We start from the raw sequence: 71,683 nt of genomic DNA, 5'->3' as shown, positions 1-71,683 counted from the left end.
CCCTCCCCTCCCCTCCCCTCCCCTCCCCTCCCCTTCCCTTCCCTCCCCTTCTGTTCCTCTGGAGCCACCATGTGTCATACACAGCAGCAATAATTCTTTGAATGTCTGCTAACGTATCATGGTATGTATGTACAGTAATTTATTTAGCCTGTAGCTGGGGATGGGTGATGGCAGTAATATTAGAATTTATTGAGTGCTTTAAGCAATAGACTCAGGAGTTCTCATGGGTCTGGATCACCTCTGTAACAGGTTAGGTTCTTCAGGGAGCAGACTCTGGTACAAGTTTAGTGTGCAGTATATTTCTTAGGGAATGCCCTTGAGATTAACAACCTTGGGAGGGAGAGGGAAGAAATAGGATTGGGTAGAGAGAGAAGACAAGTTGCCATGCAGGTGGGACAGCCTCAGGCAACCCCCTCTCCCTAGACCGGAAGCTCCAGGGGAGGATGGCTTGTCACAGTTGTTCTGCATTGGGCCCCTCTGTGACCAGTCCTTAGATGTAGGTTGCCCTGGGAAAGTAGCTTTCAGTAGCTGAGGCGATCGATCCCTGAAGGGAACAGAGAGTGGAGGCTGGGGGTGCCAGTACTGCCAGCAGCCATGCAGCACACTCCCCCTTGTTGAGGGGGCCTGCACAGGGCATCTGTGTGTCCATCACATGCCTTAATCCTCCTCAGCCCTCCAGGGCCTGTTTAGACACAGCATGATAACTCACACAATGGAATTCTATGAAATTGTGAAAAAATGATGCCAAAGAAAAAAACTGTAATGATGTGGAAATACGTTCACTTATTTATTCAACAAATATTTACTGAGAACTTTTGTTCTCAGTAAATACGTGAGAAGATGTGCCAGGCACTCTTCTGAGTGCTAAAAGTGAAAAATTGATTATTGATATGTATATACATGATGAATGTAAAATAAGTTGATATGTATATACATGATGAATGTAAAATAAATATCATCAGGGTTATATCTGGATGATGTGATATGGTTGGCTTTTATTTTCTTCTTTTTATGTCGACAGTTCCTCTGTCTGCAAAGGATCTCTATTACAATTATAGAAAGAAAAGCATGTAAATTATTAAAAACATGCTCTTTTGGAAATCTTTGTGATAAAGCAGCAAGGAAGCAAATAAGGACATATGTTTCCATTCATATCCTAGGCATTTTAGGTTCTGTTACTAGGATTATGTGGGGAGACAATAAACATGAATCAGTATTCAAAATATACAGTGTGAACCCAAAAGCCCATAACAAGAAACAAAAGACCAGCTAGGAAAAAGATTAATTTTCCAACAATAATTACAACTCCTCCATTCTTCGTACATGTCCAGAATCTGGAAATAAAGAAGAGTATGCTTGCCCCTCTCTGCCTGGCCATCCCACTGTACCATCACCCTATGCTTTTTCCTTTTCTGTGGTTGTGCCAAGGCAAGTTAACAAACCTGGTGACTAATGCAATGTCTTACCGAGCTACAGGCTGTCGGTGCTATCCACTCCCTCAAACTTTCCAACCCCCATGGGTCTTCTCTCTTTCATCTTTGGGACAAGGGAGCACTGGAATGTTTCTCTTCATAATCAGTGCAGTCCCTAAATGGACCCCTCACTTCAAATCCACTTTGTTATGGGGGAGGGAGGGAGCTGCAGTATAAACTGGATGGGAAAGCAACTGGCCCATCCTGGAAGTTCTGAGCTCGGAATGTGAGTTACTTAATGGCTTTTTCCCTACTCACCATTTTCTTTCTTTTCTTTTTTTTTTTTTTAAGTTTATTTATTTATTTTGAAAGAGGGAGAGATAGAGAACTCTGAAGGGGCAGAGAGAGAGAGAGAGAGAAAGAGAGAAACAGAGAGATTGCTAAGCAGGCTCTGCACCATCAGCACAGAGCCCGATGCGGGGCTCAAACTCGTCAAGTTACATGACTGTGAGATCATGACCTGAGCCAAAATCAAGAGTTGGTGGCTTAACCGACTGAGCCACCCAGGCACCCTCTACTCACCAGTTTCAGGAAAAAAGAATTCTCAAACCATGATTTGTCTGCCATATTTTCAATTCTTCTAAAAGTCCCAGGCACCGTAAAATTTACCTTTGACAGTGACCCTGTGAAGTATATACTATTATGGCCCCCTGTTTAATAGATGAGGGAAGCAGGGGTTGAGGAGGTTAACTTCCCCATAGTTCCAGAGCTATTTAGGAGTGAAGACTCCCATCAGTCTGTTCTCACCGCCTACACTCTTAACTACTATACTGTACTATTTGAGTGTACTTAGACAATTGGTGTAACTTTGAAAATGATATCAAAATCTCGGGGCGCCTGGGTGGCGCAGTCGGTTAAGCGTCTGACTTCAGCCAGGTCACGATCTCGCGGTCCGTGAGTTCGAGCCCCACGTCAGGCTCTGGGTTGATGGCTCAGAGCCTGGAGCCTGTTTCCGATTCTGTGTCTCCCTCTCTCTCTGCCCCTCCCCCGTTCATGCTCTGTCTCTCTCTGTCCCCCAAAAAATAAATAAACGTTGAAAAAAAAATTAAAAAAAAAAGAAAATGATATCAAAATCTTAATGTGATTTTTTCTGCTAACTAGTTAACGAGGTGAATAGAGAGTAGAATATCGTTCATGGCATATATAAAAAGCCATTGTCTGCAAAACTGGCTCGCAAGTAAGTCTCCCAGAGCACCTAAGCTCCTGGTGGAGTAGAGCAGGTCACTAATCAGAGCTCAGCTTCTGTATTAGAAATACCTGAGCCAAACCTGCAGACTGAAGTGCCCAGGTTCGCCAATTCACCAGTGCCTCTGAAAACTGCTTTTTTTCTGGCAGGTGTTGACTCTCTATGCTAATTTTACTGAAAAGTATAGATTCAGGCTTTTTGGCCTTTAATGTGTCCTCTCTGTTACTCAGTTGTCCTCTTGCTCAACATTAAGGACATTCTCATATTCTTGGCTCCTGTAGATGGTAAATGCTTAATTCAGTTCACATTTTAGAATATGGCTACCAAAAAACAACTTCTTAAGTCAATGTAGTCCTCTCCCAGGAAAGGGATGTACCATTATGTGGACTCGTATAATTGGAGGGGACTTTAGGCCATTTCAATAACCAGGCATGGTTATTATATGGAATTGTTACATGGAATAACCATATTCCAATAAAATAACCAGTTAGCCCAACTTTTCACCCAATGAAAGTCTCTATAATATTTCTGATATCCAGTATTAAGGGGCAAGTCTATGAAACTTGTTGTGTTTACTGCAGAGATATTGTTGAGGATGCCATACACAATCATCCACGTTGGGTCTGAGAGGTCCCAAGGCAAAACATTCCCTTTGCTCTCAGTATCTGTAATGATGATATTTTTTTCCTAATCAACTGGTTTGTTTAAAACTGTTAAACAGGGGCGCCTGGGTGGCGCAGTCGGTTAAGCGTCCGACTTCAGCCAGGTCACGATCTTGCGGTCCGTCAGTTCGAGCCCCGCGTCAGGCTCTGGGCTGATGGCTCGGGGCCTGGAGCCTGTTTCCGATTCTGTGTCTCCCTCTCTCTCTGCCCCTCCCCCGTTCATGCTCTGTCTCTCTCTGTCCCAAAAATAAATAAACGTTGAAAAAAATAAATAAATAAAACTGTTAAACACTGTAAATCTGTAGTCAAATTCTATCTTCCCTCCATTCTTCCATTGAAACTGCTTGTCAAGTTACAAACAACCTCTGTTTTGCCAAATCCTGTGGACACTTGTCTTCATTTCATTTGGTCACTCAGCACAATTGATACAGCTGACGAGTCCATTCTCCTCTTCTGGTTTCCATACTACTTTATTCCAATATTCTTGTCATGTTTCCCCTAGTTCTCTGGTTGTTCCTTCTCAGTCCTGTGTCCTCTTGGGCCTGACCAATTCTCTTAGAAGATTTAAGAGCTGGATCCAGCTCTCAACTCTGAATCTGGCTCTGAACCTGTACTGCCATCGGGAGAATCAGCCCCTCTCTCCTCACTCATTCCCACTGCTTCCTGGTTAAAATTTCTATAAGTTAAGCAACATTGCCTGGATTTAAGGAAAATAATAAGAATTCCAGGTCTTTGTTTTCTTACAAGGACAGCTGTGTTTCTCTGCTTTTCTTCTGGAACCTACTCTTCCTTTCTTTGGCCATCAGCCCTTGAAGAACGGTGAATTAGGTTGTGGCTTCTCTCAATATGATATTTAGTAAATATATATACTTCTGATTTTTTAAAGTTTTTATTTTATTAGATATTGGGGGCAGAAAATTCTATGATGCAATTTAAAGCTACCCTCTTGAACAGAAGTGTCCTGAGAATGTTTAAGAACATAAATCAGACTTTGTTGTTCCCCCTCCTTAAAACCGTTCAGTGGCTTCCCTTTGTGCTCAAGAGTAGGATCCAAACTCCTCACCATGGCTTATAAGTTGCTCATGTATTCTCCAACTTCTTAGGTACTAATTTAATCCTATGTGTGCTCCAACCACACGGCTTTCCAGTCCCATTGGTGGAAATCCGTGTCCCCTACTGGTTCCAGGCTGCCTCCTTGTCATTCTGCAGGTGCAGCTCTGCTCCCGCTTCCCCTGAGAAGTCTTTCCTGATGGCCCTTTCTAGTGTAGCCTGCCCTCTCCACTAGAGTTACTCTCTCATATATAAACACATTTTATTTGCATCATAATAATCAGGCTGGTATTACCTTGCTTATTTATTTGTTGTTTTTTCTTCCTCTGCCTTTGCTACCTCACTAAAACTAGAATAGTTAAAAAAATTTTTTTATTATGTTTATTTATTTTGAGAGAGAGAGAGAGGGAGAGTGAGAGTGGGGGAGGGGCAGAGAGAGAGGGAGACACAGAATCTGAAGCAAGGCTCCAGGCTCTGAGCTGTCAGCACAGAGCCCCACGCAGGGCTCAAACCCATAAGTGTGAGATCATGACCTGGGTTGAAGTCAGATGCTCAATCAACTGAGCCACCCAGGTGCCCCTGAAACTAGAACAGTTTAAAATGAATGAAGGAGTTTCTGATTGGGGAGGTTTAGAGGAATTAGATCTTTTGTCCTTGGGGGGGAAAACCCATTGCATTAAATAATGCTTGAGAAGAGCCAAAAGTACGTAACCAAAGTGCCAGTTTTATGAAAGTATCTGCATTTCTTTATGTGTTGCCCTAAATTATTCTCTACTTTTAAAAAATTCATTATTTATTTGGATAACAAAATGAATGCATGTCCATTGCAGAAAATAAAAATCACGAAACCTCCTTGTCCAGTAATAAGTACAGTAAGCATTTGGTGTAGAATCATTCATTCAGGAACTATTTGAGGTACTATTGCTTATCAGGTACTGTTCTAGCAGGCATTAAGCAGACAAAATTCCTACCCTTATGGCACTTCTGATCTTCTTTTAGTTTTCCTCCATGTAATTAGGATCACAACTTATTTACAGTCTTCTAAAACCATTATTTTCATTTATAATATGGTATAGGCATTTCCCTATGGGATTATTCTATAACATAATTTTGGTGGATGTACTATATCTTGCCATATGAATATGCTATTACATATTTAACCGAATCTCAAAGGTTGAAAATTCAGATTTTTAATTTTTCAATATTATAAATAATGTGGAGAATCTTCTTTTTTTTTAAGTTTATTTATTTTGAGAGACAGAGAGAGAGAGAGAGAGAGAGAGAGAGAGCAGGAGCAGGGGAGGGGCAGAGAGAGAGAATCCCAAGCAGACTCCATGCTATCAGCATACAGCTCAATATGGAGCTCAAACTCAGGAACTGTGAGATCATGACCTGAGCCAAAATTAAGAGTCAGACACTTAACTGACTAAGCCACCCAGGTATCCCATGGAGAATATTCTTATACATCAATTTTTAAACACATTTCATTATTTCCTTAGTGTAAATTCCTAGAATTAGAATTTCTGACTAAAGGGCATATTTGTTTTAAAATGTTTGGATTTGGGGTTCCTGGGTGATTCAGCAGGTTAAGCATCAGACCCTTGATTTCTGCTCAGGTCATGATCTCACTATCATGAGATCGAGCCCCCTGTTGGGCTCCACACTGGGCGGAGCCTGCTTAAGATTCTCTTTCTACCTCTCTCCCACTCTCCATTCGTTCAAGCATGTTTACATGTGTGCACTCTCTCTCACAATAAATATATAATCAATCAATCACTCAATCAATCAGTGATTGATCCGATTGCATTCCAGAGAGGTTGTAAAATGTATATTCCCCCAACAGTGTAAGAAAGGGTCCATTTAGCTGTACTTTCAGACAGATTAGGTGCTACCTTTAAAAAAAATTTTGTCTAGGGGCATCTGGGTGGGTGTTGGTTAAGCATCCAACTCTTGGTTTTGGCTCTGTTCATGATCTTGCAGTTCCTGGGATTGAGCCCTACATGGAGCTCTGTGCTGGCAATGAGGAGCGTGCTTGGGATTCTCTCCCTATCTCTCTGCCTCTCCTCCACTACTGCTCTCACTCTCTCTCTCCCTAATAAACATTTAAAAATATTTTTTTCTATAAAAAATATTTAAGTGGTATCTAATTTTTGTTTTAATTTATTTTTCTTTGGTTATTTACATGTTTTCTTCAATAAATTTCCCATTCATGTTCCTGGACTTTTTCTTTGATTGGGAGTATTTATGGTTTTAAAAATTGATTTGTGGGTATCCTGTGACTTCACTCATACGAGGAATTTAAGATACAAAACAGATGAACATAAGGGAAGTGAAGCAAAAATAATATAAAAACAAGGAAGGGGACAAAACATAAGAGACTCAAATACAGAGAACAAACTGGAGGTTGCTGGAGGGGTTGTGGGTAGGGGGATGGGTTAATGGGTAAGGGGCATTAGGGAAGGCACTTGTTGGGATGAGCACTGGGTGTTATACATAGGGGATGAATCACTGGAATCTACTCCTGAAATCATTATTGCACTATATGCTAACTAACTTGGATGTAAATTAAAAAAAAAAGTACATTTAAAAAAATTATTAAAAAATTGATTGGTGGGAACTTATTACATATTTAGGATATTGATCTGTCATTTTGACTGCAACTATTACTATTAATCATTTGCATTTTTGGTAACTTTTTTCATACTTTTAAAATATGTCATATCAATTATATATTTTTCTTAATGATTTTCACTTTGGCATTATGCTTAAAAAAGGCTAACACAAAACTTTATATTTTCCTATTCTTTTACTTCTGTCAGTCTGTCTCTTTCTCTACTTAACTCTTTATACGTATATGTATATAGTTATGTATATGTATATTATATGGTTTGGGATAGATCCAACTATACTCATCTAGATAATTAAACAGAAATTATAGCAACATTAATTGTATAGATAATGTTGTAATCAATCTGTGGTTGGACATTTTTGAGGTTGGAAAATTCTCCTTTCTTCTCAGTATAAATTTTTGACACAAATCTTTTCTTTTTTTTAAGTAGGCTCTATGCCAAGCATGGAGCCCCCAATGCAAGGCTTGAACTCACAACCCTGAGATCAAGACCTGAGCCCAGATCAAGGGTTGGATGCTTTACCAACTAAGCCACCCAGGTGCCCTGACACAAGTCTGTATAATTTTATATATATAAAAACAAGGAAGGGGACAAAACATAAGAGACTCAAATATATAATTCTCCAGGTCCGTGTCATTTCTAGGAGTGTAATTTGACTATATGAGTGATTTCACTATGGAGCAGTTTTGGTGATGACAAGGTGGGGCTCTGATAGTAGGTGACTGAAACAGACTGTAAAGGTCATTAGGAAGGAGGAGTCCTTTGTTACTCACAGCTCACTCCCTTTCCCCTGTATCTGCCCACACAGCCTTTGGAGCCTCTGAGGCTCTGCCTGGAAAAATGTCTTGTCCCTCCACTCAGTCACCTTTGTGAGTTTTGAGGTGGAACTTCTGTTCTGGTTTACCTGTCCTATCTGCTTTCTGTTTTCAGAAATCACAAAAATCTCTGTGTCTTCTCCCCCTCCTGTTTTGAGTATCAAGATGGATTTACTTCTTTCTGTAAATCTTTACTATAATTTTAATGGAGTTTGAGAAGAACTGCTTTTTCTTTTTTTTTTTAATTTTTTTTCTTTAACATTTTATTTATTTTTGAGACAGAGAGAGACAGAGCATGAACGGGGGAGGGGCAGAGAGAGAGGGAGACACAGAATCGGAAGCAGGCTCCAGGCTCTGAGCCATCAGCCCAGAGCCCGACGCGGGGCTCGAACTCACAGACCGCGAGATCGTGACCTGAGCTGAAGTCGGCTGCTTAACCCACTGAGCCACCCAGGCGCCCCAGAACTGCTTTTTCTTAAAATAAAAAATTAAAACACAGAATTAGGCACTTAGCTTTGCCTGTTGGAATCCTATCTGTTCATAACAATCGGTCAGACTACCACTCTCTGATGTTATAGTGTGTTGCAAATTCTGCCAATGCTACAAGAAAAAAAATAGCCTTTTGAGAGCATGATAAGGCACTGGGATACCAGTATTGTTTGCCACTCGTAAAAAACACAGTTCTCGGAGTTTTAGCCTTACAATGTTCCCAAATGACTGATGTGAAGATTCAAGCATAGATACACAGATATCCGGAACCAAATTTGTCCACACCTCTGTACATAAAAATATATCTAGACACATGAGCACAAAAACATCAACAGACATAATTGTGTGCGTGTGTGTGTGTGTATATACACACACACATATACTTACTTATATATTCACATTGATTACATAAGAGAAAAAGAAGGTAAGTGGAGGAGAGTGGGTGGAGTAAAACTGAGAATAAGTCAAGAAATGATAGGAGGCTTTATTGTGGAAATCATTTCACAGTATACACATGTATCTATAATCATTACATTGTACACCTCACACAATGTTATACATTCTGTTTCAATAAAGCTGGACACACATATGTGCTTGCATACAAAATAATAGGAAGCTAATTCAAAAAAATAAAGCATATGCAAACTACCAAAGAGTAAAACAAGGGAATTTGAAAGAATGGAGGAAATAGGATAATTCTCCTGGAAGGCTCGGGTATTCCTGTTTATAATGTTTCTGAATTTCATAGCTATTCTTTTTCACTCACCTCTGTCATAAAGCGGACTTAAAAATATTAACGTCCTGGGGCGCCTGGGTGGCTCAGTCGGTTAAGCATCTGACTTTGGCTCAGGTCATGATCTCATGGTCTGTGAGTTCCAGCCCCGTGTCGGGCTCTGTGCTGACAGCTCGGAGCCTGGAGCCTGCTTCGGATTCTGTGTCTCCCTCTCTCATTGACCCTCTCTCTCTGTCTCAAAAATAAATAAACACTAAAAAATATATATTAACGTCCACACTTATTCTTTTTTTAGAACAGCATTTTTTTTGAAAGTTGTTTTTTGTTTTTTGAATGTTTATTTAATTTTTTGAGAGAGAAAGAGTGTGTGCAACAGTGGGGGGAGGGGCAGAAAGAGAAGGAGAGAGAATTCCAAGTAGGCTATGGAGCCCAACCAGGGCTCGAACCCACAAACCATGAGATCATGACCTGAGCCAAAATCAAGAACTGAAGCCCGGATGCTTAACTGACTAAGCCACCCAGATACCCCTTAGAACAGCTTTATTGGTGTGCAATTCACATACTATAAAATTCACCTTTGAAGCATACAATTCAGTGCTTTTTAGAACAGAGTTGTGCACCATTACTGGTAATTCCAGAACATTCTCATCACCCCCAAAAGAAACCCCCTACTCATTGCATTCACTCCCCATTACCTTCTTTCCTCTGCCTCTGACATCCACTAATCTACCTTTTATCTCTATGGGTTTGCCTGTGTTTGATATTTCACGTGTATGGGATCATATAACGTATCATCTTTTGTATCTGGCTTCTTTCCCTTAGCAGAATGTTTTCAAGGTTCAGCCAAGTCATAGTCCTTTATCAGTACTTCATTCCTGTTTATAACTAAGTAATATTCCATTGTATGCACATGTCACATTTTTTCATTTTTAGTTATTTAAAATTGTGATAAAAAACATGTAACATGCTGTTGACTACCATACCCATTTTTAAATGTGCAGTTCAATGGTGTTAAGTACATTCACATTGTGCAACAGGCCTTCACAATTTTTCCACCTTGCAGAACTGAAACTCCATGCCTACTCAAAAACTTCCTATTTTCTCGACCCCCCCCCCCCCCAGTCCCTGGTACCCATCATTTTACTTTCTATGAATGTGACTATTTTAGATACCTTATGCAGGTGGAATCATAAAATATCTTTTTTTGACTTGCTTATGTCATTTAGCGTAATGTCCTCAAGGTTCACCCACATTGTAGCGTGTCAAAATTTCCGTCCTTTATAAGGCTAAATACTATTTCATTTGTATATACCATATTTTATGTATCCATTCATCTGTTGATTATCACATTTTTTATTTTTTATTTGTTTGAGAGATAGAGGGCACAAGTGAGCAAGGCGCAGAGAGAGAAAGAGAGAATCCCACGAGGGGCAGAGAGAAGGGGAGAGAGAGAGAGAAGTGGGGGGAAGCAGGCCTCACTTGAAGCCTTATGTTCACCTGGGCTTATGTTCACCTGAAGCAGGGCTTGAGCTCACCGGATGTGGGACTCAAACTCATGAACTGAGAGATCATGACCTGAGCCTAAGTCAGATCCTCAACAACTGAGCCGCTCAGGCACCTGATTATGACATTTTTAAAACCCATTCATCACTTGCTGGACATTTTATTTCCACTTTTGGTTATTGTGAATGCTGATAGGAACATTCATGTACAAACTTTTGTGAGGCTGCATATGTTCAGTTGTCCTAGGTATATACCTAGGTGTGGAATTGCTGAATCACATGATAATACAACATTTAAATTTTTGAAGAGTTGCCAGACTGTTTTCCAAAGTGGCTACACCATTTTACATTCCTCTCAACAGTGTATAAGTGTTCTAATTTTTCCACATCCTTGTCAACACTTCCTTTTGTTTGTCTTTTTGACCATGCCAGTGAGTGTGAAGTGGTATCTCATCTTGGTTTTGATTTCCATTTTCCTAATGATGGATGATGTCACATTTATTCTTTAAATGGAAGAGGGGAGGGGATAAGGGCCAGGAAAACTGGCCTAGTAGCTTTACTTTCTGTTACTGTGAGATCAGGGTGGTAAGGAATACAGCAAGGGAGGGTCATTAGAATTGCTCAGGTAAGGGGAGCCTGGGTGGCTCAGTCGGTTGAGTGTCCGACTTCAGCTCAGGTCACGATCTCGCGGTCCGTGGGTTCGAGCCCCGCGTCGGGCTCTGGGCTGATGGCTCGGAGCCTGGAGCCTGCTTCCAATTCTGTGTCTCCCTCTCTCTCTGCCCCTCCCCCGTTCATGCTCTGTCTCTCTCTGTCTCAAAAATAAATAAACGTAAAAAAAAAAATTAAAAAAAAAAGAATTGCTCAGGTAAAATAGAATATTAATACTGTTGATGATAATACCACTAAAATAATAAGAGCTAACAGTGCCAGGCCCTTTTCTAAGTGCTTTTTCATGTTATCTCACTTAACACCTGGAACACTCACACCTCATATCTATAGGAGTAACTCCTTCTTCAGAAGCATCCTTGGAGGATTCCTTCAAGGGATATTGTATCTTTTTGTTCTGACACGGAAACTTTTTTTTTCTTTTGTTCTTCTACTTCTCATCTCTTTATTTTTCTTTTCGAACAGAGAGAAAGTTGAAACAACAGCCTCACTTTCTTGTCTGTAATCAAAGTTATAAATAAACTATTGAGTTAGAGACCAAGTGGCCTATTACAACAATATGAACATATAATATAAGCACATAAAGGTCATGAAAATGACTGCTTTGATGATAATTACAAAAACAGTAACGATTTCTATGGTTCATAAAACTCACACATCCATAGTTGTATTCATCATCCCTGTTGCCTAATCCCAATGAATGGTTCAAGCCAAAAATGAAGACTGTCTTTCCCATCTCCCTCTCTATGAACACCCACATTGTGTCACTTCCTATTACTTTGACTTTCTGTCTATGCCTTAAATCTATCCATTCTCTCCCTCTCCATTCCAACCCTTGTTTAGGCAACCATCATCTTTCACCAACTATGATAATACTTTCCTAATAAACGTGCTCCTCTCACCTATCAGTCCCCACTCTGCAGTGAGAGGGAACCTGTTTGAGATGCATGTTGATCATTCCACTCTTGTATTTAAAAACCTTTTGGTAGTTTTCCACTGAGCTTAAAATAAAGCCCAAATTCATGACCATGGTTGAGAAGGCTCTGTATCTGCTACCCCTGTCTACATCTCTGGCCTCATCTTACAACACTCTCACTCTTGACTCCTGCTACAGTTTTCTCTTGGGTCCCTGAATGGGACAGGGAAACTTCTTCCTGGTAGCCTTCTGCTCCAAAAGAGATCAAGTCCCTCTGCTACATGCTCTTGTAGCCCTCAGGGTATCATCTCTGTAGGCATATATATATATATATATATATATATGCCTACAGAGATTTTATATATATATATGTATATGTGTATATATATATATATATGTATATATATATATATATATATATAGTTTATTGTCAAATTTGTTTCCATACAATATCCAGTGCTCATCCCAACAGGTGCTCTCCTCAATGTCCACCACCCACTTTCCCCTCTCCCCACCCCCATCAACCTTCAGTTTGTTCTCAATATTTAAGAGTCTCTTATGGTTTGCCTCCTTCCCTCTCTGTAACTTTTCCCTCCCTTCCCCTCCCCCTTGGTCTTCTGTTAAGTTTCTCAGGATCCACATATGAGTGAAAACATATGGTATCTGTCTTTTTCTGCCTGACTTATTTCACTTAGCAGAATACTCTCCAGTTCCATCCATTTTGCTACAAATGGCCAGATTTCATTCTTTCTCATTGCCAAGTAGTATTCCATTGTATATATAAACCACATCTTCTTTATCCATTCATCAGTTGATGGACATTTAGTCTCTTTCCATAATTTGGCTATTGTTGAAAGTGCTGCTATAAACATTGGGGTACAAGTGCCCCTATGTATCAGCACTCCTATATCCCTTGGGTAAATTCCTAGCAGTGCTATTGTTGGGTCATAAGGTAGATGTATTTTTAATTTTTTGAGGAACCTCTACCCTGTTTTCCAGAGTGGCTGCACCAGTTTGCATTCCACCAACAGTGCAATAGGGTTCACTTTTCTCCACATCCTCTTCAGGATCTACAGTCTCCTGATGTGTTCATTTTAGCCACTCTGACCAGTGTGAGGTGGTATCTCAGTGTGGTTTTGATTTGTATTTCCCTAATGAGGAGTGACGTTGAGCATCTTTTCGTGTGGCTGTTGGCCATCTGGATGTCTTCTTTAAAAGTGTCTATTCATGTCTTCTGCCTATTTCTTCACTGGATTATTTGTTTTTCAGGTGTGGAGTGTGGTGAGCTCTTTATAGATTTTGGATACTAGCCCTTTGTCCAATATGTCATTCGCAAATATCTTTTCCCATTCCGTCGGTTGCCTTTTAGTTTTGTTGTTTCCTTTGCAGTGCAGAAGCTTTTTATCTTCATGAGGTCCCAATAGCTAATTTTTTTTTTTAATTTTTTTTTTCAACTTTTATTTACTTTTGGGACAGAGAGAGACAGAGCATGAACGGGGGAGGGGCAGAGAGAGAGGGAGACACAGAATCGGAAACAGGCTCCAGGCTCCGAGCCATCAGCCCAGAGCCTGACGCGGGGCTCGAACTCACGGACCGCGAGATCGTGACCTGGCTGAAGTCGGACGCTTAACCGACTGCGCCACCCAGGCGCCCCGCTAATTTTGGTTTTAATTCCCTTTCCTTTGGAGATGTGTCAAGTAAGAAGTTGCTACGGCTGAGGTCAGAAGGTTTTTTCCTGCTTTCTCCTCTAGGGTTTTGATGGTTTCCTGTCTCACATTCAGGTCCTTCATCCATTTTGAGTTTATTTTTGTGAATGGTGTAAGAAAGTGGTCTAGTTTCATTCTTATGCATGTTGCTCTCCAGTTCTCTCAGCACCATTTGTTAAAGAGACTGTCTTTTTTCCATTGGATATTCTTTCCTGCTTTGTCAAAGATTAGTTAGCCATACATTTGTGGGTCCAATTCTGGAGTCTCTAGTCTATTCCACTGATCTGTGCTGACACTGAAACTTTTATTCCCCATTACATTTTTATTACACATGGCCAGCCATGTCCTCTGTCAGTTTTACTCTTAGAAAGGCCTTCTCTAATACTCTACTTCCCCTCCTAGCCAACAGGTCTTTCCACCTAGATTCTCACCTCTCGTGTTTACTCTGGGCCTGGGATTATTTCTTAGCACTTAGGGACTAAGAACTGAATATACTTTCAGTTAATTTGTTTCCTACACTAGACGCTCTTTTAGTAGAGAGTCTGAGTCACTGAAAGTGAGGCTTAATCTCCCTTTCTCTTCTTTCTCTTTTCTGTCAAATGTGTTCAGACAGGACCATGGGACCATACATACCAAGCTCATCCCCTCTGGTCCACTGCCTCACTGCAAAAGGTCAAAATGACACTTGTGAAACATATCACAGAGAAAGCTAACGCAAAGAGCTGGATGGCTGGGATGGTCTGGTCTGAAGTGTTCCACTTTGAGAAATACATCAAAGCTGTCTGGTATTCAGGCTGAAAACCAGTGAACTAAATTTAATACTTAATTTCAGAAGTTAATGATAACATCCAACTTTTCGATCACTAATGATATTGTTGGCCCTTCCATCTCTGGGTTATTTTGTTCAACCAACTGATTAATTATAGTCTTAGTCACATCACTCAAACTTTCCCCACAGGTTATCCAGCTTTCACCTGGTTTTGCTAGCCCACAATCAACAGACAGATTCCTTATCTGAGTGGAGAACATTTGTGGAGTCTGAGCACATGCACGTTTTATGGACAACTAAAGGAACTAAATAAAACTCTGAAGTTATTAGGAGATTTTTTAAAAAGTATAATTATTAGAAATGACATTCAGGTATTAAAAAAAAAGTAGGATTTGTGCTTGATTGTACAAACAGAAACTTAATTCATTGTAATGCAATCACATAATTACACCGAGTCAGCAGTTAAACAGTATAAAGAATCAATTCTTTAATGTTGAAATAGAAATTAAACAACAGGTTCAGCTTACAAAAATAGTAGATGATCATCTCAGTTATGAATGCTGGGCAGGTCCTCTCATACCAGACTATATTAAGGCCTTTTGCATTTAAATACCAGTTCTACTGGTTACACATTCCATGCAATGTGGATACTCTTCAGGGGATAAAGGTAATGAGGAAGTGTGATTCTGCCTCTCCCATAGGTATGCACATAGTAGTATAACATGTTTGAATTTTGCTGTAGGTTAAAAATCAGAAGAGAGGTATCCCTAGGATTAGATTAAATCACATCCACTAATGGCAGAAAGTAACAGGCGGGGTCAAATAGGAAAATAGTAAAAATATGTTGGAGGTATTAAGAAACAAGAAAAAAGAGATTACAACAATCACCCTCCATGAAGAGAGAAAAAAAGTGCTGCTAAAAATTATTTTCCACACATTTTCTGATTGAAAATTTTATACACAGTTTGGAGACATGATAGATTTGTATGCTTTATGAGAACTACATATAAATTGCTAATATTCTTTTTTTGATCTTCTTTGGGATTTGTGAACTTGTTATTATGCAGTGCTTTAGAGGAATGAGTATTGAAATACTAATGCATGGATAAGTATTACATGTATATATTTTGCATGATTAGCCTGAGGTATCTGTAACTTATGTGAATTTTTGAAGTGGATAGCTTATAGATTTTACTTAAAAATTAAGAACATATTTAGGCAGAATCACTACCAATGACCATTCAAAATCATTTTTCAGAGTGAGAAACAGAACATAGTGTAGATACTGAGGGTTGTAAACAATGTTGAGGAGAAATTCATTCTTTGTAGGTTTCACATTTGTCTCTGTTTTCTATCATTTCCTGTACCTGAGGAGAATGAAAAAGAATTTTTTTCTACTTGCAATTTTGGATGACTTGGAATTACTGTTATCCTGTGATGTTAAAATACATAGAAATTTAAACTACAAAAGTCCTTCTACTGACCAAGACAAATAATTTAGACTTTGATAAATCAAGAATACCTGTTGCAATTTCTAGGGGAACTAATAAAATATTAAAAAGAATTATTATGACAGTGACTCTATTCTGTTTGATACTGTAATTATAGGTACATATCATATACATTTGCCAAAACCTATAGAATTCACAACACAAAGAGAGAATCCTAACATAAACCACGGACTTCAGTTAATAATAATGTATCAGTATTGGCTCATCACTATAAGAAGTGTAGCACACTAATTCAAGTTATCAATAATAGGGAAAATTAGAGGTAGAAAATTGGGAAAGGAGAAGGGAGTAAATGAGAACTCACTGTACTTTCTTAATTTTTTTTCTAATGTTTATCTATTATTGAGAGACAGAGAGAGACAGTGCATGAGCAGGGGAGAGGCAGAGAGAGGAGGAGACACAGAATCCGAAGCAGGCTCCAGGCTCTGAGCCATCAGCACAGAGCCCAGCGCGGGGCTCAAACTCACAAACTGCAAGATCATGACCTAAGCCGAAGTCAGATGCTCAACCGACAGAGCCACCCAGGCACCCCAAGAACTCACTGTACTTTCTGATCATTTTTTCTGCAAACCTAAAAACTGCTCTAAAAATATAAAGTCCATTAATTTTTTGAAATCATCCTAATGGGCAACAAAAAAAATTAAGAGTGTATAACTTCTAAACTAATAGAAAAAAATAGAGTGATAAAAGAAGGCAAAAGTAGAGGAAAAGAAATAGAACAGGTAGAACTAATAGACAGCATATGGTTGGACAATAGATGTAAATCCACATGTATTTTTAATAACATCAAATATATGTGAGCTAAATTAAAAGCTTGTCAGATTTAAATAATGATAAAAATTTAAAAAGCATCTAAAACTTAAGGACAGTCAGTTAAAAGTAATAAGGATGGAAAAATCCATGTCATTTAAACATTGACTCTGAGCCAAGAAGTCAAAGTTCATTATATCTCTTAATGAAAGGTAATTCAATTTACTGGAAAGATATAAGAATTCTAATTCATATGTATCTCATAACATAATCTTAAGTACATACAAACAGCATAAATTAACAGAACTATAGGAGACAGGCAAATCGACAGTCATATTGGAAGACATGAACAACATATTTAGCAAACTTGGTCAAATCGATATATTTAAAACACTTCCTAATAATTTCAGAATAAGTTTTTTTCAATTCTAAGTAATTCATTAAAAGTTAAACATATGTTACATCATAAAGCCAATCAATACATTTCAAATATTTGAAATCTTGTTTTATGAGTGAAGTGCAATTGGCTTAGAAGTCATTAGTCAAAGGGAAATTAGAAAATCCAATATTTAATAATTTATATAAATAATGTCTCTAACCCCATGAGTTGAAGAAGAAACATAATGAAAATTAGAAACTATTTTGAAGTAAATAAGTGAAAATACCACGTAGTTAAACTTATGTGATAAAACCTTAAATGCATATGTTTTATACAAAAAAGTAAGATCTGCTTCCTATATGCAAGAGTAAGCACTCAAAAATGAATCCTGCAGGGGCAACTAGTGGCTCAGTCAGTTAAGCACCCGACTCTTGATTTCAGCTCAGTTCACGGTCTCACACTTCATGAGATCGAGCCCTGTGTCGGGCTCTGAGCTCACAGCATGGAGCCTGCTTGTGATTCTCTCTCTTCTAGTCTCTGCTCCTCCCCCACTCACACTCTCTGTCTCTCTTTCAAAATAAATAAACTTAAAAAAATGAATCCTGCAAATAACAGCTATGTACTATGAATTAAAATCAATTAATGTGATACACCATATTCACAACATAAAGGATAAAAATCACATGATTGTGTTAATAGATCCAGAAAAGGCATTTGACAAAACTTAGCACCCTCTCATGACAAAAACTTTAAGAAAGCAGGAATAGAAGGAAGTTACCTCAACATAATAAAGGCCATCTATGAAAGGCCCACAGCCAACATCATACTTAGTGGTGATAAAATCTTTTCCTCTAAGATCAGGAGCAAGGCAAAAATACGCACTCTTACCACTTGAACGTAGTACTGGAAGTCATAGTCTGAGCAATTAGGCAAGACAAAGAAATAAAAGGCAACCAAATCAAAAAGGAAGAAATCATCTTTTCCACTTAAAATGGGTTGTATATTCTAGGTTTTCTGTAAGTAGAATTATTTTATTTTATTTCTAAGTGTTTATTTTGAGAGAGCACATATGAGTGAGTTGAGGGGGGGGGTGCAGTAGAGAGAGTGGGAGAGAGAGAGAGAATCCCAAGCAGGCTCAGCACTGTCAGTGCAGAACCCAACATGAGGTTGGTTCTCACAAACCATATGATCATGACCTGAGCTAATATCAAGAGTTGGACACTTAACCAACTGAGCCACCCAAGCATCCAGGTAAGTAGAATAATTTTAGGTTGTAGTCTATTATGAATACTATGTTGTGTAGACTGAGTTCCACCATATTCTTCTGATAAATGTTGAAGTAGAAAAAAAGAATTCTAAAATTCTTATAGAACCACAAAAGACCTTGAATAGCCAAATTAAACTGGAGAAAAAAGAACAAAGATGGAGGCATCACACTTCTTTATTCCAAAATATATTACAAAGCTATAGTAATCAAAACAATATGGTACAGTATAAACACAGATATATAGGTCAGTAGAAAACAGAATAGAGATCCCAGAAATAACTCCATACATATACAGTCAACTGATCTTCAACAGGGTGCCAAAGATACACAAGAGGGAAAGGAACCTTTTTGCAACAAATGGTGCTGGGAAAACAGGAAAGAATGAAATTGGATCCTTAATAAAAATCATCAAAATGGGTTAAAGACTTACACATAAGATCTGAAACTGTAAGATTCCCAGAAAATAACATAGAGGGAAAACTTCATGACGTTGGTCTTGGCAATTATTTCATGGATATGACACCCAAAGCACATGCAACAAAATTAAATAGGTGGGACTACACCAAATTAAAATTCTTCCACATAGTAAAAGAAACAATCAATCTCCCACCTACAGAATGGGAGAAAATATTTGCAAACCATATAGGGAGTTTATTTCCCAAATATATATTGTAATTCCTACCATTCAATAGTAAAACAAACAAACAAACAAAAAACCCTAATAACCTACTTTAAAAATGGACCCAGGACTTCAGTGGACATCTCTGCAAAGAAGACATACAAATGACCAACAGGTATATGAAAAAATGCTCAATGTCACTAATCATCAGGGAAATGCAAATCAACAACCACCATGAGACATTATTGCACACTAGTTGGGATAACTATTACCAAAACAACAAAGACAATAAATGTGGAGAAATTGGAGCCTTTCCTGCTATTGGTGGAACGCAAAAATTGTGTAGCCACTATGGAAAACAGTATGGAGATTCCTCAAAAAATTAAAAATAGAACTACCACTTCTGGGATTGCTCTATTTATCCAACAGAATTGAAATCAGGATCTTGAAGAGATATGATCATTGGAGCACTGTTTTCATAATAGCCAAGATGTGTAAATAATATAAATGTCAATCAACAGATAAATGGATAAAGACAATGTGGTAAATACATGTAATAAAATTCTAGTCAGTCTCAAAAAAGAAGAAAATTCTGCAATATGTGACAACATGGATGAATGAGGACATTATGCTAATTAAAATAACCCACTCACAGAAAGACAAATACTGCATCATTCCACTACATGAGGTATCTAAAGTGCAAAGTCATAGAATCAAAGAGTGGAATGATGGTTGTCAGGAGCTTGGGGCAGGGGAAAATGGGGAGTTACTAATTAATGGGCATAAAGTTTCAGTTAAGCAAGAGGAATAAACTGTAGAGATTTCCTATACAAAATTATACCTATGGTCAACAATAATGTGTGGTACACTTAATAATTTGTTAAGAGGGTAGATCTCATGTTAAAAGTCATTACCACAAAAAAATTTTATTTTTTTTGGAAAACAAATGGAAAAGACAATCAACAGATGCCAACTCCAAGATGATCCAATGTTGAGGTTATCAGATAAGTGTTTTTAAAGCACCTATTATAACTGTGTTCAGTTAAGTAAAGTCAAACATACTGGAAATCAAAGAAAATATAAAATGTCACAGAAAATAAATACAAAATAAAGAAAACTGAAAAGATATTTTAGAACTGAAAAATAAAAAATTCACTGGATGGGCTTAAGAGCAGAATATAGATGACAGAAGAGCCAATGAACTTGAAAATGGAGCCAAGGAGTTATTTGATCTGGAGAGCAAGAAAAGTTAAAAGAAATGAGCAGAATTTAGGGATCTGTGGGATAATATTAAAAGGTCTAATATAAGGTTAATTTGAGTATCAAAAAGAGAAGAGGAAAAGAGACAGAGTATGGGGCAGGAAAATACCTGCCCGAGCCAACTTCCAAAACTTGGTGAAAGGTGTACATTTATAAGATTTAAGCAGCTCAGGGGTGCCTGGGTGGCTCCGTCAGTTAAGCATCCAACTCTTCGTTTCAGCTCAGGTCATAGTCTTGTGATTCATGAATTCGAGCCCCACATCGGGCTCTGCACTGGTAATGTGGAGCCTGCTTGGGATTCTGTGTCTCCTTCTCTCCCTGTCTCTCCCTGGCTTGTGCTGTCCGTCTCTCACTTTCTCTCTCTCTCTCTCTCTCTCTCTCTCTCAATAAATAAATTTAAAAACACCTTAAAAAAAAAGATTCAGGCAGCTGAGCTAACTCCCAGAATTATGAATTCCAATGAACATCATGATAAAACCTCTGGAAACTAAAGAAAATGACAAGATTGTGAAGGCAGCCAGAGAAAAATGGGACACTATATACAGGGGAACAACAATTTGGACGACTGTGGATTTCTCCTCTGAAACTATGAAGGCCAGAAAGTGATGAAACTACATTTTTAAGAGCTGGACAAGTCAATTCAGAATTCTATATCCAGCAAAAATGTTCTATAAGAATGTGTGATAGATTTTCAGATAAAGGAAAACCAAGAGTGTTCTCTGCCAGCAGCAAGCAAAAGAGGCTGAAAGAAGTTTTTCAGGTTGAAATGAAATAATTTCAGAGAGAAACATGGAAATTCACAAATGAATGAAAAACATTAGAAATAGCAATTATCTGGATAAATGTAAAAGATTACTTTTTTTCTCCCTCTCTCTATGTGTATACATATATACACACATATATATGTATGTGTGTGTGTGTGTGCGTGTGTGTGTGTGTGTGTGTGTGTGTGTATATATATATATATATATATATATATATATATACTGTGAAAGGTTAGGGATATATATTGTAATTCCTAGAGCGATCACTAAAAAATAATAGGAGGTATAGCTAAAGCCAATACATAAATTAAAGTAGAATACTAAATTTATTCAAATAATCCAAGAGAAGGCAATAAAAGAGGAACAGAAGAATAAGACATAAAAAGAAAACAAAATGAGAGCTCTAAATTCAACCATATTGATAATTAGGTTAAACACTGATGGTTTAAACCAGGAGGTGGCAAACTTTTTCTGAAAAGAGCTGAATAATACACATTTTAGCATTGCAGTACACAAAATATCTGTTGCTGCTGCTGAATTCACCTCCCCCTTCCCCTTCTTTCATTTACTTCTCTTCTCTTTTTCTTCTTCCCCTCTTCTCCTCCTTCTTCAACTACTTTATTTAAAAAAATTAAAAAAAATTTTTTTGAATGTTTATTTTTGAGAGAGAGAGAGAGAGAGAGAGAGAGAGAGAGAATGAGTGGGGGAGGGGCAGAGAGAGAGGGAGACACAGAATCTGAAGCAGGCTCCAGGCTCTGAGCTGTCAGCACAGAGCCCGACACGGGGTTTGAACTCACAAACTGTGAGGTCATGACCAGAGCTGAAGTCGGACGCTCAACCGACTGAGCCACCCAGGCGCCCCATTTAAAAATATTTTTTTAACATTTATTCATTTTTGAGAGACAGAGAGAGACAGACTGTGAGCAGGGGAGGGGCAGACAGAGAGAGGGAGACACAGAGTCCAAAGCAGGCTCTAGGCTCTGAGTTGTCAGCACAGAGCCCAACGTGGGACTCAAACTCACGAATGGAGAGACCATGACCTGAGGTGAAGTCAGACGCTTAACCAACTGAGCCACCCAGATGCCCCAATTTAACCACTTTAAAAGGGCAAATTCTTTCGTAGCTTTTGGGCCATTTAAAAACAGGTAGCCCACAGTTTGCCTACCCTTGTTCTAAATGGTTCAGTTAAAAAGTAGAGATTATCATAAAAGATAAGAAAGACCCAACTATGCAGTACTTACAAGAGACAAAATTTAAATATAAAGCATTGTTAGGTTGCAAGTAAATGGATGAAAAAATATATACCAAGTAAACTGTAAGGCTGGGCTGGCTATATTAATATGAGGGGAAATAAACTTCAATAAATAAACTTTAAGGCAAAGAATATAACCAAGGAGAAAGATAGACATTTCATAACGATAAAAGAGTCAGTTAATCAGAAAGACATAATAATCATAAATGTGCATGTACCTTACAGTTTTCAGAAAATTTCCTGGCCTTAGTGTGTAGGAAAAGAGAACCCAACAGGAACCCTGCAGACCCTTGAGTTGAGATGATGGAGCTGAAATCCTAGGGAAATCAAGACAGTTATGGTCACAGGGCAGAGTGCCAGAGAGGAGAGAATGGTACAGAAAGAACTCTGGAAATCTGCAGAAGGTCCCCTTCCAGTAATCCCTTGCATATAGATTAGTGCATATATAGGAGAAAACTACCAGAGGCCATGGAAAGAACCAAGCCAGGAATAGTGCCTATTACCACCAGTCAAACTAGAAAACCTCATGATTCATGGGGCATTGGGTGAAATACTCAAAAGGGTCTTGTCTCAGTAGTGGGGACTAATTAGCCCTAGACTGAAAATTGATCTGCTCCACTCTAAAAAAAAATCTTAAAAGCAAAATCTGAAAAGACCAAGCTTTTTCCAAGTTAATTAGCTAGGCCCCAAAATAAAGTCCAAGAACATTTACAGGAAAACAAAAACAAAAATCCAGCACCCAGAAAGGCAAAATTCATAATTATCTTACACCAATCAAAAATTACCAGGCATATACCTGCAACTAATACAATATCATGTGTCAATTATATCTCAATAAAAAAGTTGCTAGGCATATAAAGAAGCAGGAAAATAAAAACAGTTATCATAACTGCATTCTCTGTTTAAAAAGTAAAGTAGAGGGGCGCCTAGCTGGCTCAGTCAGTTGAGTGTCCAAATTTGGCTCAGGTCATGATCTCACGGCTTGTGAGTTTGAGCCCTGCGTCAGGCTCTGTGTTGACAGTTTAGAGCATGGAGCCTTCTTCAGATTCTGTGTCTATCTCTCTGCCCTTCCCCCTTGTGCTCTTTCTCTGTCTTTCTCTCTCAAAATAAATAAACATTAAAAAAAAAAAAAGTAAAGTAGAGATATCAACACTCTAGAAAAGACACCAACTAAACTCCTAGGGATGAAACTACAAAACTTATAATGTATGTAGTGAAAAATACACTGGCATTTTATTATTAATGGTACTTTAGACACTGCAGAAGATTAGTAAACCTGAAGACACAGTGATAGAAAGTATCTAAAATGACACAAAGGGAAAAATTTTTTAATAAACAGAGAATGAACTTCAAATGACCCATTATATGTATAATTGGAGTTCCTAGAGGACGAGGCAGGGACAGAAAAATGTTTGAAGAAATAGTGGCTGAAAATTTTCCAAATAGAATGAAAACCATGAGTCCACAATTCCTAAAAGTTCAAAGGACCACAGCACAAGATACATGAAGAAAACTGCAACAATGTCACTTTAAATGAGAGTATAAACTGATCAGAGTACTTTGGTGAACCTTTTGGCAGCCATCTTTTAAAGCTGAACTTATTTCAATACCCTAGGAATTAGTAGTCCCATTTCTAGGTATGAACCCAGTAGAAATGAATGTACATGTGCACCAAGAAATAAGTACACAAATGTTCACTGCAGCATTGTTCATCACAACCAAAACTCTAACTCAGAATAGAAACTACAGAAATGAGGGGCGCCTGGGTGGCTCAGTCGGTTAAGTGGCCGACTTCGGCTCAGGTCATGATCTCGCGGTCCGTGAGTTTGATCCCCACGTCGGGCTCTGTGCTGATACCTCAGAGTCTGGAGCCTGCTTCTGTTTCTGTGTCTCCCTCTCTCTCTCTGCCCCTCCCCCGTTTGCACTCTGTCTCTCTCTGCCTTTCAAAACTGCCTTTCAAAATGTTAAAAAAATAAAAAAAAAGAAACTACAGAAATGAAAAGGAATGAATATGCATAAGATGAATGAATCTCATAAACATACTGTTGATCAAAAGAAGCCAGCCACCAAATAGTACATAATATTTAATTTCATTTACACAAAAATCTAAAAAAGCCAAACTAATCTAGAAGTCAGAATAGTGGTTATTTTATAGAAGAGAAAGGGTAGTGATTAGACTCAGGTGCCACGTGGGATTCTGAGGAGCTGGTGACGTTCTATCTCTCGACTTGACTGGTGGTTTCATGGGTTTAGCCAATTAGTGATAATTAGTCAAGATGTACAGTTTTGATCTGTGTAATTTTCTGCACGTATGCTTGAAAAGTTTTTTAAATGAAAATAGATATAATTTACTATATTACCAAAGTGAGGGAGAAAAATCACACAGTCATCACAATAGATATAGAAAAATAATTTGATAAAACTTAATGATTCATGATGAAAAACTCTCAGAAAACAGACTAGATGAGAACTTCCTTAATATGATTAATAGTATCTATAAAACGGAGCAAACATCATACTTAATAGTTAAAAAGGGAAAACTTTTTTAAAACAAGATCAAGAGCAAGCAAGGCGAACCACTGTACCTACTTCAATTCAATACTGATTCTACTGGAGATCCCTAACTAGTGTACTATATCAGTCAGTGTCCCGACAGGAAATAGATGGCACATTCAAAATAGAAGAATTAGGGGCGCCTGGGTGCCTCAGCCAGTTGAGCATCTGACTTCGGCCCAGGTCTTGATCTCATGGCTTGTGAGTTTGAGCCCTGCGTCGGGCTCTGTGCTGGCAGCTCAGCCTGGAGCCTGCTTCAGATTCTGTGTCTCCCTCCCTCTCTGCTCCTCCCCTACTCACGCTCTGTCTCGCTCTCTCTCTCTCAAAAAGGTAAATAAACATTGAAAAAAAAAAAAGAAGAAGAATTCAATGAAGATTCATGCAGAAAGGGTTTATTTAAAAGAATTAGGCATAGGGGAGTCACAGGAGATAACACAATAACCCAAAACCAGTAAAAGTGGAGCTAACCTCTTAACCTCGAAGGTCAGAAGAGAGGACATTACTGGAATTCAGAAACAAAGAATCATGTAAAAAGATGCCTTGAGAGGGGCGCCTGGGTGGCGCAGTCGGTTAAGCGTCCGACTTCAGCCAGGTCACGATCTCGCGGTCCGTGAGTTCGAGCCCCGCGTCAGGCTCTGGGCTGATGGCTCAGAGCCTGGAGCCTGTTTCTGATTCTGTGTCTCCCTCTCTCTCTGCCCCTCGCCAGTTCATGCTCTGTCTCTCTCTGTCCCAAAAATAAACAAATGTTGAAAAAAAAAAATTAAAAAAAAAAAAAAAAGATGCCTTGAGAGGAGCAGTGACCTCCAGACAACTCAAGACAAATCATAAGGGAAAAGGCCAGGGAAATAAACCTGATTTCACCTTCTTTCCTGCTTCCAGTCTTCCTCTAGGTTTCCCATTGGGTTAACCCAGCCGGAAGTCAGAAGGAATGAGAGCCTGTTGATCTAGTCCATATGGATTAGCTGCTTTGTACAACAGAAAAGAGAAAAAGGTAGCTCTGAAGGGACAAAGAGAAGATACATAATACATGCAGTAAGACAAGGAGGAAAAAAGGATAAAGATTGGAAAGATCAAATAAAACTGTCACTATTTGTAAATGATATGACTATATATGGAAACACCCAAAGTATCTACAAATACATGTTTAGAATTAATAAGTTGAGTTTAGAAAGGTTGCTGGATATAAGATCAACCAAAAAATTGGCTGTATATCTATATGCCAGGAATTAGAACATGAAATTTTAAAAAATTCTATTTCCAATAACATCAAAATTATAAAATACCTACAAATAAGTCTATCAAAAATATATAAAACCTTTGTGCAAAGAATAAATATACTGAGACAAATTAAAGACATAAATAAATGGAGAGGATAAAGGACTGGAAACACTCATCATGTCAAGCTATTCCTTCTTCCCCAATTGATCTACAGATTCAATGAAACCCTAGTAAAAATCCCCCCAGTGTGTGCTTCTGATTGTGTATGTGTGTATGACTTGAGAAATAATTGTAAATATTGATATGGGAATGGACAGGCCTAAGAATATCCAAGATATTTTTAAAGAAAAATAAGATATGAGGACTTGTTCTGACAGACATTATGACTTATTTTAAGGCATATGAATTAAGACAATCTTGTATGGAGCAAAGATAGACAAATATACCATCAGAATCAAATAAAAAGCAGTATGGGACATATGGTCTTTTACATAAAAGGTGCTGGGTCAACTGGATGTCTGCTTAGAACAGAAAATGAAACTTGACCCCTCCTCACAGCCTACACAAAATCAATCCCAAATTGACTGGAGATCAATGTCAAAGACAAAATAAACAAAATTTAACTCCTCCACCCTGCCAAAGAAATTCCACAAACTTCTGAGATAATATAAGGGGCTACAGTCAGGAGTTTGGACTAAGGAGACACTTCTAAAACAGGACAGCAGAAGTGATAATCATAAATTTAAAAGGTTGTTAAGGTTGACTATATCAAAATTAAGAATTTCTGTTTATCAAAGGATACCTTTAGGAGATAAAAAGGGAAGGCATAAAGTGGGAGAAGAAACATGCAACAAACACAACAAAGGGTGTATGATTTTCTAGAATACATATAAAACTGTTTTAAATGAGTAAGAAAAAGACAAAAAATGCCATAGAGAAAGAAGTTATTTCCAAATGGCCAATAGACAAATGACAAGGTAGGCAACCGCCTTAGTAATCAGGAAAAAGCAGATCAAAGTTGCAGTGATTACTATTTACCCATCAAAACAGCTAGCGCTAAAAAGACATTAGCATTCAACGCTTTAAAAGTGCTCCCTTCGGGGCGCCTGGGTGGCGCAGTCGGTTAAGCGTCCGACTTCAGCCAGGTCACGATCTCGCGGTCCGGGAGTTCGAGCCCCGCGTCAGGCTCTGGGCTGATGGCTCGGAGACTGGAGCCTGTTTCTGATTCTGTGTCTCCCTCTCTCTCTGCCCCTCCCCCGTTCATGCTCTGTCTCTCTCTGTCCCAAAAATAAATAAACGTTGGGAAAAAAAAAAAAAGTGCTCCCTTCATGGGGTACCTGGGTGGCTCAGTCGGTTGAGCGTCTGACTTCAGCTCAGGTCATGATCTCCCAGTTTGTGGGTTCAAGCCCTGCATCAGGCTCTGTGCTGACTGCTTGCTCACAGCTTGGAGCCTGCTTCAGATTCTGTGTCTCCTTGTCTCTCTGCCCCTCCCCCACTCACGCTTTGTCTCACTCTGTTTCTCAAAAATAAATAAATGTAAAAAAAATTTTTTTAAGTGCTCCCTTCATGATAATCTAGTGAGTTGTACATGTCTTGTTTTGTACATGTGTATGTGTGCTATCTTTATTGTAATAAATAGAATTAAAACATTGTTCTTTTTCTCCTGTTCCATACCTGGTACAGCATAAAACTCAGGGGGTCCTCTGGCTTTTCATAGACTAAGTTTTCAGTGATCTGCTGAGAAAGAGCATGAGGCATGGCATTATGAACTAAAGTAATGTGGTTAGGTTATATGTGAAGAAATCTCATGCACTGACCTAGTGTGCACCATAGCCTTTTAAAGAAATTCATGTATCTCTACAAAGTGACAAATTACTTTCTTACTACTCATAAAATCAAGCAAATTATGGTAAAATTTAGAGGAATAAAAATTTAGCAATAATAGCAATGGATACTTTTCTAGTTCCAAGATCAAACAGGTACTGAGACAGTTTTGGACAAAGTTTTTGTTTTGAGAATTCTGATTTTGCTAGACTGAGAAATTAGTGAATTAATCCCTTTATTTAAAAGAAAAGCCTTTTGAATAAATTAAAAACACTATATATCTTTACATAGAAACTTCCCTGTGAGCCATCTGATTCTAAAAGGTGAAAAAGATATTTAGTGTTTGTAATGATAAACGAGAAAACATATACAAAACTTCAGAAATTCACTTCCATACTTTGTTCTTGTTTAATAACCCAAAACATCAGAATAAAGTATAAGCAGAATTCTCATTTGCAGGGAATAACAGTGGGGCAAGTTCCAGGTATAAAATACTTAACATCCGTTAAATGCACCATGCCAATTATGTATTTCATATATGTTTCTATTGAGCACATATTTGATAACTAATTTTTCTTACAATAACGTTGCATTCGCAAGTATTATTTTTCCTTGGCAGATGAAGAAAATTATAGAATAATTTGAATTGTACTTTCTTCAACAGCTTTCCTCCTTCAGTTTAATAATTAGTAGTTCTTTGATTAAAGCCAGAAAACCCAGCCATTAGCACTCTCCCACAAAAGGACATTTTAAGAAAGAAAAGGCATAGAGCAGGGTTAATGAAGTAAAATCACTCATCTCTGTTTTATATGGGGAAATTGAGATTCACTGTTTATTAATTTTCTCCAAATCACAAAGATGAGAAGTGGCAAAGTTAGGTTGAAGCTTTGGGCTAACAGATGGCATAATTTGTGCTCTTGCTTCCATACCCTACTTCTTTAAACTTAAGTTTCTCTAGTAAAGTGGAATTTTTTTTTTTCTAGTTTAAATGTTTTCATTTGAGATGGGCCAGTCTTACTTTCCACCTTTCTAACCACAAAGTTACTACACGTGCACATTTTAATATACACACATGTGCCTCGTTGGTTAATAATATTAACATAAAAATAAATATGTCAGGCAAACAAAAACAAAAACCCACCAAAACCCAAAAATGTTATAAATGTGATAATCTCTTATAATTCTATATTGGCCATGGAAATGTCATAGTTTAAAAGAGGCTCCAGCCCCATCTCTGGAGGTCAATAAGATTTGTAATTTCAAGAATTAAAAGCAACTTTTCACTACTTCTTTTCCCCCCTAAAGAATGCAGGTTTTTAGATGGTCACAGGTTGGCATCTTTTGAAAGTATTACATACCTGGCTGAAAAAGCTTTTTTTCTCTCAATTGCCAATATTTTGTCCTTCCTTCCCAGTCTGACTCAAACTTTAACCCTTGGCCATGTTTTTCCATATCAACTAACCTGCCTGATCTTTAATCCCTCTAAAGGGCTTTACATCATGGTAAGTAGCATTCTTTGGTGTTTATCATTTACTACTTTTGGTTGAATACATCTTAGTGCATTTACTGACTTCTCAATGAGAGTATATCCCTTTTATTAACAAAGGCCATTCTTGTACCTCTAAAATCCAGGTCCAAGTTTGTTTTTTACATTGTAATTACTATAAAACTCGCTCTTAAAGAAAGGGATTGAGAGATTTACCTGGAATATTTGCAGAATGTGGTGTTTCTCCACATATCGTAGTGCAACTTGATAAGGATCTTCGTATACGATAGGAGGGAATTGCCTCCTAGAAGTCTGACTGTATCCAAGAGGCCTCTTTCCTTCTTGGTATTCTGGAATATCATCCTGCAATAGAAATATACCCTCCACCCCCACCCCCAGAGAGTCTTTAATAAATGGAAAAGCCCCAGGAAGCTTTGTTGTTATTGTTGCTGTTTATCTTTGGAATCTGGTGTTGATGGAACCTGGACACCAGGAATTGGAGATAAGATACATTATGATGACAAACCTGGCTGATCCTCCTGACAATATAATGCACCTCAAGTCCTGGGAACTACCTAAGGTATCTCCAATCTACTTCAAATACTTTTCCCTTCACAAAGACCTCCAATTGACTCCAAATTCCTTTTCTTTGGTAGAAGCCCAAAGAAGGGAAATGACCTAGCGCCCCACAGCAAGCAGCAGAACCAAGCCTCATGAATCCTGGTTCACTGATCCTTCCTGAATGGCCTTCCAGTAGCAGAAGACGCAACCCATCTATTTCCCACCCTTCTCCTGCCCTTCCTGAATAAACCATTATGTGTAGGTTTATTCCTCATCTTTGATCCAACATGCACCCTCTTCCTGTACTGCCCCCATACCACCACACTAGGCCCCTGGCTTGGCCTCCAATTTCCCAGGTGGTATCAAATGCCCCTTTAACCTACAGGCTTGGTTTCTGTGGCTTTAGTTTTTTCTTGACCGATGGTATAGTCCAGCTTGGATGAGATACAGGGAAATCTCTGGGAATAGGCTTGGTCTTTTGCTTGGAAGTTACTGGTGAATCTGGTATTAAATGAGTCAAATGCTTGCAGATCAGTTACACTTTCTGTGTCAGTTTCAGTTGAAACTGGGGAACTGTCCTGGTCTATTCCTCTGGCCTCAAATTTGCAGGGTTCTACTCTGAATTCAGCTTCTTTGGACTCCTTATTGCCACCAGATTGGGTAAATATTCTGTCATCATACTGGCCAGGTGCTCCATAGTCAGCCAGATAGTCTTCTCTGGGGTAATTCTCTTCATCCATTAAGTGGTCAACCTTGTAATAGTCACTGGAGTCAGTCTTGTCCACTGTAAGGTGATCGGCGTTACTTTCAGCCTGGTCAGCAGTTTGCTGTTCAGCTAATTCAATAGCTTCCTTGCATACTTCGTGGGGAGTCTTTATAGACGTTCTGGAGTCAACCTGGTTAAACGGTATATAGCCAATCGGTTCAGAAGTTCTTCGTTTAACCAGGCCACACAATCTGCTGTCCATCTGTTCAGAAGTTCTTTGCTCAGCTTGGCTGGACATTCTGTGGTCAATCTGTCCAGAGGCTCTTGGTTCAGATGAGACAGACAATCTATGGTTAATCTGTTCAGAAGTTCTTTGGTCAGACTGGTTAGACACCCTACTGTCAATCTGCTCAGAAGAACTTCCTTCAGTCTGGTTGGACATTCTGCGGTCAATCTGTCCATCAGCTCTTCCTTCAGCCTGGCTGGACCTTCTGCGTTCAATCTGTAGGGAAGTTCTTTGTTCACGCAGAAGAGACATCTGGCTGTCATGATGGGCTTGGCCAGATGTCTTCTCATACATTCTTTGGTCATCCTGATCAAATGCACCACCCTGAGCAACATCAGCACGGTTGTATGTTCTGAGATCAGCCTGATCAGATGTTCGGCCACCAGTGGGTTCATATACTTTGTGGTCAGTCTGTCCAGACACTCTTTGGGCAGCCTGCTCAGCCCTTCTGTGATCATTCTGGTCATCTACCTCTTCTTCATGCTGGTTCTGCCAGTTGTCTTCCTGGTTGTCTGTCCTGCTGCCATCTGGGGACTTGGCTGTGCTTTCAGGTCCCAAGGACTCCGGAGGAGCCTCTTTGAGAGGTTCTTCCATCTTCTGCCCTGCTGGTCTAGGTTGCCAGACGCTTTGGGTCTGGCCGAGCTGGTCGCCTAGGTGACCTTCAGGGGCGCGCACGTCTCTGCTCGAGGGCTTTGTTTGGCCTCGGCGCACAGACTCTTCCGGGTGCGCGGGCGCCGCCCCTGCTCCGGTCTGGGCTGCCTCGGGCCGCCGGTGCCGAGTCCGCTGACTCGCCGTGCGGACACGAGCGCCGGGCGGACGCCTTCTCCTGAGAAGAGGTGATAACCACACGCGGCAGTCGCCACCGCCCAGCCGCTAAGCTCGGGGCTCTGAATCGGTGCCCCAGAGCGGTACCCGCAGCGTTCGAGTGGAGGTTCCCGGCGGCTGCGTGAAACCCGATCGCCCAGGTACCGCTCCTCTAGTCGCCGGCGACGTGTTAGCGGAGGAAGCGGCGGCCGATCGCGTGGGGGCAGCATACTCCCGGTTGCCGCCCAATCAGATCCACGCTTGGTCGGACGACCCTGGTCTTTTCGCAGGTGCTCCTGTAGGGGGTCAGTGCTGGGCACTGTGCTAGCGAATGGTTCTGCTGAATGCTCTTCGGCTTTAGGCTCTCGTTGGCGTTGTAGTGACGAGGCCAAACGTTGTGTTTTTTCCTATTAAGTTCTTAAAACCATTTTTTAATCCTGCCTGTACCAACACTGCCCGTACCGTTTTCAGTGTACCAGGAAAGAGTTTTGTCCTTCTAACACCCGTGTTGGCAAAGTCAGATGGGTCTTTCCTCACAATACGCGTGTAGAGAGGAGAGGTTTGCTCTCTTCCCCACCTTCACCACCACGCACCTCTGGGCGTTCATTGCTGCAGGATCATCCTCTTCTTTGTCTCCAGGGATAGATGAGCAGCTGTTTTCCTCCCCTTTGGGAAGAGCTGTCTTGGCCGTGGAAACTTGGGGCTGTGAAAGCCCCAAGGTATGGTTTTTTGTTTATTTGTTTTGCGGAATTAGACACACATGGCTGGAGGTCTAAAGGAAAGAGAGGAGATCCAGTGAGAAATGGGTTCTAAAATCACCCCCATTTAACTGATTTATAGCAGAAGGGATTAGGGCCCAGAGTTCCAGAAAGAAAGGGAGTAAGAAAGGGGAGAGGGGATAGGAGGTGCAATACTTAACAAGTGGGGAATTTGCACCTGGTGGTGATGGCCAGTGGGGTCTGGGTTTTGAGATCTGGCCCGTCCTTTTTTTTTTTTTTTTTAACGTTTATTTATTTTTGAGACAGAGAGAAACAGAGCATGAACGGGGGAGGGGCAGAGAGAGAGAGGGAGACACAGAATCGGAAGCAGGCTCCAGGCTCCGAGCCATCGGCCCAGAGCCCGACTCCGGGCTCTAACGCACAGACCACGAGATGGTGACCTGAGTTGAAGTCGGACGCTTAACCGACTGAGCCACCCAGGCGCCCCTGGCCCCTCCTTTTTGAAATAAGAGTTAAGAATCCACTCCAGGCCAGCATGCCCTCTACTTTCAGAAGTAGGACAGTACAGAGGTGGTAGGTGATGAGACATTTGTCTGACTCTTCAAAGCCTGAAATCACTGAGGCAGACCAACCATTGGTAGTATAATACCTGATAATGCCGTTAGTATGAGTTTAATTGCATTCAGTAATTAGAGATATGCTTTAAATCCAAATGCAAATAATTGTGATCAAGATATGAAAGGGAGAGTGGGTACCATTGATGCCACACTTAGGAGTAAAAAGAAGAATCTAGGTATACTGAAGTAATATCATTTATGTAACAGTATCTAGAACAAAATAGGTGCTCGAGATGTGTTTGTTGAGTATAAATATATGAAGGATCTACCTCATTTATTTATTTAAAAGTGTGTGGAGTGGGGCACCTGGGTGGCCCAGTCGGCTAAGCCTTGGACTTCTGCTCAGGTCGTGATCTCACAGCTCATGAGTTTGAGCCTGGCATTGGGTTCTCTGTTGTCAGAGCAGAGCCCCCTTCCCTTCCTGTTCCTGTCTCCTCTCTGTCTGCCCCTCCCCAGCTTGTGCTTTCTCTCTGTCTCAAAAATAAATAAAAACATTTTTAAAAATGTGTGGAGCAAGTAGACTTTGCATTTGTAGTAAAATAGGTGATAGGCTATGGTTTACAATTTCAAAGGGGTATTGGTTTTGTAGATGTGTTTTTCTATTTATAACTTAAATTTAATCACTGTAGAAAAGTAAGAAAAACAAGCATAAAGAAAAAAATTGAATTCCTCAAACACCCAAAGGATAACCTTTAACACTTTAATGTATATCTTTGTAGAATTTCCCCATGCAAATCTATATATCTAATAGCTATAGTTATGTGTATATTTTACAAAATGGAATCAAACTGTGCAACTGTTACATAAAGTGCATTTTCATTTAATACTGTGGTATAAATGTTCTTCCTTGTCAATAAATGTAATCTAAATTAAAGAACACTGGCTTTTGGAGTCAGACCAAGTTTGTTCTAATTCTTTATCTGTCATTCACTAGATTGTTGAGCTTGGGCAAATCTCATTATTTCTCTGAACCTCAATTTTCTCATCTTCAGATGAAAATGGGAATAGTGTAATAGCTCTCAGAGTTCTTGTGACAACTAAATGAGATAATATATGTAATTAGTTCATATGTGCCTCATAAAGAGTAGCTATTTTAAAATTTATATGTCATCTATTCTATGAATTTATTTTGTGGCTTTTAACAGTGCTGCCTTGACCATCAATATACAGACATTTTACAAGCTTGTCATGTTTTTTTCCTTAAGATGAATTTTTAGTTGTGGAATTGCTTGGCTAAGGAAATGTGCTCATTCTGGTCTTTGTAAAGTACTATATTTTAAAATGTTCTTCAGAAAAATTGAGCCATTCTATGACTCCACCAGTAATATATGGGAGTGCTATTTCTCTATACCAATGCCAATTCTGTATATATTTTTATTTTTGCCCATCTGATAAGTGAAAAATGGTATCTTGTTTAATCTGTATTCTTTTCATATGTTTAATGGCTATTTGTTTTTGTTTTTGGTAAATGTCCTAGTCATGCCCTTGTCTTTGCCTTATTGATTTGTGAGAACTTCCTGTATATTAAAATTTTAATTCTTTATTATATAAATTGCAAATAAAATTTCCTGTCTTGTTTGCCATCTAGAAGTTTGATATATATTTTTTTATTTTTATGGAGTAAAATTCATTTTTCTCTTTGTAGTTTTTACCTTTGGGTCATGCTTACAAAGACCTTCCCTGTCTCTCAAGATAACATAAATGTTCCCCACCCGTATTTTCTTTTAGTACTTTTCAGTGTGTGTGTATTCTTTTTTACTTCCATAGAGTTAAGTGTACAAAACTTAAGTGTGAAGCTTGATGAATTTTTTTTTTAATGTTTATTTTTGAGAGACAGAGACAGAGCACAAGCACGGGAGTGACAGAAGGAGAGGGAGACACAGAATCTGAAGCAGGCTCCAGGCTCTGAGCTGTCAGCACAGAGCTGGATGTAGGGCTCAAACTCATGATCTGGGAGATTGTGACTTGAGCTGAGGTCAGACACTCAACTGGCTGAGCCACCTAGGTGCCCCAAAGTTTGATGAATTTTTATGTATGTATGCATCCATGCATACACCATCCAGATCAAGAGATAGACTGTTTCTAGCCTTCTAGCAGTTAACTACCGTTCTAATCTGTGTTTCCATAGCTTAGTTTCTCTGATTTTTGAACATCATACAATATGACTCTTGTTAGCTATTATTTATGATTGCTGAGCAGTATTTTATTATATGATTATACTACAAACTTCTGATGTTGATTGACATTGGATTGTTTACAGCTTGGAACTATTAAGAACTTTTTTGGTATGTGTCTTTTGCTGGACATAAGTGCTTATTTCTCTGGAATATACCACTGTATAGGATTCCTGGGTCATAGAACAGACTCATATTTGACCTTAATAGATACTGCCAGACAGTTTCCCAAAATGGTAGTACCAGTATACACTCTCACCAGCAATGCATAAGAGTTCAAGTTGCTTTGCATATTTGCCTTTTACTGTTGGCTGTTCTGGTTTGTTGGTACTCAGTGGAGTTTTCATTTGTATTTCTCTTATGACTAATGATGTTGAGCACTTTTACAGATACTTATTGGCCATTTGGATATCCTTTTTACAAAGTGCCTGTTCACTTCTTTTGCCCATTTTTATATTGGATTGTTTGTCTCATTCTTATTGATTTGTAGGACTTATTTACGTAGCATGCTTGTATGTATGTGTTTGTATTTTTTAAACCCTTAAAGCTTTAAGTATTCTGTATTTTATTTTGGTAGATGGTTTGTGATAGAAATCTCACCTAATCTTATTTTTAAAAGGTTATCTAGGGGCGCCTGGGTGGCGCAGTCGGTTAAGCGTCCGACTTCAGCCAGGTCACGATCTCGCGGTCCGTGAGTTCGAGCCCCGCGTCGGGCTCTGGGCTGATGGCTCAGAGCCTGGAGCCTGTTTCTGATTCTGTGTCTCCCTCTCTCTCTGCCCCTCCCCCGTTCACGCTCTGTCTCTCTCTGTCCCAAAAATAAATAAAAAACGTTGAAAAAAAAAATTTAAAAAAAAAAATAAAAAAAAAAAAGGTTATCTAGATGTTACAATGACATTTTTTTTTGAAAAAAAAATTTCTCCATTGATTTAAAATACTAGCTTTTCCATATAGCACTCTCTAGTACATACTTGAGTCTATTTCTGTACACTTCACTCCTGTTTTGTCAAGAAAAAATGACCTGGTGTTTCTCTCAGACTGTTTTTTGGTTGTAGGTTTATAACATACGGTAATATCTCATAGAACAAATTCCCTTTCATTTTTTTCTTTAAAAATAATTTGTGAGTACTTCATATATTCTTCCAAGTAACTGTAGGATATTTTTGTTCAGTTCCAACAATGACATCAAAAAGTTTGTTGGGATTGTTTAAAAATTCAAGAAAAGTCTTCTAGGTCAAGGATGTTTGTGAGTCTGGCTTGCTGATGTTGTTTCATTGATCTCTGTTATGGGCTGAATTGTGTTCCCCCCAAAACTCATATGTTGAAGCCCTAAAGCCTGTAAAGGACCCTGGAGATAGGGGCATTAAAGAGGTAATTAACCTTAATCATTGGGGTGGGACTCTAATCCAATCTGACTGTTGACCTTGTAAGAAGAGGAAAAGATAGGGGGAGGTGCTCACACAGAGAAAAGGCCATGTGAGGTTTATTTTTCTTTTCCAATTTGGATGCCTTTTATTTATTTTATTATTTTCTTGCCTAATTACTCTTGCTAGAACTTCCAAGAAAATGGTGAATAGAAATGGTGAAAGTGGGCGTTCTGATCTTGTTTCTGATCATAAGGGGAAGGCTTTCACTATTTGAGTATGATATAGATTTTTCATCAAAGCCCTTTATCAGATTGAAGAAGTGCTCCCTGTTCCTTGTTTTCTGAGTATTTTTTTCTTTTAATCAGGGAAAGGTGTTGAAATTTTAAAAATATGCATTAATTGAGATGATTCTATGTTTTTTCTCCTTCATTTTATGAATGTGATATATTACATTGATTTATTTTTGTACGGTGAACCATCTTTGCATTCCTAGAGTAAATCCTACTTTGTCACAGAATGTGATGGTCTTAATATGTTTCTGGATTCAGTTAGCTAGTATTTTGTTGAGGATTTTTGCATCTATATTAATAAGAGATATTAGTTTGTAGTTTTCTTGTGATTGTCTGGCTCTGATATCATGGTTATGCTGGCTCATAGAATGAGTTTAAAAATGTTCCCTCCTCTTATTCTTTGGAAGAGTTTGAGAAGGCTTAGTGTTAATTTTTCTGTAAGTGGTTGGTAGAATTTATCAGTGAAGTCGTCTGTTTCTAGATTTTTTTTTCTTCTAATTTTTGGGAGGTTTTTTGATTCAACCTGTTTATGTGTTATAGATCTGTTCAGTTTTTTTTTTTTTTTCCTATTTCTTCTTGAGTCTGCTTTGGTAGTATATTTCTAGGAATTTTTCCTTTTTATCTAGGTTGTCTTTTTTTTTTTTTTTTTTTTTTTACTGTATAGTTGCTCATAGAATTCTCTTTATAATCCTTTTTACTTCTGTAAGATTGATAGTAATGTCCCCACTGTCATTTCTTTAGTTATTTACTACTTGTCTCTCTCTTTCTCTTTGTCAGTCTAGCTAAAGGTTTATTAATTTTGTTGATCTTTATTTTAAAGGACCCACTTTTGTTGACCCTCTCTATTATTTTCATATACTCTATTTAGTTTATCTCTGCTCTATTTTTTAGAATAGAATTTTCTTTCATCTTTTAGATTAGGGTTTAGTTTGCTCTTCTCCTTAAAGATCTTTAAGGTATAAAGTTAGTTTACTGATTTGAGATCTTTTTTTTTTTAATTTTTTTAATGTTTTTATTTATTTTTGAAGGAGAGAGAGACAGAGCATGAGCAGGGGAGGAACAGAGAAAGAGGGAGACATAGAATTTGAAGCAGGCTCCAGGCTCTAAGCTGTCAGCACAGAGCCCGATGTGGGGCTCGAACTCACGAACTGTGAGATCATGACCTGAGCCAAAGTTGGACACTTAACCGGCTGAGCCACGCAGGTGCCCCTGAGATCTTCTTTTTTTAATGTAGGCATTTATAGCTGTAAATTTCTTTCTCAGTAGTTTATTTCCAGCATCCCATATCTTGGTATGTTGCGTTTTAGGTTTCATCTGTCTCAAGGTATTTTCATCCATCTCAAAGCATTACATTACTCTTGTAATTTCTTTGTTGACTCATTGGTTTTTTAAAAGTGTGCTGTTTAATTTCCAAATATTTGTGAAATTTTCAGTTTTCCTTCTGTTATTGATTTATAGCTTCATTCCACTGTGTTCAGAAGAGATGCTTTATATGATTTAAAGCTTTTAAAATTTATTAAGACTTGATTTGGGACTTAATATATAGTCTATCTTGGGGAATGTTCCATGAGAAGAATGTATATCTGCTATGGTTTGGTGGAATGTTCTTTATATGTCTGTTAGGTCTAGTTGGTTTATAGTGCTGTTCAAGTCTTGTATTTTCTTTTTAAAAATTTTTTTTTAAGTTTATTTATTTATTTTGAGAGAGAGAGAGAGACAGAGAGAGAGAGAGAGAGAGAGAGAGAGAGAGAGAAAGTATATGCATGAGCACAAGTGCAGGAAGGGACAGAGAGAGAGGAGAGAGAGAATTCCAAGCAGGCTCTGTGTGCTGTCAGTGCAAAGCCTGATGTCGGGATCGAATTCACAAATTTGAGATCATGACCTGAACTGAAATCAAGAGTCGGATGCTTAACTGACTCAGCCACCTAGGCGCCCCAGGTCTTGTATTTTCTTATTGATCTTCTGTCTAGATATTTTATCCACTGGACACTTTGTGTCAGTTCTTCAGGTAGCCCTCAGACAAGTCAAAACACAAGCAGAATTCTTTGATAACAGGTGAACTCTGCTCCCTCTGGAATGAGGGACTACAATCTCATACTTGAACATGGGCTTCTGTCTTCAAAACTGAGTTGAGGAGCAGAGCAAGGACAAGTAAAAATGCTGCAGTGGTCTCCTGCTGTTTGTAAGTTGCCCCCTTGATTCAGCATTCACATGATTGCTATTATCTTTGTCTGTTTTCCAGAGTTCTGAAAAAGTTGACTGAGATTTTTTGCTCATTTTTTTATTGTTTTTGTGGAAGGATGAGCCCCTGGAGCTACCAACTCTATCACTTTTACTGACATCACTCCCTACGTGCCCCCAACCCCTTAAAGTTTTGAAAATGGCAACTTGTATATCCACATCAGATGCTTGGTTTCTTTTGAAGAATTGAAAGTATGTTATTACTGAGCCCATAGTTCCACAGATCAACAATTGCCTGATGAGTAGCAGTTGCCCAGTTCAGGTAGGAAATACGTTTCGCCTGCACTTTCCCTCCTGCCCCTTAATCATTTAAGTTACCTGATTGGTTTCTCCACCCATTTTAATTTTCAGTCTCTTTAGTATTACATATTGACTACAAGCCTAGGCCTTGAACCAGATAAAACTGGACTTGAACGTTGTCCTGACCATTTAAAGACTGTGTGTCCTTAGAAAAGTGACCTGTTCTCTGTGATCTTTAGTGTCTTCATTTGTAAAATGAAGAGAAACATAATTACTCAATTTAGTTATTGAGATAAGTAAATAATATAATATTTATGAAGAATTTAGCCCAGTGCCTAACATGCAGTAAGTAAATAATAGTTGTTAGGAGTTTTAATGTAAATTTATTAAAGTCATTTTTTATGTTCCTTGGTAATGTTTGGAATTTTTTTCTTATATGTTGAGTATATTTGTTTAAAAATGTTATTCTTATATAATTTGTGAATTTTATTGTTGTTGTGAATTGGATCTTTTTTTCCTACTATATTTTCCAAATGGCTAATGCTAGTATGTAGGAAAGATAATTTTGGTTTCTCTTTTCTCCTGCCATTTTTAAAATTTCCTTATTAGATTAAATAGATTTTCTGATTAGCTTCATTTTTCTTTTTGTTTTTTTAGTTTCATTTTTCTTGATATACATTGTAATGATAATTTCCCCCACCTTTATAATATTTATACTCTAATTCTTTTTTTTTTTCTGATATTGACTAGGACTACAAAACAATGTTAAATAATAATGAGGATTACAGATGTCATTTTATTCCTGAATATAATGGGAATGTCCCAGCAAGTGCAATGCTTAATTTTGGTTTCAGATATATACATATATATACATACATATGCATATACGTGTATATATATATGTATATATATGTACATGTATAAATATATATGAATATATATAGAACAATTTCTATGATGAAGTTTCTATTTCTATTTTACAAAAAATTTTAACTGGCTTTTGAATTTTATCAAATAATTCATAGAATCTATTGAAATAGTCATATGATTATCTCCATTAACTTATTCATGTAGTTGCATCCATAGATTTTTTTTTTAATTTTTTTTTCAACGTTTATTTATTTTTGGGACAGAGAGAGACAGAGCATGAACGGGGGAGGGGCAGAGAGAGAGGGAGACACAGAATCGGAAACAGGCTCCAGGCTCTGAGCCATCAGCCCAGAGCCCGATGCGGGGCTCGAACTCACGGACCACGAGATTGTGACCTGGCTGAAGTGGGACGCTTAACCGACTGCGCCACCCAGGCGCCCCCATAGATTTTTTTTTTAACGTTTGTGTATTTATTTTGAGAGAGAAAGAGCATGAGCAGGGGAAGAGCGGGGGGGGGGGGGGCGGGGGGGGGGGGGGGGTGGGGAGAGAGAATCCTAAGCAGCTCCACACTGAATGTGGAGCCTGATCCCATGACTGTGAGATGACGTGAACCAAAATCAAGAGTGGATGCCTAACCAACTGAGCCACCCAGGTGCCCCACATCCATGGATTTTTAAATGTTAAATCAGTTATCCATTCCTAGAATAAACCTTACTTGGTCATCCTATATTTGTCTTTTAATACAATTCTGAGATCAGTTGCTAATATTTTATTCAGGATGTTTGTATTTTAGTAGTTGATCTATTGTTACCCTTTCTTGTTTTGTATTTATAGACTTTGGGCATTAGTATTATGCTAGCTTTATAAAATGATTTTAGAAACTTACTATCTTCTTCTGTGTCCTGGGACAGTTTATATATGAACTATCTGTTCTTCAAGATTTTCCAAAACTCACCTATAAAATCACATGGTCTTTGGGGTGCCTGGGTGGCTCAGTCGGTTAAGCGTCTGACTTCAGCTCAGGTCATGATTTCACAGTCCGTGAGTTCGAGCCCCGCGTCGGGCTCTGGGCTGATGGCTCAGAACCTGGAGCCTGTTTCCAATTCTGTGTCTCCCTCTCTCTCTGCCCCTCCCCCATTCATGCTCTGTCTCTCTCTGTCTCAAAAATAAATAAACGTTAAAAAAAATAATAAAATAAAATCACATGGTCTGGTTTCTCAGGGTGTGGGGGTTATGGTTGTGGTGTATACAGATCTCTTATAGGTTTTCCAGTTACTGTAGGTTTTTCCAGTATTGTATGATTATTGGTCTACTTAAATTTTTTCCTTATACTTTAAAATTTTTTGATGATTCAACTTAGAAAAATATTGCATTTCCTTTCAGATTTATGATTTATTGAGACTAAGTATTTTTTTAGACTGTTACTTCAATCCCCACATGTTTTTAATTTCCAATATTGAGTCCTCTCTCTTTCTTGATTATATTCAGTTATACTTTATTTCTAGTATGTTTTAATGTTTGTTGAAACAGTCTTTTTAAAGAAACACCTCTTTTGTTTATCAAGTTTATTTTGAGTTGTTTTGGGGTGTTGAGGCTGTAATGTAACAGATAGCGAGTTTATAGTTTTGTGATCCTCTGACCTGTAATATCTAACTCTATGGGGTACCAGAATCACTAAATTTGGAGTGTACATCCATGATATACAAAAGGATTAGTGGGGAGCCTTCTGCAACTTTTCTTATTTTTATGCTGCTTATTTATTGAGTTGTGAGCAAACCAAAGTGAAAGTAACTTTTTAAATTTTTTTTTTAACGTTTATTATTTTTGGGATAGACAGAGACAGAGCATGAACGGGGGAGGGGCAGAGAGAGAGGGAGACACAGAATCGGAAACAGGCTCCAGGTTCCGAGCCATCAGCCCAGAGCCTGACGCGGGGCTCGAACTCACGGACCGCGAGATCGTGACCTGGCTGAAGTCGGACGCTCAACCGACTGCACCACCCAGGCACCCCATAAAGTAACTTTGAACTGAGTTCAAGGTATCATATTTGCCTGTCCTTAAACCCAGTTGAAAATCTGTGGTTTGCACTAGAGAAGATAGTTTTTTCTTGTTTTTGCTTTGTTTTGTTCCTTTTGGTTGGTGTCTTGGAATTTCTTGCTCTTTAAGCATGAAGCTAAGTGTTTTAAACATACTTAATTATGTATTTTTTAAAAATAGTTTTATTAACATATAAAAAAATACCATACCACAAAGTTAACTCACTTAATGTGTATTCAGTGGTTCTTTAGGATATTCACAGAGTTTTGCAACCACACCACAATCTAATTTTAGAGAATTTTTAACACTCTAAATAGAAATCCTGCACACATTAGCAGTCATTGCACATTTCTCCCCTACTTCACCCCAAACCTGGATAATCACCATCCTATTTTCTGTATTTTGCCTATTTGGGACATTTCACAAAGATAGAGTCATACAATATAATGTATGTCTTTCACTTAGCATAATGTTTTCAAAGTTTATCAATGTTGTGGCATGTGTCAATATTTTATTTTCTTCTTAGTGCCAAATGATTTTTATTATTTGGATATACCACATGTTGTTTATCCATTCTTCAGTTGATGGACATTCACATTGTTTCTACTTTTGGGCTGTTATGAATGATGCAGCTATGAACATTCATGTACAATTTTTTGTGTGTATATATATTTTAATTTCTATTTGCTATATACCTGGGGTGGAATTGCTGGTCATATGATAACTCTCTGTGTAATCTTTTGAGGAACCACCAAAACTGTTTTCCAAAGTTGCTGCACAATTTTACATTCCCACCAGCAGCATATGAAGGTTCCAATTTCTTTACAACCTCATCGACACTTACTATTATGTGTTTATTATGTTAGCTTTATTAGTGGGTATGAGTGGTATATCTTTGTGGATTTGATTTTCATTTCCCTGATGGCTAATGATGTTGAACATTTTTTATGTGTTTATTGGTCATTTGTGTATCTTCTTTGGAGAAATTTCTATTCAAATTCTTTGCTCATTAAAAAATATTCTTTAATAAATTTTTAAATTTATTTTTGAGAGACAGGGACAAAATGTGAGTAGGGGAGGGGCAGAGAGAGAGGGAGACACAGAATCGGAAGCAGGCTCCAGGCTCTGAGCTGTCAGCACAGAGCCCAACATGGGGCTTGAACCCACAAACCATGAGATCATGACCTGAGCCAAAGTCGGATGCTTAACTACCTGAGCCACCCAGGCGCCCCTGCCCATTTTAAATTGGGTTGCTTGTCTATTTATTATTGAATTGTAAGAATTCTTTATATATTCTAGATATAAATCCCATTTGAAATATATGATTTGCAAATATTTTCTCCCATGCTGTGTGTTGTCTCTTTACTTCCTTGATGGTATCCTTTGACAGAGAGAAGTTTTAAATTTTAATGATCTTCCACGACCTATGTTTTTGGTGTCATATTTAAGAGACCATTGTCTAATCCTAGATCTCAAAGATTTAGACCCATTTATGAAAACAAGTAAATGCCATCTTCTTAGTGAAGATACTCAATGTATGTATGGTTTCCTAATCTGCAAAGAACTTGTAACATTTAACTCCTTACTGATTATGGCAGAGGACCCACAATTTACTAAGAAAGATCGGATGAGTGTGTGACTATTCTGATAACTTGTCAAAATTGATGTAGGTGACTTACTCTGAGGAGTAAAACAGGAGAGAAGCAGGTCAGAGTTCCTGCATGGTGATTCCATCCCAAATCTAGGTGATCTCATACAAATCAAAATTGGGTTAGCTTCAGATAGTCCTTTTCTTCTTTTAATGTTTCCATGTGACTAAGTAGTCTAATAAAATGGTTCCCATCCTAATATTTTGTACTCAAATCATGTATCCAAAGATGTCTTATTAAAAGCAACTATTTTTTTTACTCTTAAAACTTGGAATTTATCTATTATAATGTTATCACAGCACATAATCTTTTTTTCTTCTTTTCCTCACCCCTCTCAGATAAGAAGAGGAGATGTCTCCGGTGGGACTTTTGCTCTCGTGGGACTACTTTTCTAGTAGTGGTGAGTTACTTAATACTAGATTTTAAAACTATCAGTGGTTATTATTTCTGATGACCTGAGGGAAGGGCTTTCTATGATATTGATCTCTTCTCACACTTTCCTACCTTTTTTAAAATGCTTATTTATTTTTGAGAGAGAGAGAGAGAGAGAGAGAGGGAGAGAGCGCATGCAAGCGGGGGAGAGGCAGAGAGAGAGGGTGATGCAGAATCCCAGAATCCGAAGCAGACTTCAGGCTCTGAGCTGTCAGCACCAGAGCCCAACACGGGGCTCAAACTCACGAACTGTAAGATCATGACCTGAGCCGAAGTCAGATGCTTAACCAACTGAGTCACCCAGGTGCCCCTCGCACTCTCCTACTTTTTATGATACTAACCTCTTCTTACACTCTCCATTTCTCAATCGTGGGAAAAAATATTTTATTTTCTTTAAAAAAAAAAAAAGAAAGAAATTATTGAGCCCTTGCTATCTACGTGTAAGGCAAGATGGCTACAAAAGGAAACAAGGCAGATAAGGTTTTTAACCTCAGGAATCTTATATTCTAGAAGGGACCTCTAGAAAACAAGCAACTATAATGCAAGGTGGTAAGAGCTATGCCAGGGGAAGTACAAACAGGTATTTGTGCATGTAAATGAGACACTTGAATCAAAGTTGGAGTGCTAGGGTCTAACTGCAAGCACAACATCTACTAGCTCGGTTACCTTGGACAAGTTTCTTCATCTTCACTGCCTTCAGTTTTCTCATATTTAAAATAGAGGCAATAAGAGTACTCATCTAATTGGTTTTCTATGAAAATAAATGAGTTGATGCATATAAATTGCTTAGCATAGTGCCTGAATATACAATAAAAAGGTAACTCATTATTATTATTATGATGATGATGATGATGATGAGAGGGATATTATTCTGAAGGGTTATTTAAGAGCTAAGAAGTAAATGGAGCGGTCAATGTCAGAAGAATATTCCAGGCAGAGAGAAGAGCATGTTGCATGCCTGGAGGCAGAACAGATCATGGAGAGTATGAATAACTAAATGAAATTTATTATGCTGAGTAGGAGAGAGCTGGAGAAAAAGATATGATACAGGAGAAATAGGGGCCGGATCAGAGAGATGTTTGGCCTTTATGCCAAGAGTATGCAGATTTGAGAGGGGGATCAAGATACTCGAGTAAGAGGACCCGAAACTCACCTCTTCCCACAGATGGAACTGGATAACTCCTATTAGCGTAAATAACCCAGGAAAAGACCCAAAGACTGGCAGAACAAACTCCACAACTAAAGTAGAGAAGAGACCACAATGAAGATGATAGGAAGGGCAGAGATGTGGCAATCTGCAGCAGGGAAGGAGCCCTGGGTGCAGACAAGGGTGAGAGACAGACTATCACACTGGATATCCTGCACTGGGAAGATGAAACTCCATAGCCTTTGACTTTTAAAACTAGAGGGACTGAATTTCATGAGTTCTTACAACCAGTGGGACTTAAGGCTTGGAATCTTAAAAATCGGCAGACTCAGTTCTACATCTTGGAAATAATAGCTAGAAGTAGCAGTTTGAAAAATGCCTGGGGCACATGGGAGGAACAGTTATTTATACATCTCAGAGCATGTCCTGAAGGAAATTCTCCACAAACAAAGGAGCTGGCAGGTGCCATATCCCTGCCCTGCCCCACAGCATAACCAGCAGCAGCACTGACATTCACTAACTTGCTTACACCAAGCCCCACCTCCCACACTTCAGCAGATCCACCCCTTCAGGTCCTGTTTACCTTAGTCTGGGCACTGCAGGTCCCCTCTGCCAGAAGACCAATGCAAACCTTGCCAACACTGCATCTCCTGACCCATGCATTTTACAAGGCCCTGGTCTCAGTGGTGGTGGGGGTGGCAGGTCTCATTTTGCAAGCATACCAGAGCTCACCTTGTTAAAACTACACATAATATACTGCCCACAACAGGCAAAGAGAACCTCTGCAGATGACTGGACTGAAGGAAAAAGTGGCCAAGACATAATAGCTGGGCACACACCACACACATAGGAGACACCCCTGAACCACCAGGTTCTGGTGAATAGGGGACACTGCAGGATATCTTCTTCATAAGGCCATTATTTTCAAGAGCAGGAGACATAGCTGACATCCCTAACACACAGAAACAGACACAGGGAGATGAAATGAGGAGACAGAGAAATATGTCCCAAATGAAAGAATAGGATAAAACCACAGCAAGAGACCTAAGTGAAATGTATGTAAGGAAGATGTCTGATAGAAAATTTAAAGTAATGATCATAAAGATACTCACTGGACTTGAGTAAAGTGGAGGACATCATTGGGACCCTTAATAAAGACATATGAAACATAAAAAAGAACCAATGAGATGAAGAGCACAACACATGAAATAAAAAATACACTAGATGGAATAAATAGCAGGCTGGAGGAAGCAGAAGGATGACTTAGAAACTTGGAAGACAAGAGTAATGGAAAGTAATCAAGCTGAGCAGGTGAGAGAAAAAATTATGCAAAATGAGAATAGAGTTAGGGAACTCAGTGACCCCCTTCAAGCATAATAACATTTGCATTATAGGGATCCCAGAAGAAGAAGAAGAGAGAGAAAACGTGGCAGAAAATTTATTTGAAGAAATAATAGCTGAAAATTTCCTAATATGGGGAAGGAAACAGATATCCAAATACAAGAGGCACAGAGAGCCCCCAACAAAATCAACCCAAGGAGGTCCATACCAAGATATATGGTAATTAAAATGCCAAAAAGTAGTGATAAAGAGGGAATTTTAAAAACAGCAAGAGAAAAGAAGACAATTATATTCAAGAGAAACCCCATAAGGTTATCAGTGGATTTCTCACCAGAACTTTTGCAGGCTAGAAGGGAGTGGAATGATATATTTAAAGTGCCAAAAGGAAAAAGTCTACAGCCAAGAATACTCTATCCAGCAAGATTATCATACAGAATAAAAGGAGAGATAGTTTCCTAGACAAACAAAAGCTAAAGAAGTTCATGACCACTAAATCAGCCCTACAAGAAATGTTAAAAGAGGACTCTTTGAGTGGAAAGGAAAGACCATAAGTAAGAGTAAGAAAAGTAGGACACACAAAAGCAGTAAAAATTAGTGTATCTGTAAAAATCAGTCAAGGGACTCACAAAATAAAAAGATATAAAGTATGATACTATATACCAAAAACATGGGGGGTGGAGAGTAAAGAATGTGCTCAAATTTAAGTGACCATCAAGTTAATATAGACTGCTATATGCAGAAGATATTATATTCAAACCTAATGGTAACCATAAATCAAAAACCAGTAATAGATATGCAAAAAATAAAGAGAAAGGAATCAAAATGTATTATTAAAGAAAGCTAGCAAATTGAAAGGAGAGTAAAAGGAGAAACAAAATGGCAATAATTGTAAATAATTACTTTGAATGTAAATGGACTAAATGTTCCAATCAAAGGTGTAGGGTGATGGAATGGATAATAAAAAATAAGACTCATCTATATGCTGCCTACAAGAGACTAATTTCAGACCTAAAGTCACCTGCAAATTAAAGTGAAGGGATGGAGAAACATTTATCATGCAAATGGATGTCAAAAGAAAGCTGGCAATACTCAAGAGACAAAATAGACTCTAAAACAAAGACTGTAACGAGAGACAAAGAAAGAACATATATAATAATAAAGAGGACGGGGCGCCTGGGTGACTCAGTCGGTTAAGTGGCTGACTTCAGCTCAGGTCATGATCTCACGGTTCATGAGTTCAAGCCCCTCATCAGGCTCTGTGCTGACAGCTCAGAGACTGGAGCCTGCTTCAGACTCTGTGTCTCCTTCTCTCTCTGCCCCTCCCCTGCTCGTACTCTCAGTCTGTCTCTCAAAAAAATGAATAAACATCAAAAATTTTTTTTTCAAAAAAAAAAATAAAGAGGACAATCCAATAAGAAGATATAACAATTATAAATGTTTATGCACCCAACATGATAGCACCCAAATACATAAAACAAGTAACAACAAACATAAAGGAACTAATTGATAGTAATATAATACTATATTAATACTATATATGATACTATCTATAGGGGACTTTAGGGGACTAATATAATACTATAGAGGGCTTTAACACTCCCCTATGTCAATGGACAGATGATCCACACAGAGAACCTGCAAGGAAATGTGATTTTGAATGACACACTAGACCAGATGGTTTTAACAGATATATTCAGAACATTACATCCTAAAGCAGCAGAATATACATTCTTTTTGAGTGCACATGAAACATTCTCCATAATAGATCATGTGTTATACCACAAAACAAGTCTTAACAAATTAAAAAAGATAGAAGTCATACCATGCATCTTTTCTGACACAATGCTATGAAACTAGAAATCAAACACAAGAAAAAATCTGGAAAGAACACAAATACATGGAGCTTAAATAACATTCTACTAAACAATGAATGGATCATCTAAGAATTCAAAGAAGAAATAAAAAATTGCATGGAGAAAAATGAAAACAAAGACACAATGGCCCCAAATCTTTGGGATGCAGGAAGTGGTTCTAAGAGAGAAGTTTATAGCAATATGAGCATACCTCAAGAAGCAAGAAAATTTTCAAATAAGCAACCTAACCTTATACCTAAAGTAGCTAGAAAAAGAACAAACAAAACCCACAATCAGCAGAAGGAAGGAAATAATAAATATTAGAACAGAAATAAATGATATAGAAACTAAAAAACAAAACAAAACAAAAAAACAATAGAACAGATCAATGAAACCAAGAGTTGGTTATGTAAAAAGATCATCAAAATTGACAAATCTCTAGCCAGACTCATTAGAAAAAGAAAGGCCTCAAATAAACAAAATCACAAATGAAAGAGAAGAAATAACAACTGACACTACAGAAAAAAAATTATAAGAGAATATTATGAAAAATTATATGCCGACAAATTGGACAACCCAGAAGAAATGGATGAATTCCTAGAAACATATAACCTACCAAAGCTAAAGCGGGAAGAAACAGAATTTGAACAGACCTACTACCAGCAATGAAATTGAATCAGTAATCAAAAAACTCACAACAAACAAAAGTCAAGGACCAGATGGCTTCACGGGAGAATTCTACTAGACATTTAAGGAAAAATTAATACTGATTCTTCTCAAACTTTTCCAAAAAAATAGAAGCGGAAGGAAAACTTCCAAATTCATTCCATGATAACAAACCAAATAAAGATACCACAGAAAAAAGAGAACCAGTATCTATGATGAACATGGATGAAAAAACCCTCAACAAAATATTGGCCCACAGAATCCAACAATACATTAAAAAAAGCATTCACCATGATCAAGTGGGATTTATTCCTGGGATGCAAGGCTAGTTCAATATTCACAAATCAATCAACATTATACATCACATCAATAAGAAAAGATAAAAAACATATATATGGTCATTTCAATAGACGCAGAAGAAGCATCTGACAAAGTACAACATTCATTCATAGCAACAACATCCTAAAGGGCATATATGAAAAACCCACAGCAAACATCATACTCATTGGGGAAAAACTGAGAGATTTCCCCCTGAGGTAAGGAAGAAGACAAAGATGTCTACTGTCACAACTTTTATTCAATATACTACTGGATGTCCCAGCCACAGCAGTCAGACAACAAAAAGAAATAAAAGGCATCCAAATTGGTAAGGAAGAAGTACAACTTTCACTATTTGCACAGGACATGTTACTATATGTAGAAAACTCTAAAGACTCCATAAAAAAACTACCAGAACTAATAAACGAATTCAGTAAAATCTCAGGATACAAAATCAATGTGCAGAAATCTGTTGCTTTTCTATACTCTAATAATGAAGCAGAAAAAGAGAAATTAATAAAGCAACTTCACTTACAACTGCACTAAAAATAATAAGATATCTAGGAATAAACTTAACCAAAGAGGTGAAAGACCTGTACTCTGAAAACTACAAAACATTGATGAAAGAAATTGAAGATGACACAAAGAAATGGAAAGATATTCCATGCTCAAGGATTGGAAGAACAAATAGTGTTAAAATATCTATACTGCCCAAGGCAATCTACAGATTTAATTCAATCCCCATCAAAATACCAATAGCATTTTTTCACAGAACTAGAACAAACAATCTCTGAATAGCCAAAGCAACCTTAAAAAAGAAAAACAAAACTGGATGTATCACAATTCCAGATTTCAAGTTATGTTACAAAGCTGTAGTAATCAAAACAGTATAATACTGGTACAAAAATAGACACATTGATCAATGGAACAGAATAAAAAGCCCAGAAATAAACCCAAAATTATATGGTCAATCTTTGATAAAAGAGGCAAGAATATACAATATGAAAAAGTCTCTTCAGCAAATGGTTTTGGGAAAATTGGACAGCTACATGCAAAATAATGAAACTGAACCAGTTTTTACGCCATACACAAAAATAAACTAAAATTGGATTAAGGACCTAAATGTAAGACATGAAACCATAAAAAGCCTGGAGGAGAAGACAGGCAGTTATTTCTCTGACATTGGCCATAGCAACATCTTTCTAGATTATGTCTCCTGAGGCAAGTGAAACAAAAGAAAAAATAAACTATTGGGACTACATCAAAATAAAAAGCCTCTGCCCAGCAAAGGAAACAACCAACAAAACTAAAAGACAACCTGTGGAATGGGAGAAGATATTTGCAAATGACATATCCAATACAGGGTTAGTATCCTAAATTATAAAGAACTTATACAAGTCAACACCAGAAACCCAAATAATCCAATTTAAATTGGACAGAAGACACACACAGACATTTCTCCAAAGAAGACATATGTATGGTCAACAGACACATGAAAAGATTCTCAACATAACTAATCATCAGGGAAATGCAAATCAACATCACAATGAGGTATTACCTCACACCCGTCAGAACGGCTAAAATCAACAACACAAGGAACAACAAGTGTTGACAAGTATGTAGAGGAAAAGGAATGCAAACTAGTACAGCCACTGTGAAAGATAGTTTGGAGGTTCCTCAAAAAATTAAAAGTAGGGTTACCCTATTATCCAGGAATCACACTACTGGATATTTACCCAAATAATATGAAAACACTGATTTGAAAAGATATATGCACCCTTATGTTTATCACAGCATTGTTTACAACAGCCAAACTATGGAAGCAGCCCATGTCCATCAATAGATGAGTGGATAAAGAAGCTGTGGTATATATGTACAGTGGAATATTATTTAGCCATAAAAAGAATGAAATCTTGCCATTTACATCTAGAGAATATAATGCTAAGTGAAATAATCCACTCAGGGAAAGACTAATACCCTATGATTTCCCTCATCTGTGGAATTTTTTTTTTAATTTTTTTTTTAACGTTTATTTATTTTTGAGACAGAGAGAGACAGAGCATGAACAGGGGAGGGGCAGAGATAGAGGGAGACACAGAATCTGAAACAGGCTCCAGGCTCTGAGCTGTCAGCACAGAGCCCGACGCGGGGCTGGAACCCATGGACCGTGAGATCATGACCTGAGCCGAAGTCGGACGCTTAACCGACCAAGCCACCTAGGCACCCCATCATCTGTGGAATTTAAGAAACAAAACAGCAAAGGGAAAAAAGAGGGGCAAACCAAAAAACAGACTTTTAACTATAGAGAACAAAGAGATAGCAGAGGGGAGGGAGGGAATAGGTGAAATAGGTAAAGGGGATTAAAAGTATACTTATCTTGATGAGCACTGAGTAATATACAGAATAGTTGAATCACTATACTGAAACTAATATAACACAGTATGTTAACGACACCAGAATTTAAATGATAAATTAGTATGCAGAGTCATGAAAGGGTTTCGTGCAAGGCACTGACATGATCAGATTTGCATTTTAGATCATTCTTGTTGTAACTAAAAAACCAGATCGAAGTAGTGGACCAGAGGTAGGGAGACTAATAAAACCCTATTACAGAGAGTTCCATTTATAAAATGGCCAAGTAAAGATGGCGTTATACTCATCTTCTCTCAGAAATCAATGCGAGATAAGAAGAGCAAGAAAGAGAAATGCAAATTCAGTCTTTGAAAAAAAATTAGATGAAATCTATAACCTGAACCACAATATGTGAGGAAGGATTACTAAGAGGAGTTGTGGTCAAAAAAGAGTAGGAGCAGGTACGGAAAGATGCTGTTTACCTCTTGGCACATTTTAGCCAAAACTGGCAGGGAAAGTTCTCTAGAGGAGATGCTGTACCTTCAGGGGGAAAAAAAAATCCTCAAACATTTCCTTATTTGGAATAACGGGAATGTGCCAAAGGTATTGGAGTGAGAAGGAGCAGAAATGAACTAGCAATAAAGTAATATACACATTGAATCATTTAATCCAAAGAAATAGAGGATTAAATATACTATAAAATTTATAGTAAACCCACAGATATAATTGTAACTGTGAGAAATAAAGCAAGTGAAAAGATATTCATTGCAACATCAATTGTGTAGGCAAAAGATTGGGAATAACATATATAGTATATCAATAACAAAGGTATGTATATAACACAGGTTATATCCATACAGTGCAGCTATTATAAAGAGTGAACTCATGTATATTTATATGGAATAATCTCCAAAATGTATCATTAGGTGGCAAAGCAAGGTACAAAGGGAAAAGAATGGGGAATGAGAACCAATATATATGTGCTTGCATATGTTTAAAATATATCTCTCTTTCAGTGTTTTATTTATTTTTGGGAGAGAGAGAGAGTGCAGGTGGGGAAGGGGCAGAGAGAGAGGGACAAAGGATCTGAGGCAAGCTCCATGCTGACAGCAGCAAGCTCGATGCAGGGCTTGAATTTATGAACCGAACCGTGAGATCATGACCTGAGCCAAAGTTGGACCCTCAACCAACTGAGCCACCCAGGTGCCCCTAAAATATATCTTGAAGGACACACAGAACTTTGGTTAGCTTGGTTTCCTCTTATTAAGCAAACTGTGTCACTGGTGGTCAGGGATGAAAGGAAAATGTTTACTGTATACTTCACAGTAATCGTAAATTTTTGTGTCATGTATTTTTTGTACCATAAATTTTGTATCATTACTTTAGAAAAAGTAAGACTTTTTTTTTTTTTTTTAAAGAGGCTATTTAAGTTATTTGTGTAAGAGAGAATGGTGATCTGAGTTAGAGAAATGGCAGTGGGGATGGAGAAAAATAGATGGATTAGAAGTATTATCAGTGGGAATGATGGGTAGTGAGTGAGGAAGAAGGGGTCAAAGATGACAGGTAACTTTCTTCTGGCTTGGGTGACTGGGTGGGTGGTTGTGCTGTCCCATAAGGTGGGGCACTCAGGCTTCATCCCTCAACTTTCTTTGTAGAATTCTGTTATTTCATGCCTTTCTACCTTTCCTGCTATTTTAACCTCTTTGTGGATAGTTTCCCTGTCTTTTATAAGCTCAGGATTATCTGGAATATCAGATGTATACTGGATGTCAGCTCAAACACATATTCTTACCTAATTACAGGATTAAAGAATCATAAAAGTTAAATCTTAAAATGGATCTTAGAAATTTACCATGGTTTCATTGTTTTGTTTTAACAATGAAAACCTTAACGACAGAAGCATTATGTGACATAGATTCCTGTTAAAAATTTAAATAAGTTGTATAATGAACTTCCATTTTTTAAAAAAATTTTTTAATGTTTTATTTATTTTTCAGACAGAGAGAGACAGATCATGAACGGGGGAGGGTCAGAGAGAGAGGGAGACACAGAATCTGAAGCAGGCTCCAGGCTCTGAGCTGTCAGCACAGAGCCCGACGTGGGGCTTGAACTCACGGACCGTGAAATCATGACCTGAGCCAAAGTCGGACACTTAACCGACTGAGCCACCCAGGCGCCCCTGAACTTACATATTTTTGATCCCTCTTTTCTTCCCTTAGTTTTTTTAAAAATTAATTTTATTTATTTTGAGAGAGAGAGAGAGGGAGGGAGGGGGTGTTAGCAGGGGAGGGACAGAAAGAGAGGGAGAGAGAGAATTCCAAGCAGGTACCACACGGTCAGTGCAGAGCCCGATGTGGGGCTTGAACTCATGAACCATGAGATCATGACCTGAGCCAAAATCAAGAGTCAGATGCTTAACTGACTGAGCCACCCAGGTACCCCTCTTCCCTTATTTAAATGATAATAAATCATAACACGCCTAAGTAGTGGATTCTAGAACAACATTGTCTTAAAAACATTTTTTTTTTAATGTTTATTTATTTTTGAGAGAGACAGAGCACAAGTGGGGAGGGGCAGAGACAGAGAGGGAGGCGCAGAATCTGAAGCAGGCTCTGGGCTCCAGGCTGTCAGCACAGAACCTGATGTGGGGCTTGAACTCACAAACTGTGAGATCATGACCTGAGCCGAAGTCGGACACCCAACTGACTGAGCCCCCCAGGTGCCCCCAAAACAACATTGTCTTTTAACCACATGTGGCAAATAGACAATGTATAAGAATGTCAAACTGTCTCCTCTGTGATCTCTGTCTCATTGGCTTCAACATCTCTCAATCTGCCTAGACTCAAGAGGTCAAAATTTTCTTTATTCTCTCTTATTTTAATTATACTCTCCTATCCCACACCCTGCATCAACCCACTGTTGAATGACTGATTTTGGTTTTCCTTCTGAAACACATCGATGTTTTTTTCTCCATTGCCATTAATACAGATGGAGTTCAGATTTTTTTGCCTGGATCATAGCAGCGGCCTCTAAACTGATCTCCTTGACTTCAGCCTTTCTCTGTTTCAATTTATCTTCTGAATTACAGCAAGTTTTACTTTCTAGAGGTGTGGATCTTATTGGACCTCTCATAAAATTTTCAATAACTGTTCAAATAACTTATTTTCAATAACTAGATCAAATGTCCAGATTTCCTGGGTGGCATTCAATGCCTCTATGATTTGTAACTAGCCTTTGTTTCTGATTTTATTTCTGAATACACCTTCCACTGCAGCTATACCTGACTAGTCATCTTTTCCAAAATTCAATCTGTACTTCTTCACTCTGAAGTAACTTTTCCTTTGTTTATTTTTGTTGAAGATTTATCCATCTTCAAGAGCCTGTTCATATACCACCTGGCTTTCGTAGAGCAAACCTTCCGCTTACTCACGTGTCTTTGAGTTTGTGCCATCAATAGAATAGTCTTCTCATGGTTTGCTTTCTATTTTATTTAGTGGTGTTCGTGATACTGTGTCTTTTTCATTTAAGTGTATTTCACCAACCTCTTTCCCAACTTTTGTACATTCTATAGGCTCAGAAACAATGCTCTAGATGACTTGAAAACTTGTGACCGTTCTGCAGAACTTCAGGGGTCTGAAACTGGATTGAAACGGGTTAGAAACCAGATTAGAAACCAGGTTAGAAACCACAACAGAAGTACCCTGGAGATTTGCTATACAGTAAAACCTTGGATTGCGAGTAACTTGTTCTGAAAGTGTTCCGCAAGACGAGCAAACATTTCGAATGAATTTCATTTTTTTTTTTAATTTTTTTTTCAACGTTTATTTATTTTTGGGACAGAGAGAGACAGAGCATGAATGGGGGAGGGGCAGAGAGAGAGGGAGACACAGAATCGGAAACAGGCTCCAGGCTCCGAGTCATCAGCCCAGAGACTGACGCGGGGCTCGAACTCACGGACCGCGAGATCGTGACCTGGCTGAAGTTGGACGCTTAACCGACTGCGCCACCCAGGCGCCCCTCGAATGAATTTTAACTTGATAAATGAGCTATGTCTTGCAATAGGAGTAGTACATGCCGCCCAACATCACATGATCACAACTGAGCCAATGGTTCTTCTCTCTGTCTCTCTGTGTCTCTCTCTCTTTCTCTCTCTTGCTGCAGGATTGTGGGTGATCGTCTCGCATGCTCAGATGCTCAGTTTCAGGCCGAGGTGTTTGGTAGAAATCAATGACTTTTCAGAGCATTGGAAGGTACCCACAACTGGCACTAGTGTATTTTTTGTCACTTCAAAGCACCTATGGACAGTCTTTTGCTTTTCCATACAAGAGTAAGCTAATGAATACTTTGCTTCATTCTGGGTCAGACTGCCTACAGATATAGATCCCTTTCCTCTGCTGCCTTATTGCCAGTCACATTAAATACAGCAGATGACAAGAGTTTATTAATACTGTACTGTAGTCAGCATCCTTGCAAGGTATACAATGGCCCCCATGGAGAAAGATTCCATTGAGCCAAGAGACAGCAGTGATTCCATTAGTGATAGTGAAAGTCGTCCTACACAATAACCCTCCTCTCTCTTGTCTCCCTCACACCCGCCATGAAGGTTTTCAAAGGTAAGTGCAGGTGAATTTGTTCATTTTTCTTTATATTTTGTATTTTCTTTACTATTTTGTGTTATATTACAATATTGTAATTATTTTAATATGAATATTTTTGGTTGTGGAACAAATCATCTGAGTTTCCATTATTTCTTATGGGGAAATTAACTTTGATATACAAGTGCTTTGGATTACAAGCGTGTTTCCAGAATGAATTATGCTCGCAAATCAAGGTTTTACTGTACTTCTAAATGGCATTCTCTACCTGTGACCATTTTTTAGTTGTAATTTTCACACGTCTATTTATTTTACAATTTATTACAATTGGTACAGAAAGTGAAACATTGTATTTGATATGACTGATTTCCCAAAGGGAATAGATGATAAATGCAAACAAATTTGTTACCTGAGATATTAATTCAAATTTTGAAACAGTTTTTGAAAATTTATATAAGTATTTGAAAAACATATTTGAGTAGAAAAGTTTTTTAAGAAGTCGCTCAGCTAGGGACATCACTTTTATGTGCACTACATAATTTCTTCCACTGGAGGGCAGCAATGACTCATGACAGCATTAGGCAATAGTAAAAATGTTTTGGAATTATCCTTGGAATAGTTTGCAATGCAAAATTGGACAAAATTCACTTGTCACTAATTTAAGAAGCGTCTACTTTGTTGACTTTCTGTCCAAGTAGAAATTAATCCCTAGTACTAGCCGTTAAGTTTAATAAAGCAGATTGTGTTATGTGGCAGAACAATTCTTTTACCTTAGTTTTCAACTTATTTTCTCATGTTATTTGTTCGCAGAGCAAACATGAATTAAGCTCAGTTCTGTGATAGGCTCTGTGTTTTTCCTGGGAATACAAAGCTGAATAAGACATAGTCCTTGCTGTGGGGAACCCTGTTTTATTAAAAAATGTTTATTTTGGAGTATTCCTAAGCTAAATAAAATGGGATATAAATGTGTACAAGACATAATTATAAATAGCATGCATTGGACGCATACGGTGTGCTAGGCACTGTTCTAAGTTGCTTTACTTCTGTCATCTCACTTACCACTCAGAAAAACTTTGAGAAGTAGGAATCAGTATTGCTGTTTCGCCGGGAGGTGGAGGCACAGGAGATGAAGTCCCTTGCCAAGCATCACACAACATTTAAGTGATGGAGCCAGCATCTGAACCGAGGCCATTTTAATACAACACACACTCCCATCACTCTACTGCTCTGCTGTTACCCATGTGAGCTCTGTCCTCAAAAAACAATTACTTCTGGGAAAATGAGGCATCCTGGGGAAATAAACAGCATCATCAGTTAGGTGCTTCATCTTGAAGTCTATGACAAAGTGTCAATAAAAATACTCCTCTGTCTTGGCTAGATTCTGACCAGTTTAAGGAGTAAACAAAAGACTTGGGAGATGAGGCCAACATATCACCTTTATTACTGATGGAAGCCAAATTGGGGGATTTGGTTTTAGGTCTGTTAGGTAAACAGGCTTACAGATATTGAACCACAGAATTAGACTTCCCCACCCCCACCCCACCTCATAAAGGGAAGCCTCAGGCCTAGGGTACACCTCACTCCCCCCCACCCTTCATCCAGCACTTGCCCCCAGCAGGGGCACAGTCCCTAGTGGAGCAGTGAAACGAGTGCTTTCTAGAGCACCTCACTCCCAAAAGGAAGAAGGGAGGCTCTGAGCCAAGCATGAACAGTTTATTCTTCTCACATTTACTTCTCAGATAAATCACACCATGTCTTCTGAGCAAAGAGAAGCCAGGAGAAAGTCACTGGGGTAGACAGAATAGTGGCCCCCCAAACATGTCTACATTCCAATCCCTGGAACCTGTGAGTGTCAGGTTCCACGTCAAAGGGGAATTAAGGTTGCAGATGGAATTAAGTTTGCAGCTGACTTTAAAATGGGAGATTTTTAAATGGCAGAAAAGTTTGTTTGTGGTTTTTGCTTTAATTTCACAAACCTCCTTATTTAAAAAAATTTTTAATAACATTTTATTTAACCCAATATACCCAAAATATTTTAGCTTCTGCATGTAATCAATATTTAAAAACTAGCAATGAAATATTTTTCTTCCTTTTCATACTGTCTTTGAAGTCCAGTGTGTATTTTATACTTATAGCACATCTCAGTTCAGAAGCTATATTTTTTTAGTTGGCTTTTATTTTTGAAATGTTTATTTATTTTGAGAGAGAAAGAAAAAAAGCGCAAGTCAGGGAGGGGCAGAGAGAGAGGGAGAGAGAAAATCCCAAGCAGGCTCCATGCTGTCAGTGCAGAGCCCAACATGGGGCTCTGTCCCACAAACTGTGAGATTATGACTTGAGCCAAAATCAAGAGCTGGATGCTTAGTCGACTGAGCCACCCAGGCCCCCCTACTTGGCTTTTTTTAATTGAAGTATAGTTGATACACAATGTTGCATTCGTTTCAGGAGTACAACATGATTCCTAAGTTTACACATTGTGTATGTTCACCCCAAGTGTAGCTACCATCTGTCACCATATAACAAACACTAGTACAATATCATTGATTATATTTCCTTTGCTGTACCTCTCATCCCCATGACCTATTAATTCCAAAACTGGAAGCCTGTCTCTCCCACTCCTTTTCCCACACTTGTCCCATTCCTCCACCCCCACTCTCTGTCAACCATCAGCTTGTGCTCTGTACTTATGGGTCTCCTTCTGCTTTTGTTTGTTTATTCGTTTGTTTTTTAGATCCAAATATAAGTGAAATAATATGGTATTTGTCTTTCTCTGACACATTTCACTTAGCATAATACCTTCTAGGTCCCTCCATGCTGTTGCAAATGACAAGATCTTGTCCATCTTGATGGCAGAGTAATATTTCATTGCATATGTGTATGTGTATATGTGTGTGTATATATATTCCATCGATAAGCATCTTCTTTATCCATTCATCTATTGATAGACACTTGGATTGTTTCCATATCTTGACTATGGTAAATAATACTACAATAAACATAGGGTGCATGTATCTTTTCAAATTGGTATTTTCATTTTCTTTGGGTAAATACCCAGAAGTGTATTGCATTACCACCAATAGCGCAAGAGGGTTCCCCTTTCTCTACATCCTTGCCAACATCTGTTGTTTCCCGAGTTGTTAAATTTTAGCCAGTCTGACAGGTGTGAGGTGGTATCTCATTGTGGTTTTGATTTGTATTTCCCTGATAATGAGTGATGTTGAGCATCTTTTCATGTGTCTGTTAGCCATCTGGATGTCTTCTTTGGAAAAGTGTCTATTTATGTCTTCTGCCCATTTCTTAACAGGGTTGTTTGTTTTTTGGGTGTTAAGTGTGTTAAGTTCTTTATAGATTTTGGATACTAACCCCTTTATCAGATATATCATTCCCAATACCATTTATTAAAGAGACTGTCTTTTCCCCATTTTATATTCTGGCTTACTTTTTTGTAGATTCATTGACCACGCAAGTGTTGGTCTATTTCATGTAAGTGTTGGGCTACCTCTTCTGTTCCACTGATCTATGTGTATATTGTTCCTTGTTTTATGTGGATATAGTGTATATTGTTTAAAAATATGGCGGCTTGCTTTCTGGGGCCTTCTGGCTTTGTTTACATACACTAGTGTGTCTAGACATTCTTGTTCCTTTTTCCCTGTTCTGCTGCATTTTGACATCCAGAACTTTCTCCTTCTTGTTCTGCCCTTCCCCAGCACTCCCAACTCTACATCAGTGTCTCCTTCCATGAGGACCTGAACTGATAAAGGAGTTCTGTTGTCAAGTCCTGCGGGAGTTGCCTAATTGCTGCTTTATATTTCCTACGGAACAGACATCAATTCCATACTAGTTTTGTGGCTGTTAGTGGTTCACCTGCATTGATTTGTACTTTGTGGTTTGTAAGCATACCTTGTTGTCCCAATTTTTAAATAAATGTTGTTCATGGGTTCTTGGCTTTGCTGTCAGGTTGCTCTTCCTGTTTTTATGTAAGGATTTGGGAAATTGGAAAAATTATGCTGCCACTGCTGCCATCTTCCTGGGATCCGTGGAAAAACTCTTGTCAACTCTAACTATTGATATCATTGTCATGGCCAGTATATTCCTGCCTCCTGCTGTATCTGATGAGGTGATTTATAAGAATACTTGAGATTTACAAAAGTACCTCTAAAATGTCTGAAGATCATTTCCCTTATTGTATCTAGGCTATCGTCTGATCTTAATGTGATTTCTCTCTCAGAAGCAATCATGTTGATTAGCTGAGATAAATAAATACCCTTGGTTGTTCTATTTCTCACAATGAATTATTTACGTATTCAATTCAGGCTAACCTTTATTTGGGGCTCCTCTACGTGTCAGTCAGGGTGGGTTGGGTACAAGAGAGACAGAGGTGAGTAAGCTGTAGACCCAACACTGCAGGATTTCTCAGTCAGATAAATTTGTTCGCTGATATTAAGGATCTACCCTTACCTCAGATGATATCAGACCTTAAGCAAGCTCTGATGAAGAGAAGGAATTTGAACTTTCTATCAAAATCTTATGAAAAAAAAGTAAAATTTCTAGGAGATAGAGAAAACAGAAACTGTTACTGAGCCCTAAATTAATTCGAAGGAAAGACTTTGTTTTGAGTATTGATATTGGAAGTTCCTGGTGGTTGTTAATGGTTTATCATCTCAAAATGTGGATGGGTATAGTCATTTGATGATTCAAGTTTTTTTCTACAGGTAGGGTCAACCAGGGTAATTTTAATAGTCTGGTGAAAAAAGGCCTCAGAAACTAAAAATATATGAATAGCCAATAGCTTCTGCAGGGAGCACTCCACAGTACCAGGTTTGGGTCTGTCTGAGCCCACTCCATTGACATGGAGCTGGTAAAGTGGAATCCCTGGGAAGTGTATACAAAAAAATCCAGTGCTAATGATTAAAGGTGAAGTAACTGAGCTTTGCAGTAGAGGTAGCTTAGCAATCTTGTTTTTTTGTGTAACATTAAGACATTTAGTGTGTGAATTGTATGATAGAGCATTTCTTGTTATTTACACTTTTAATACATCTTTGTGATATTCTCTATGTGTGTGTATATGTGTATATATGTATATCTATATACAATGGGTATATAGCTATGCAATTGATTGAATGTTTATGCCCCCCCAAAATTCATATGTTAAAATCCTAACCCCCAAGGTCTTCACCTTGGATGGTGATGGATATTAGGAGGAGGAGCCCCTGGGAGGTGATAAGGTCATGAAGAAATTAGTGCCCATAAAGGAGAGGTCCCAGAGAGATCCTTTGCCCCATCCACCATGTGAGTACACAGTGAGAAGATGGCAGCCTGTGAGGAAGTGGGCCCTCACTAGACATTGCTGACACTTTGATCTTGGACCTCCCAGCCTCCAGAACTGTGAGAAATAAATTACTGTTGTTTATAAGGCACCCAGTCTACAGTATTTTGTTTTAGCAGCCTGAACAGACTAAGGAATTGGGAATAAACTAAATAGAAATAGTTTATGAAGCTAACTGGGGGCACTCAATGAAAGAATACGTAGCTTGTAGTGCTACATTTGAATTTAAGTTGTCAACTTAGGCTGCCTGATTATACCTTTGTCTTAAAAACATAACCCTGACAATTGATTTTGAAGCTGTATAACCCTTAGCTGGGACTATTCTTTTTATACCCCCTGAGGACAGTTTTTTTGTTTATTTTATTTCTGAAAACCCTGCTTTTCTGGGTGGTTTTGGTCACAGAAGTCTGCTAAGCTGATGTTTTCAAAGAAAGCTCATTATGGCTCCCAGGACCTTCTTTTAGGATTTAAGTAAAATTTAGTTTTTTTATTAATATAAATATTTAAACATACAAACTCTGAAGACTAAACATAGATGAATAGAATGTCATGTTTTAATGAAACTTACAGTGACATCAATTAATCTGAAATATTTAATGAGGAGATGATTACTATTATACTTCATGAAATTTAAGGACAAATGGTGAGCATTGAACTTTGGCATTAAGGTATTTACATCTGTTTAAGGGTAGAATAGGCATAACCCCATAAAATATCTTATTGAATTAACTGTAAGGACTCTTTTGAAGGTATGATTTAATACATTATATATTATTTTCTGGATGAGTACTTATGGAAGCAATCTCTCTCTGTTCTTGGTACCTGGAATAGTTAGGCTGCTCCTAAACTACTGTTTTGCTTACCTTTTAAGGACCCTGTATTGTATAACTGATTATGTTCTTTTTTGCATCCCCTGCCAGGAAGCTCACTGCCAAATTTATGGCTGACTTATAGTAAATTTGGAGGACATAATGACATACATTATCTGCTGTAATCTCACACTTCATGTAACTTTTACTTTACCATTATTTCTTTCCTATTAGTTTTTATTTATAACTTATTATATTGTTGATGTATTTTTTAGAAGCCACTAAATTTAATTGAGGGTTGAATAGATAAAATGAGTAGCTCATATAAACAGTTACAAGCGGGAGGCATTGTTGTACTCCAGGTCTGCTACTCCAGGGGTGGTGCTCAATCTGGGCACACTGGATGAAGCAGGAAGTTGCTCTGATCTCTACATGGCAGTCCCACAACCCATCATGTAGGAGGAAACAAGAGGTCAGGCTTTACAGCTTCTCTTGTTGGAGTCTCCTGCTCTTAACTTGCACTGTGACCTCAGATTTGAGGCCTGTGACCCTCAAACTCTCTCCTTTTTCTTCCCTGTCTTCCATTTTCAGTGTTTGCCTTAGCAGCACAGACCAAAAGTGTATTGTAAGGGGAGGTCTTTGTCCACCCTCAAATATCATCCCTAGCTGCCTAAAATTCCACCAGATACAGATTTATTTGACCCACTAAGCAAATGCCTATGGAAAGACTAAGAATTGGATCTTCCTACTTCCTTCCCCGAGTAGGTGTGGATATGCAGCAGCATTATAAAGCCAAAAGGGACATTAGAGAGCCTAAGAACTCTCACTTTGCTTTTCGTTTTTTTTTTTTTGTTTGTGTTTAAAGTTTCTTTTTATTTATTTATTCTGAGAGAGGCAGAGTGTGAGTAGGGGAGGGACAGAGAGAGAGGGAGAAAGCGAGAATCCCCAGCAGGCTCCACGGTGGCAGCTCAGAGCCTGATGTGGGACTCACGAACCCTAAGATTGTGACCTGTGCCCAGACCAAGAGTCAGACGTTTAACCAACTGAGCCACACAGGTCCCCCCCCAACCCCGAACTCTCACTTTGTAAAAGAGGACATTGAAGCTCCCTGAAGCTAAAGTATTTTGCTCAAGGGCATACAGTTTAAAAATGTTAAAAAATAGGACTAGAACTCTTGACTCCCAACCCAGCGTATGATAGAAAATAGATTTTTAAAAGAACTGTATGGCATGGTACAGTTATTTATATATATTTAGTGTATACTTAATATTTATAAAATGCTCTACCAAGGGAGTGTCACTTTGGAGCTGGCACGGAACCAGCCAGCTCTTGTGGAATCAGTGTTCCTCTGGGTGTCACAGTCATGATAGTAAGAATAGAGATCGATCATGATAATGAGAATAGAGGTTGAGTAGAGCATGAGGAGATAGACTGGGGAAAAGATACATGAGAACAGGTAGCCATAAAAAGGGAGGGGAAAGAAGTAAAGGAGAAGATTATGAGGAGAAACAGAAGCATATGGGAAAGACAGAGGCAAAAATAGAAGTGAAGGAGGCAGAAAAAGGAGAATAAAAATGAGCAAAATAAAAGCACGAGAAAAGGGGACTGAGGCTGAAAAGTGAGTCCATCGTAAAGACTAAGACAAAGGATGAGGAGTACCCCACGGGCAGTCAGATGCTCCGTCAGACGTTGAAAATAGCAGGTGGATCAACACATTAAGTGATTGATATTCAAACAAATTGGATTTCATGTCACTTTCCAAGTTATTGAGAGGCATCAATATATTGCCCTAAAATGAAAATGAATGCAACATCTAAAAAAGCAAAACCAAAAAATAGAACGGATAACTCCCTAGGTAAAATTTTAGTAGGAACAAAATTCATTAATATATGAATAGATTTTTGGTGTGCAGGGAAGTAGTTAAACTGAAATAAAAAAATAAAACAACTGTCACCCTAGGTATGGTCTTCCTTTAAAGATGCAAATTAAGCATGGACTCTCAAATGTTACTTAGGATAGGAAAGTTACAATTAGCTGCTATAATAATATGCTCTTTGGTTCTTGCTTTGTTTCACAGTGGCTTTAATTAAAGGCCTAGTGATGTCGGAAAGTCACATTAATTATTCATCTGCAAACATTTACATAGACTTCCCTGTTCCCCTTCAATAAATTATCAACTTCACATCTCCATAATTTAATCAAATGACTAAAAATACACCATCTCCAGCTTCTGCCCCTCCTCTCTGGGCTTTGTCTCTTCCATGTTATTTGTTACTGGAGAAGACTTCCCACTGTTATTAAGAAAGAAGAGAAGAAAATCTGTCTGCTGAAACTGTGTAGATTGTGTTTCCTTTTTTTCACACTGTCATATTGATTGGTATAAAGCTGTGGTTTGCAAATGTCCATAATTTTTTGGAGCAAGATGAAAGGTACCATAGAATTGTGCTATTATTAAAAGCTAACATGATGTTGGGATATATTAATAGAAGCGTAATATTCGAGAATAAAGCAACTTTTCCCATAATCCTCAGAGTGTGAAGAATCAAAGCTTCAACCACTAAGCACAGAAAAATCATAAAAAGGGAAACTTCTAGAGGTTACAGCTGAAAGAATAAGCATACTTAGCCAAAAGTAAAGTTAGAAGTGCCATTTAAGAAAAATTACTCAAGAAAGCAGATGTGCAATTCGATACATAGTCACTTAGTAGGTCTGCAATTTGGCCTAACTCTTAAAGGAACATTGGGGAACAATTAAATCCAAGGATTCAAAACATGGTAAAGGGAAAAACATGGACTTTGGAGTCAGCTGGGGCTGAATTCAAATCACAGCTGTGCCATTTACCAGTGCTCTGATTTTTAGATACTTTCTGAACTTTCCGAAGTCTTCCTGATCTTGATAGGTAATGTCTTAGCCCAGGGTCATTTGATTACAGGGAGTAAAAACCCATTCAAGCCAGATTAAGCATAGCAGATTTACTATGAGGAAACAAAGGAATCTCATGGAACTTTCCAATTTCCATGAGGCGTGGCTACCGTTAGTGTATATGTGTTCCATGAGATTCCTTTGTTTCCCCATAGGCAGCTTTTCTTCTTCCCTAAGTGTTCTCCTAGAGTCTCTTATTTGTGATTCTTGTGCAATATTTGTATTTCCTAAAGAAATTAAAGAGGACCTAAATAAATGGACAGACATCCCATTATTGCACATCCAAAAAACTTAATATTGTTAATATGGCAATGCTTCCTAAATTGATCTAGAAATTCAACACAAGTCCCTATCATCATTCCAGCTGTGTGTGGGTTGTGGGTTTTTTTTTTTCTAAAACTGACAAGCTGATCCTAAAATTCATATAGAAATTCCAGAGACACAGGATAGCTAAAACAATTTTGCAAAACAAAGTTGGAAGACTCACACTTCCTGATTTCAAAATTTACTACAAAGCTACAAAAATCAAGACCGTGTGGTTCTGGGGTGAGACCATACCCATGTATTCAATGGAACGTAATCGTGAGTCCAGAAATAAATCCATACATTTGTGGTCAAATTATTTTTTACAAAGATGCCAGAACATCCTATGTGAAAAGAATAATCTTTTCGACAATGATGCCAGGACACTGGCTATCCATATGTAAAAGAATGAAGTTGAAGCTTTGTCTCACGCTACATACAAAGATTAACTCCAAATGGATGAAAGGCATAAACATAAAAGTTAAAACTTCCAGAAAGAAAAATAGGTCTAAATCTTTATGGCTTTGGGTTAGGAAATGATTTCTTAAATATGACACCAAAAAGCACAGACAACGAAAGAAAAAGCAAACAAATTGGACTATATCAACACTAAAAATATTTGTCACAGGACACTATCAAAAGAAAAGAAAGCAGAATGAGAGAAAATATTCATAAATAATCTATCTATAAGAGTCTTGGGGCGCCTGGGTGGTGCAGTCGGTTAAGCGTCCCACTTCAGCCAGGTCACGATCTCGCGGTCCGTGAGTTCGAGCCCCGCGTCAGGCTCTGGGCTGATGGCTCGGAGCCTGGAGCCTGTTTCCGGTTCTGTGTCTCCCTCTCTCTCTGCCCCTCCCCCGTTCATGCTCTGTCTCTCTCTGTCCCAAAAATAGATAAACGTTGAAAAAAAAATTTAAAAGAGTCTAATATCCAGAAGATATAGAGGACTCCTATAACTCGGTAAGACAGAAAGTCTCAAATAAACAGCCCCATTTAAAAATGGGCAAAGGACTAGAATAGACAGTTCTCCAGAGAACATACACAAATAGCCAATAAGCACATGAAAAGATGCTCAATATTATTAGGAATCAGGGAAATGAAAGTTAAAACTGAAATGAAATACCACTTCATAAATACCAGAATTAGCTATAATGAAAGAGAGGTAGTAAGTGTTGGTTAGTATGTGGAGAAACTGGAACCTTCAGACACTGCTACGGGGAGTGTAAAATGAGACAGCCACTTTAGAAATAGTCTGGTAGTTCCTCCAAAGGTTAAATAAATATAGACCCAGCTATATGACCCAGAAATTCTACTACCAGATATATATCAAAAAGAAATGAAAATATATGTTCACACAAAAACTTGTATATGAATATTCAATAGCAGCATTATTCATAATAGTTGAAGGTGGAAACTGACCACATTCCATCAACTGATGAACGGATAAAGAAAATAGGGTCCATCCATATTATGGAATACTACTAGCCATAAAAGAAATGAAGTTCTGATGCATATTACAACATGGACGAACCTTGAAAAAATTATACTAAGTGAAAGAAAGCAGCCACAAAAGATTGTATGATTCCATATATACGAAATGTCCAGAATAGGAAAATACCGAGAGACAGGAGGTAGATTAGTGGTTGCCTTGAGATGGGGAGGGGTTAGGGGTGGGAGATGGAAGTGACTGTTAATAAGCATGGGTTTTGGGGTTTTTTTTTTTGGAGTGATGAAAATACACTAAATTTTTTTGTGCTGACAGTTATATGACTGTGACTTTCTAAAAACCATTGAATTATTCACTTCAAATGGACAAATTGTATGACAGGTGAATTATGTCTCAATAAAGCTGTTTTTTAAAATGATTCATATTTTCTGACTTATGGTGACTCTGTCTTGCTTATTGGGGGAGGGAAGAGGGATGTAACATTCAAGTCTCTCAAGTCTCCAAACTGGGCCATAGCTTCTCAAAAATGGGAACGTGAGAGGAACTGATGCTTATCTCCAATATGTGTACACACACACACACACACACACACACACACACACAAACTGGGCCATAGCTTCTCAAAAATGGGAACGTGAGAGGAACTGATGCTTATCTCTAATACGTGTATATGCACACACATGCACACACACACACACACACACACACACACACACACACCTCAAAAGTGTGAGGATTCAATGAGATAATATGTAAAGCACCAAGAAAGGTATCTAACTAGGTTCCCCTTTATCGTTTTGCCATTTTGTTTTAGCTTTTACTTCTTGTCAGATTGAAATGATCATTATTAGATATTTCACCTGTTGCAATTCTTTATGTCATGGTTGCCCAGAAAGGCCAGGGACGTGGAGTACTTTGTGCGGTCTGGCAGCAGTCTATGTTACTAGGGTCTTGGATCCATCCTGATAAACCTATGTTCTAGGCTCTTAAAAATCCTCCGGACACTTTGGGCTTGGCGAGGTATTAGGGTCATCCTTTCCCACATCTAACGGGCCTGGAACAGTTTTCTCTCCAGATGACTCTAAAAGAACATGGTGACGAACTCAAATCCCTGAGTGACTCTCAGTGGTTGTGAACCCCTCAAGTGTCCCCCAGACCCTGGTGCAGCTAAGGCCTGTACTGTTGTGGGCTTTCCTGTGAACCAGAGGAAGTCCCTCCAGCTGCATCAGTTCAAATTCATGCTAAAAGGTTTTCTCGGTGGGCACCAAGTGCCTCTCTAAAACATGGGACTGGCTACACCTGTCTTTCCTCTTTGATGCAGGTAAGTCAAATCTATGGCAAGGAACAAATCGTCCCATGACAACTTGTTTATAAATTCTGTATTCTTCGTTTTGAATTTTTGATAGGGGGTGAGCTATTCACTTTATATAGTTGAATTTGGTATTCTGGATTTCTAATAAAACTTTTTTTTAATGCTTATTTATTTTGAGAGAGAGAGACAGAGCACGTGTGCACACGTGCAAGTGAGGTAGGGGCAGAGAGAGAGAGAGAGAGAGAGAGAGAGAGAGAGAGAGAGAGAATCCCAAGCAGACTCTGCGCTATGAAGTGCAGAGCCTGATGTGGGGCTTGAACCATAAGATCATGACCTGAGCTGAAATCAAGAGTCAGATGCTTAACCGACTGAGTCACCCAGGTACCCCCAGGATTTCTAATAAAACTTTTGCCATGTGAGTGTGATTTTTCAGATATGGGTTGATTTATGGTCTCAGTCTTAACCAGATTTCTCAGTGTGGCATTGTGCTGACCATAAGTGTCACTCAGCATTCATGTTTTTTTTTCCTTTGAGAGAGTGGCCATCGGTAGGTAGTAGCTTCCCGATGGAGGTACCACCTCAAGGAGGTAGGTCACCTCAAGGACTTCTGATTATACAAAATAAGTCTTTCTCAGGAGTGTGGAAATTTTTGATACCGGTTTTCTCGTATCCTTGGATTGTGTAAACTAGATTGGCTCCATCGGTGATAGGGAACAGCACACATGGGCACCAATCGCTTTGGCAGGCCAGATACAGATGTATCTCTGAATCCTGCGTAATTTCTCAGAGTATACAAAGTTGTTTAGTAGCTTCTGGAGTCAGTACCAGATGATATTAAGCACTTGTACGGTAGAAAAATATAGGCAGTATTAGTGCTTCTGCATCTGTTATATACATAGTTTATTTCTAATAGACTGCTTTCAGACTGCATGTTATAACCACTTCATGTTACAATAGGCAGTATGAGAGAGTGGAAAGAGCACTGCATTTTTGGTCAGATGGAACTTGTATCAATCCCTCACTATTTCTACAAGTGTAAATGGTGTCCCTTGTATATGTCACTTAACCTTTGTGCAATGAACATAATTCTTCCTGGTAGGGTGTGGAAATCTACTTCTTAGTAGATTGTATGTACAAAACCATACAGTGCCTAGCACAAAGAAGGAACACTCTCACTGAATGGTAATTTGAATCTAAACTCACCTGTCTGGGGAACTTATTCCTTAAGGCCCAGCTCACATTGTTACCTCCTCTCTGTAGCTTTCAGACTCTCTCCATGTTCTTGACAATGTAATTGTAGTTTGCCCTCTGTGCTTCCTTAGTGTCTGAGGCTCTGTGGTAGCACTGTTCTCATGGTTTAAATGCATTACCAGAAGAGTATTAGCATTGGCCATTTTCCTTGTGACTTAGGCCTAACCTCTTTCATACGGTGCTAGGATTTGCAGAGATCAGAAACTAAAGGCCGTATCCTTTTCTCCCACAGAGATTGTGAATTGTTGGCATTTCCTCTATGCACAGGGCTGAGCTTTGCTATGATTAAAGCACTGAGGGAAAGCAAAGCATTTTCATCCTGATTTGGGCCTTCGTACTGTTGGTTTGTTCCGCTTCTATTATATCTTTAACAACTGTTGTAAGCTTTTACTTCTTTTCTCAAACCATACCTAGCATCTCATCTCCCACTCCAAGAATTTAACCTTGTCTTTTTTTTTTTTTTTAACTGAGAAAATCAACATCAGGTTGGAACTTCCTCAGCTTCCTCCTCAATTTCCTCTTCCAACACCTGCAAATTATAGACTTCTTTCGCTTCTGGCTTCCTGTCTCCATAGGAAGGGTGTTCCTCCTTTACTTTCCTTCATAGTCAAAAAATGTGAAAGAAGAGCTTATGTTTCTTTTCTTTTTCATTTCCCATATTCTCCAATCTGGCTTGTCTCTACTATATTAGAATTTCTTGCTAACGTGACTAGGATTCAATGGGACTTTTTTTTCTTCTGATCTTTCATAACCCCTTAATTCATTTAATCTTTTGACAATTCACTCCTTCAGATGTAGCTTCTGGGCCATTTTTCTCTCCTGGTTTTCTACTTCTCTGATCTTTGTATCATAGCCTCCTTTAAAGGCTCTTTTCTCTCTTAGCTGCTCATTCTTTCATTTGTTGATTGATTCATTCTACACAGTTTTTTGAGTGCCTGCTGTGCGCTAGGCTCTGTACTAAAAACTGGGGTAACTACAATGGAATATAGCATTGACAAGGCCTTTGCCTTCCTGGAGCTTATTCTAATTGGGGAAATCTTTGGTAAACAAATAAATAAACAGTTACAAATTATGATGAGTCCCATAAAGGAATATCAAGTGAATGATGGGGGACCTACTATAGATAGTGTGAGCAGGGAAAGCATCTTGAAGGAGAAACCAATAGTGTGAAGAGCAGAAGAACATTCTAGCAGAATAAATGCATTTAAATGGCATTTAAAGCTATGAGAATAAACAAAAATCACTTAGAGATGGAAAAGAGAATATTTAACATTTAAAGGTGAGTGGAGGAGGAGTCAGCAAAGGAAATAGAAATGGCTAAGAAGGTAGGAGGCATATGAGATAAGCGAGCTGGGAAGATGTGGTAGGCAGAATAATGGCCCTCCCAGCACATCTGAGTCCTAATCTTCAGAACCTGTGACTATGTTGGGTAACATGGCCAAGGGGAATTAAGGTTGCCCATGGAATCAAAGTTGCTAAGCCACTGACCTTAAAATAGGAAGATCATCCTGGATTATGTAGATAGGCCCAATGTAATCACAAGAGTCCTCATACAAGTGGAAGAGGGAGGCAGAAGAG

The 71,683-nt window shown here is 38.4% G+C and overlaps 1 protein-coding gene across 6 annotated transcripts; it reads right to left on the bottom strand.

Annotated features, from left to right (window-relative positions):
- Nucleotides 1-15,058: 15,058 nt before the first annotated feature.
- On the bottom strand, nt 15,059-31,747 carry TEX55 (testis expressed 55). Of its 6 annotated transcripts, none has more exons than XM_040484568.1 (5): nt 30,424-31,747; nt 29,696-29,860; nt 27,844-27,906; nt 22,617-22,715; nt 15,059-15,963 (listed from the first exon to the last, which is right to left on the bottom strand). In XM_040484568.1, exons 1-5 carry the CDS (start codon nt 31,624-31,626, stop codon nt 15,913-15,915), a joined length of 1,581 nt encoding a protein of 526 aa, XP_040340502.1. In that variant the 5' UTR covers nt 31,627-31,747; the 3' UTR covers nt 15,059-15,912. The 6 variants fall into 6 exon arrangements, with proteins under 6 accessions (XP_040340502.1, XP_040340503.1, XP_040340504.1 ...); XM_040484569.1 differs by having other exon boundaries at nt 27,844-27,903; XM_040484570.1 differs by having other exon boundaries at nt 29,696-29,842.
- Between the last annotated feature and the right edge of the window lie 39,936 nt (nt 31,748-71,683).

Source organism: Herpailurus yagouaroundi, unplaced genomic scaffold (genome assembly GCF_014898765.1).
Source record: "Herpailurus yagouaroundi ecotype Mexico unplaced genomic scaffold, PumYag 162, whole genome shotgun sequence".
In the NCBI taxonomy this organism is placed as follows: Eukaryota; Metazoa; Chordata; class Mammalia; order Carnivora; family Felidae; genus Herpailurus; species Herpailurus yagouaroundi.
Note: the sequence above shows the minus strand (reverse complement) of the source record. Positions and strands in the feature narration are given on the sequence as shown.

Bases quoted from the DNA above. Each gene is read 5' to 3' on its own strand.
- TEX55 (XM_040484568.1), bottom strand. From the start codon at position 31,626: ATGGAAGAACCTCTCAAAGAGGCTCCTCCGGAGTCCTTGGGACCTGAA. The intron at 29,861-30,423 runs GTAGGTTAAAGG...GTGGGGGTGGAG, and splicing joins AAGCCACAGAAACCAAGCCT to GGTATATTTCTATTGCAGGA. The intron at 22,716-27,843 runs GTATGGAACAGG...TGATTTCCCTAG, and splicing joins TGAGTTTTATGCTGTACCAG to GATTTCAGCTCCATCATCTC.